This window comes from Pocillopora damicornis, chromosome 4, assembly GCF_964200805.1.
Source record: "Pocillopora damicornis chromosome 4, jaPocDami1.2, whole genome shotgun sequence".
NCBI lineage: Eukaryota > Metazoa > Cnidaria > Anthozoa > Scleractinia > Pocilloporidae > Pocillopora > Pocillopora damicornis.
In genome coordinates, this window is record NC_142673.1 from 4584882 (window position 1) to 4655811 (window position 70930).

Consider the following 70930-nt stretch of genomic DNA (forward strand, 5'->3'; position numbering starts at 1 on the left):
CCCTCCAACTTAACTTTTAGTGCATGAAGCGTCAATCATTCGCCCCTCTTACAACTTATCCTAAAGATTGTAGTAGTCAATACCTAGTCATCGTGGGCAAATCGATGGTGTTCTAATTGTCGAAGCCATTAAGCACCCTATTTTAATTTTTTTCTATACTTGCAGCTTCATGACTCCAAAGTGCGTGATTATCCTCCCACATTCAATTAAACAAAAGATACTGCGGTTAATTTCCATTAAGACTTTGACAGGCTGATTCTCAGCTCAGACCTCGCCCTGCATATCATTCGCAGCATCTTATCTCTGTTTCTCCACTTCTCTGCCGACTCATATTTTACTGCATTTTGCTTAGTTGGGCCATTGGCTCTCTTTAACCGTCACATTTATCGAAACTTTCTGCTTCCCAGACGTTATCGGGACGTTATTGGCCATTAATGCCATACAAGTGGTGAGAATACTTCATTGGGTCTAGACTTCAGAGGGTATAAAGTTTCCCTCTATTTCTCTTTCAGCGAGTGCATTACTGCCCAGAAATGGAGCTATTTCATAGGTCGGAGTGCCTTCTTCGACTTGCAATTGTCTTTCTTGTCGTAGAAGGCTGCGCTTCTCAATACCTTAGAGGTAAGAAGACCTACAATGATTTTTCCTCCCCAAAAAAGATTCAGTTTTGAAATATTTTATGGTGAATTTCCTAATAATTCTTAGGTGTCTATGTCCGTTTTTATTCATTTCTCTTTTTAAGTCCGTGTATCTGATGTTCGAACTTTCGCACGGACATAAAAAATTTGACATATACTTTGACCAATAGTATATTTCTCAAAATTAGCGTGAAAAAAAATATCCCCACCGTTTCTTTAAACGAGCAGGTTTATGTATTTTCAAGATAATTTGAACTTGGAGTCTTTTACTGTCAGCTTAAAGAAACAAGGGCAAAAGTTATTTAATTTTATCTATAGTATCGAGAGTTTCTATGCTTTTCTACTTCACAAATGTAATTTGGAAAACAAACTTAATTTTCCAAGGTTTCTCTATTTGCCACTTCGACTTGATAGATTTGTAGAATTAATTTTAGGCATTTTTTGGAGATCTTCGACTTCATAAATTCAGAAAATTTTCAAAATCAGCAGATTTCTGCTAGACTTAATGTACATTTGAAATTTGTTCCCTATTCACCAATTTGCAGCAAGTCATTTTGAGATAAGTTAGCTTGTGCAGCTGTCTTCTTTTCCGATTTGAACTTTAAACATCTGGCCATTCCATCTAACATCTCTTAACTCAAAGTCACCGAGCGACGGATACCCTAACACTCAATTAACCAGAATTAACCTTACACTGTACATTAATTTTCAGTCTCTGTTTTGGTAAAAACTATTTTCTTCAGTTTCTCGAGGTTCATTCGACCCTCCTCCTTTTCAACCAGCTTTCGGGGCAACAAGCTATTATGAAAACAAGAAATACCAACATTTACAAATTTTAAGAGGAAATTAAAAAGCCAATTTGTCCAAAAGTGACTGGTTGGGATGTGTTGTGTAGGTGTGTTTCCTTTACGTAAAATCCAGAATTAGTTTCTACATCCTGGGTCTCTATTTTCATTCCAGGAAAATGTACCTTCGACGAGAATACGTTCTGTAGCTGGTATAACGAAAGATACACCGACCATTTTGATTGGTCTCTCCGCCAAGGAAGTTCTCCCAAAAGTCGAACAGGTAGATGGATAAATCCTTTCATATACTGTGATCGCATGAAGAATATGAATAACTATATATACATATATATATTCCCGTTTTCAAAAGCGTTGCAATTTTAAAAAAAAGTTACTCTAACCCAGGCCCTAAGAAATATCTAGAAATTTTGTTTTCTCATCAAAAAAAGTCTCATTTCCGCAGCGGAGTGATTGATATCGATTAAGGGTGCGATATGATATATAAAAATCTGCGATAATAATCGGTCGAGACCACCGGAACGCGAGTCATTTTGGCTAAATCTGTGATCGAATGGACTATTTAAATGACTACTCTCCAACGTAAAGTCGAAATATCCTTTGATTTAGAATATAAGTATTTACTTGCCGATGAGAAAATGTACCATTTTTTTTCAAAGATAAAGCAGCATATATCTTCATCGAAACGTCATCTCCACGTATGTATAGTGAAAAAGCCAGGCTGAACAGTCCCTGGAAGACAGGACCCCAGAGGATGGAGTTTTTCTACTCTATGAATGGCAGTACTATCGAGACCCTGTCTGTGTATGTAAAAATTAACGGCAGCGAATATAGGGTATGGAGTCGCTATGGAAGCCAGTTATCAAGCGACTGGATCAAAGGCTGTGTGACTTTAAACTACCGAGGAACTTATCAGGTAAAAACTTTTTTTCCTTCTTTGTTGTTTTTTGTTGGTTTGTTTTTTTTGTTTGTGGCTGCTTTTTTTTTTGTTTTTTTGTTTTTTTTGGGGGGGGGGTGGTTCATTAAGATAAGTTATCTGTGTTATTTTAGTTGGCTTGCAAGAGCATTTTCGAACAGTAGAAAGTATATCGCCAAATATAGTTATTCAAGTTCGAATGCGATATACTTTTTTTCCTCTGAATAAAACTAATTGTCATCTTCTTGACTTTCAAACTTGTCGATAAGCTTGAGACCTCCTCTTTCCCTAATAATCTCCCCCCCCCCTCATTAAATAAACTATCGAGTAGTGTGGCAAAATCAGGCACCCAATAAGTGTTTGATGTCAATATTACAAGGCATGCATGAAAACGGAAAATTTTCTCCCGAAAACATAGCTTTTGTTTTTATTATAGTACGGAAGACTAATTCCATATTGATTATTTGCATATGTTTATTTTTCTCAGGTTATAATTGAAGGAGTAGCAGGTATATCGAATGCCTCATACATTGCCGTTGATGACGTCAGCTTCAGCAAAAACCTAAGTTGCGTTTCCGATGGCAAAATCACACCTGAGGAAACATTTGAAGGTAAAGGCCCAGTCTATCGCATGAATAATGTGTGACATTTACCTAGCAAAAGTGTCGAAAAAAGCTACGAGTACTACAGGTTTTATTTTGCTTCCTTTGTGCAAAGAACGTGTTAATCCATGAAAATCTACAATAATTAACAGGCAATACAACATATGTTAAAGAAAGTTTTACCGCTAATATAATTTTGTAATGAGATTTTCTGTGCACAGATTAACAGCATACAAGTTTTTCGCATCGAAGAATTGACAAGTAGAAAGACGAGTCTGAAGTTCATTCAGGACTTCTTAAACTGTGTTTCAATTTGGTTACTCTAGTGAAATGCACCTTCAATGGAGGCTTTTGTGGGTGGCGTAGCTTGTCGTTGTCATCGGATCAGGCCAGCTGGAAGAGAGTGGGCAACAAAACTGGACAGAGTGGAGATTTTGGTGGTAAGAAAAACCTCTCGGAGGGAGCTATTTTCTTATTGAACTCAAAGAGAGATTTTCCCCTCCCATTCAGTTAGTGCTCGAGATAAATTTTGAAAGGTGCAAGTGAACATCTTTTTAACTTGAACTCTGTGATAACACTTTCTTAACATTCGTTTACAATTTCACTCAAAGGAAACTTCATTTACACTTCTCGACCTTTCAAAGAAAATCAGTCCACCCATTTATTGAGTCCTCTTATGCTGGGACCAAAGTGTTTTCGCTTCTCATATCACATGTCTGGGTGGAATGTTGGAAGACTTGATATCTTGCTTCAAGTCCGGAGGCAGCAAGGGGATTACTTGATGTGGAAGAAAACAGGAGATCAGGGAAATAGGTGGATACAAGGTGGCATTGGTATCGGCTACACCGGCGAATTTCAGGTAGAAAATAAAAACCTGGAAGAAAATTGCCAGAAAAAAAGAGATTTAGTCCTGCACAGCCATAGAATTATACTTTACCGGAATCATTAAACTTTCATTATGGTACACACGAAGGAATCTATTTTTACTCCTTTGCAAGTCCATTGCAGGTAAACAAATTTAATTGGTACTCATTTGTACCTATGGCTAACAAGAAATATCCTCAGAATAGTTCGTCATAAGAGTAATTGAGTCGACCAGACCTCGAACCATGGACAAAAATTTTCACCCATAATAAATTTGGAGCTAAACTAAATTAAACCCTGCCTATATGTTTGCCGTTTCGACTGAAACAATATCTATTGTTACAGATTGTGTTTAAAGCAACTCCTAGCAAAAATTACACAAGCCGTATAGCGTTGGATAGCTTCATATTAGCTGATGGACTGTGTGACGATGAGAATGAACTTGACAGCAGTCGACAAGGTTTTCAACTCGTATCTATCATATATGATCATTACTACTTACACATCTCAACTAAATTAATTGTAGCTTATGATATCTATGTGATGTTCTAAATGCAGATCACCGTTTTTAGGCCTTCTTCGTATTTGAAACCTAACCGTTACTTTTCTAGGTATCTTTCAGCATAATTTTTCTCGTTAGACCGCTTTCCATGAGTTTTTTTTCTTTTCAGACAACGCTCACAACATTGGTTATATCTTTATACCGCAGGAAACTGCAACTTTGACCAGAATTTTTGCTTTTGGAAGAATGATTTGAATTCCATTTTCAAATGGACTCTTCGAGGAGACAGAGCACCCAAGTATCAGACCGGACCCAGCGGTGATCATACTTCAGGTACGATCGATTCATTAACATTTTACTTATTGTTTTTTTTTAGTTGAAGAATTAACCAATCTTCAGTTGTCAATTAGTGATACTTTGTTTGCCAGACCAGCTAGGTATGGATTAGTTTTTTTGCTATTTTTAACAAAAAAATTAGACTAGGATGCATTGTTTGTAGAGAATACGTAATGGATAGAACGTATCATTAGTTGAAACTTACTGAAAGTGCAGTTTTCAATCTTAACCCTTTAAGATGGCTTTAGTAGACAAAAGTGGAATTAAGTGAGGAAAAATCAGATGAAACAAGGGGGAAAGTTATTTAAGAATTGTCCAGGCTCATCGGTTACCTTCTAGGTTTGATTTTGATGTTCGGACTGATTTTGCATTATGATTTTATCATGGTAATGATATATATATATATATATATATATATATATATATATATATATATATATATAATGCTTATAATGATTATAATGATATTTTATTATTATAATAATTTGGAGTTGCTTGATTCAGGCGCGACTGTTTTCTTTCCTTTCTATCTAGGCACTGGCTTGTACATTTATATTGATGCTTCAAGTCCTCGCCAGCCTGGAGACACCGCGAGGTTGACAAGTCCATGGATGCGGGGACCACAGTGTATGACCTTCTTCTACCATATGTTTGGTTCAAACATGGGTTGTGTTGTTATGTACATAAGAATCCAGGCTGCAGAGAAGTTACAACCAATATGGTTGCGGTCGAAGGATCAAGGAGACCGTTGGACACAAGGGAAATTAAACATTAAAAGCAACCTAACGTATCAGGTAACATGAATGTCTCGACATTTCATTCAAGCTCTCTCATCTGTTGTCCTTTCCTGTATCGCGTAAGGCCAACCATAACAAAGTAGCAGGTTCATGAACCCGATTCCACATATTGTTTTAGTAAAGAAGCAGCCGTGATGTCATATTCAGGTTGAATTAAGGAATAAAAGAGGCTGAGCACACGACAACCCAGCAGCTCATATTCAAAACTGATTCGCAAAAAAAGGCAGCTTATGTATCATCTGGTAGTCAAAATGTTAAGTGCCTTTTCTTGCAACGTATTGTATCATCAGTCTCTATTTTGTGCCTTGCTCTAAAAGATAATCATTGATGGCATCAGAGGAGGTGGTGACTCAGGGGATGCAGCCCTGGACGACTTCACCTTTCAAAGAGGACCTTGCCGGCAAATAGGTACAAAAGAGAAATTATTCCTGAAAATAGACATTTATTTGTGTCATTATCAAATTTTGGTGTGTTCCATATACACTGAGTTCACATGTAGATTTGGCCAAGCCTAAAAGCGGAGCTCTTGTTAGTTCATTTTCTAGCCCTTCATTACTCTGAATAAACACTGTAATAAACTCCCCAGCGCTGGCTGTAGAGATTTTCTTCAAGGACCAGTCCAGGGGATGAGGAGGGTGGCAAGAATTGACGAGGTCTGGAACCTGGGGAAGATGTTCTCACAACTTGCAAAGCGATCAACACGCATGCTAGTCAGCGGTATCTCCAAACAGCTTAGGACCTTAGTTGTTGTTCCTAATGTCTTGAGCAAATTTTCGAAGATAAGGAACGTTTGCTTCTCCAGATAAAGTGTACAGTGTCAGCATCAGTTGACATTTTATTCTATTGAGCGTGACTTATAATTTCGGTTTGGGAAATTGAGCCAAAATTGAAAGAAACGACGGTAAACTACTTCGCGTTAAATCAGTAAAACAATACGCCAGAATTGTATTCTCTTCTTTTATATTTTCTCTTGAAGTTGCCAGGTATGAGTGCTTGCCCCGCCATTTTTCCCTTTCTTGAAACACTCTATGTTGAAGGAAACTTCATAATGAGTGTTAATTGTGACAGCAACGAAAACATCCGTGAAGCTATAATAACAATAGCTTTTCCATGTAAACAACCCAAAAATGAAGCATGATATGAATAAATTGAATTCAATTTATTCATATCATGCTTCATTTTTGGGTTGTTTACATGGAAAGGTAATTGTTATTATAGGTGGGGGAGTCAAGTAGGCCTATGATTTATGCAACTCATGCTTTATTACCGCTAAAGGTGGCTGATATATAAGATAAAGCACTTTGTTATTTAATTCTTAGAAACTAAACGAAATCTGACTTGAAGCTATAACGAATTGTACTGTACAACCCACGACTACTGGTCTGAATGCCGAACTAAGTATCTCTAGTTAAGCTTTATGGAAGGTTTAGCATCCTATTTTTCTCGTCGCAAAACTCACGAGCCACGGCCTCCCCGTCGATGGCTATGTTCTTGAACGCGTGCATTACAGCAAGGGGTGAGAGTCGCTATGTCCTCGTGGTTGCCCCTAGATACGTCTTGACTCTACGCATCAGGCTAGGACTGCGCTCAGGAGTTGCAGTTGACACGGGCATCGTGAGAAGGATCGTGAGGATGGTGTTAACGTTTCGATAAAGAATTGGATTTAGGCAGTCGAGAGTGTCAGCCAGAGTTGCTAGTCGCTCTCCAGTTGAATGCAGCTACTTTGTTTTCCTCCGCAACATCTCGTTCTCGTGCTCTCTCTTGTCAGTCAGACCGCTTGAATACGCCTCATTCGTCTTGCCTTAGACATCGTTGCCTAATCCCTGCACTTTTGTCGGGAGAAGATACTGGGCTAGGAAGCGATCCTCATGTGATAAGAGCCTGACGTTCATTTCTTGAATGAAATGATCATTAGGAGGGAGGTACACAGCTCTTTACCAGTAGGATTCTGGTTTTGTGGTGGGACGTTCACCCTGTGTTGCTGCCTTCCGGTTGCTCTTGGCATGCAAGGCCTAATGTCAAACTCAGCTGCTATCTGTTTCCCCCGCTCATAACTTCCTTCCACATCGACGGATCGCCTCTCTCAGCTTTCATGATATTTATCCCGACTCTCGCTTCTTGGGCTGCTTCGATGAGATATACGCTATTGTCTTGCAACATAGTTGACAAGGCAACTGTGTTGGAAAGGACGTGCTCAGCTGCATATAGAACAATAATAAAATCAAACTGCTTAACAGAGCATAACCACTTGCATTTACATCGCCATTCTGGGACAAAATCTCGAGCGCTTGAACGACGACTGGGAACGCTGCACGGAAGGTGTATAAAGCATCAGTCCTACTCGCCCATCTTGTCTAACACAGAGTTCGTAGCTTTGCACACCTATCCATTTCTTCTCGGACTCAGGCGATTAAGAGACTCCTTAAAGGCCAGCAATCGCTTTGCTGAATAGTCAAACGCAAACGCGATGGTTTGTACAGTGCTTAACATATTGCGTATCAAGGGCTCCCCACAAATATAACCAATTGCAAGATGAAGTTGTGAGTGCTTGAATTGTGAGTGCGCCTTACAATGACAGTATACTGCCTCTGGTACCTGTTGCTGTATGACGGCCTGTACTCCCCTGTGTACTCCTGAAATATTTACAACACTGTCTTATCCTTGTGCTCGCATTTTATGGATGTCAATTCCAAACTCAGTATGGGTGTCATGATCGTTTCAGTTAGTGCTACTCCCTTTGTGCTTTCTGCCTCTACGAACCATACAAAGTCCTCTCTCACCTCTACCTTGTTTTATCCTTCCTTTCTGAGCACGAATCGTATACATATTGAGATCTGCTCCATTCCAAATGTGTACAAAATTATCACCCGTAATAACAGCGTCATGTGGGGGGGGGGGGGGGGGGGCACTCGCAGATGTGTAACTTAACTAGCCTCCCAATGTTCCCACACCCTCAGTCGAAACAAATGATCCTTTCTGTTGAGACACTTTCTCCTGCTTGCCAAACACACAATAAACGCACATTACCGAGTAATTAGAGATGGAGTACCGCATACATTCATTGTTTAAAAGCCATTGGTGATTCAGCAGCTTTCTTTCTATGTTGCAAATGCATCTGGCTGCAAACTGGAACCGTTGGCAATCTGGCCATGCCTCTTGAAGCAACTTAATTCTTATGTTCTCATTCTTCAATTCATCATCACTTAGCGCTCCAATGTCTGAAATGATGACAAGTTAAACACTCCGGGTGAACGAGACAAATCGATAACTCATTAGGTCAATTACTTTACCTTCGCTAAATAAAGAATATTGTATTATATTGAAGCGAGTGGTGTGTTTGCCTCTTCGTTCTCAACTTGGCCTACATGAGAAACTGTCGCAGTTTGCCCAGTGTCTGCCGAATCGCCCTGGGTATCCGAATTTCTCGCTCCAACAGGACGGAAAAAAAAATCTGTAATGTTACGGTTGCTGGACGCCATATTCTCTTATGTTTTTCGTTTGCAATGGCCTATGAATACGGTGAATTGCCGCAGCCTGATCGAACACACAAGTTCAATTCCAAACATTTTTTCAGTAGTGGTTTTCTGCAATCATTTTAAAATGGCAATCAGAAACCAATCAATTTTCCGCTATCATTATTGCTTTTGGGCTCTTAAAAAATCTTTCTGCAAAGTAAATTGATTCGTTTGGTGGGCAGGCTTTGTAGAACAAATACCTAAAAACGTTTACCCGATAAAAAATACTGCGAAAGCATTGTTTCGCATATTATATAGCGCAATGAAAACTTTTGACAAAAACCGCAACCACCAATGCATGCGTTACATTCAAATGCAATCAAATATAGAAGTAGACGTAGGAAAGAAACCCGGAAAGAAAGTTGGGGACACGAGCACTGAAATGGTCTCCATGAGTAGGTTTTTTTTTTTGGCGATTTTCTTTCCTTGCGCGTTTCCTTAACAGTCACCTAAAGAAATAGTTCTATGAAATTGAGAATTAAGTTTTAAGCTCATTGAAGTTAAGATGACTTCATGATTCAGATTTTAGTCAAAGAAATGTGTAATGTCTCTTTATAAGGATGAAAAAGGAATGCCGTTTATGAGTTTTAAAATAGTAAATGCCAAAAAAATTAAAAAGATTAAATTTAACAAAAAAAAAAAAAAAATATGGCGTATATATTCAATGAGATTTTAATCATCAACTGACACACAGAGATATATAACAGGCTTTGTAAAAGAAAACCAGGGCATAAAATTAAAGATTCAGGAGAGGCATATGACATAAACTAGCAACTTCTCAAGTCGCTCTTCGCTAGATGTTCTCTTTTTACTTATTCCTATTCTTGTTCTCTTTCTCGTTCCTCTCGCCGTATTCTGCCTATTTTAGCGTTCCTTCGAACTTTCTTGAGCGTTTTTCTCGACTCTTTTCATGCCTTTACTTCTTGCTTTCTTCGGTCGCTCTGTCTCTTTCTTTCCAGCCTAAATCCGCTCAAAACCCTTTCTCCACGAACTTAAATTATAACAATTTCCTCCGGCTGACAAAGCTACAGCTTTATCGGTATTGTTGCTTTGCAAGTTGATTAAAAATTGCGAGATTCTGAGAATTATTGTTTAACTACAACCTCACCAGTTTGATTTCCCGCTCAAAACGCGTGTTGCAAATTATTTGCTTATGCGGCTTCGCATCTACTAGCCCACGTGAAGCCCTCGTGTAATGCCTAACCGTGTGCCCGCGGTACGCTGCACGAAAGCTCGGCACTCGAGTCTGCGTACTTCATTGTCATCTGCCGATGTCTCCTGGCGCACACTAATGGGTTATTCTAGTTACGCACGCAATCGCGCCTGCGCATTACCTTTTCCTTCGCCCTTCCATTACGTAATGGCTAAGATAGTGCACGCAATGCAGTTGGCCACGCATGCTAAAAGTGGTACCTTGTACGGTCGGTCGTACGGTCGCAAGTTCAAATTTTTTCGGCTTGATGGGTTACTACCAAGAGCTCCGCCGTAGCTGTAAATTTTTTTTATACAAAGATGAATCACACGACGTTTATAACATCCCTAATCTTATTGGGACCTCCTATTACGTTCTGCAGAGAGAGTATATTTGTATCTTTGATGACAAACCTTTACCACATGATGATTTCAATCTGACTGTTAACCTATTTCAAGAATAGTGACCCTTACTCTTTTTCTTCAAACGAATTTTAAAGTTTTTTTGAATATCCATAAGAAATAATGATAACGTCCGTCAAAATTAAAGAGGCTCAAGATGATTACTCTGCCAATGTCAGATGAGTATGAGTGGTTGAACTACAAACCTCTACGTTGATAATGATGATACCTATCTAACGATCTGTTTTGCTTTTATCTTTCATTCAAGATGAAACTACGTATTACGTTTCGTCGTATATGGGTAAAGATTTTATAATATCCTCTCGACCTTCTGAACACAGTCTCTACTCCGAAGAATTCCGTTTTACTCTCAAACATCCAAGAGGACTTCTAACAGAAACTTCGTATTTTATCTACTCTGAAGCATCCAGGAGACACGGTTTCGTTGGGGAAAAACTAGATTTGTCTGACCATGATAACTATCCCTTGGACGTGGTTGTCGTTGGTGACAACGGACCGTCTCAAAAATGTAGGACGATTTATTTCATCAACAGGGATAACATGGGACCAATGATAAGCCTGGACGATTACAGCGCCGTGGATTGTTGCAAAGGAAAAAATAAATTCTCTCTTTGTGCTTTCAATGTTACTCAACCAGGTAGGAAAATTAACCACGCGTTGTACATTGTGAACGATTTTACATAAACATTTTTTACCTTCGGTGATGGGGACTCAAAAGAGGCTTGCCTGGGTAATGCACTAAGCTTAAGCTTAAGACTACCTCGTTTCGTCAGCGTGAGGTTCCATGTTGTTCCTTTTTTTTTTCTATAAAGATTGAAATAATGTGTAGCATGAAAATAGATACTAGGGGCAGAGCTGAGTAACGTCTGCGCATGCGTTAAGCTTTGGCGCGGAAACCTGATTTTGAGTCGTTTGCATGTTTGGTTTTCCTACTATTGCTTCGAGGTGTTTTTTAACCTTGGCGTTTTATTTTTTCAGAACAACCTCCAAAATGTAATTTCTCCTTTAAAAAAAACCGGAGATTGGAAAATGCATTCAACGCGACAAAATGCCTCGGTTTTAAATGCAAGCTCTTTCTTTTCCCGCAAATTTCGCTGAATTTGTTTAATTTTCGCCCGCGTTATTGACCGCTCTGCTGATACTGGGCACTCTTTGGCATTAATTTGCGTCCCTTTAAGGGAAGTCAAGGATTTTCAGGGCTTTCACTTGGTTGGTTCCATTCACTTGGCTAATAAAAAAAAGAAATAATGATAATAATAGGAAAGTAACTAAGAAAGAAAGGAATGAAAAATTACACAAAAGTTTATAACATTTTTAATTTTCTCATGTTCTGAAAATGGTAAAAGTTCTAGGTATTAGTGAGGCAACAATTTAATATTTTATAATTCAATAAAATAATAAATGTCGTCTAACAACGTTTACAGCTTAGAGATTGTCGGATAAATGAATATTTGGCCGAGAAGCGAATCTTCGAAAGAAATATTTGAAGAATATCTCACAGCCAAGGATATGGCTGTTATATTAGCGAATAGAGGTCAATTTATTTTATAACCCTCCTTTTATATTTCAAACTGTTTTAAAGACACCAGTGAAAAGGCCAGTGTTGATCGAATTGTCGATAAGTATTTGCGACTAGGTTTTTAATATCACCATCATCGACTCTACAAAACAAAATTGCTCTTCTTCCGTATGGAGTAATGCACATGAACAGGTGAAACTTTTGAGTCAACGCAAAACGGCGGTTATTACGCGATAACTGTCCGATGATTTTGCACCACGTGACGAAACATGGCCAATAAAACTGCGCAGAATTAATGGTGGGTGATAATGGTTGATATGTCAAAAAATAAATTTCTAACCCAACTCTGTATTACTATGTATATCTATCAGTAAAATTACTGCTTGAATTCTCTCGCCTCCAAGCGTTGTAAGCAATTGGGAAATTGTTTCGACCGGTTGATGCAACCTTCATTTTAACAAAAAGCACAGACCCAAAGAAATAATAGCTGGTAAAGTAGATGAGAAACCTTAAAAGAGGGTTTTGTTGATTTGCAGATAATCGTTTGACTTCTGGATGTCAGCCTGGTTGGTACGGAGTAGGAAAATCTTGTTTCATGTTTTATTTTGAATCACCTCGGGAGTGGCGCCTGGCGCGAACTTTGTGCCACGAACAAAATAGCGAAATGGCCACTGCCAAAAGTGTTGATGTACTGGAAGTCCTTGCCAAACAGAGGAAACATCTACAATCCCAAGATCTCGATCTTTTTCTTGGGCTAAAGAGCAAGTTACGCTGGACTTGGGTAGACGGCGAAAAGGTGTCAGATTCGCAAAAAGCTCTGTGGAGGCCTACCGAACCGAGTGGTGATGGCTACTGTGGATCTCTCCTGAGTTTTGTTAGTTGGGATTCAACTTGGCGTGGGTATGGATGGGGCTTAAATGACGAGCCCTGCACCGGTCCCAGGAGATATATTTGTGAGGAGCCACTAGGTACGTTTCTCAACAACTTATGATGATATTTTCTAATAGTTAAATTCACTCGAATTGTACCTGAATTGAGGATATTTTCGAAGACAAAAACAGCCATACAGATTAAATCTTCAACATAACCCCACTGCGTTTCCTTTAAACTTTTTTTAAAGCTTTAGATATAATTGGTTCTGTTTCAAGTCAAGTTGTTATATTGACGTTGCCTGTAAGCTTTGCTCAGACATTGTCTCACGACAAATCCAATTGATGAACTCAAGCGATTACTCTGCAGTTTATCTTGTTTCAGATGTGTCTAATTGAGCTTTAAGGGTGTTAAATTATGTCATTTATCGCTGTATTTAGAGTGTGTCCGAGTAATTTTTTTTCTTCTGGTTCAAGATGTTCCTCTCCCTGTAGCTCTCTTCTTCATGGGTGGTATTGACAAAAGTGTGGACCTGAGCCCTGGTGGAGCTAGCAATGCTGTGTTCAGTGACATCACCTTGGCACCGGGTCCTTTTGGAAATCCAAATGGTTCCTTGTTTTTAGGAACTAGCAATAGCCATATGGAATTGGAAAATCGCGGAGAAATTGATACAAGGTTTTCTATAAGTGTATTTGCTTGGGTGCATCTCAGTAATTCTAGCACTGGTCAAATAATAGATTACGGTTGCTCGATGACGGTCTTCCATTCAACGCTCGGAGTTGAAGCACTTTTTAAGGAACGGGACAGTTCTAAGAGTTATCTCCTGCATAAGAGGGACGTTCTAAAAGCAAACTCTTGGAATTTCATCGGCGTTACGTATGACTACTTCAGCGGTATTGCAACTATGTGGGTTAACGAGAACATCGTAATGCGAAAACTTTTGTTTGCTAAAATGGAGTTAGCGACTCATGGGAATATTATTGTTGGAGCCTCCAAAAATAGAAAAATGCAATTCCGTGGCAGGATTTCTTGCTTGCAGTTTTATGAACAAGCATTATCTGTGGATCAAATCATGAAGGTTAAAATACGATGTAATAAAACTGGTAAGTGGGTTTAATATACTTGTCAGTCACAATGCCCGCAGAGCTGTAGAAATTACAGTTAAAATCGAAAAGCGCAGCAGCGTAAGATACTCAATAGAAATAAATGATAAGCCAACAATGTATCTCGCTTAAAACATCGGTAAACCTCAGCTAAGAACTTTTTTAGCCGTTACATTATTTTATAAGGTTCATCCGTAACTTTTGTTTCGATAATTCCATTCTTTTTTCAACGCATGGAAGTATCTGCACCTTCAGTGGAATACAGAAGTGTCGGATGCTACGCAGACAAGCCTCATCGAGCAATTCCAACACTTGAAGGAGTAGACCCTATCGCTGCCGAGGACTTCCGCGTGCGTACGAGATCGATTGAAAAGTGCGCCCTAGCAGCTCGAAAAAGAGGATTCACTATGTTTGCTGTACAATATGGCGGGGAGTGCATGACCAGCGCAACGGCAGAACAAACTTTTAATAGATATGGCGAGAGTTATCAATGCAATGCAAATGGAAAAGGAGGATCATGGGCAAACAATGTTTACATCATTCGAGGTTTGTAATGATACCATATTTTACATCGAAATGGGAGTCAATGATGTAACGGTAAAATTCCACTAGTTCGTTTGCGTAATATATATTTTAGTGGCTGGAACTTACACTTTTACTGGCTTGGAATTTGTGAGTCATAAAACACGGTAGTTATTAATTTTCTGAAAACAACTTCTCCTGAAATGATTACAGAATTTATGGTTTATCAAATTTCATTTCAAAAGTACAGTCTAGCCTGAGCAGGAATTGTTTGTTTTTGCTTTTGTTATGTTTTTATTTTTCTCGAGTAGTCGAATAGAAACTCTTCAGTCATTTTCCATTTGTTCGAACATTTTGGGTGTATTGGATATGCAGCTGGATTTTTCCCCTATGATCGATTACTAATTAGTTGTAGCTCATATTTGCCATAGAGTGTACGTTTAGAAATGTCCCTTTTTTAACGGCTTTGCGTGATAGTTAAATTTCTTAAACTTTAAATAGATTATATTGATGTTGGATGCTACGAGGATCGCTACTCGCGTGCAATTGCATCACTCGAACAAAAAGATCCGCTATTGACAGGATGGCACAAAATACGCAAGAACTCTATCGAAAAATGCGCTATAGTGGCTCGCAAAAGGGGCTTCCGCATGTTTTCAGTTCAGTATGGTGGGGAGTGTTACGGCAGTGCAACAGCAGAAAAGACTTTTGATAGATATGGCAAGAGCGATAAATGCGAAGGTGATGGAAAAGGAGGAACTTGGGCGAATCGTGTCTATGCTTTTCAAGGTTTGTCACTGAATTTATTTACTTATTTTCATTCAGTTTCTTAGTTGAGATATAATCAGGTAATTTGACGCTTTATGTCAAGACTGATACCACTTAATCTTTGGTTCCCTGTTTGACGCTTAAATCTTCGCTGGGATCTCTAATGTTTTTACAAAAGGGTTGAAGATATCATTGAATGATAATAGTACAGTTACTCTCACTTTATTAGCTCTAGGTTACCGTTGATATTTGAATTAACAAAAAAGGCAAAACAAAGAAACAAAATGAATCAGATAATTTTATTTTTTTCTCGTAGCGTCTACTTCTTGGTGCAGTCCCAGCTTTTTTCCATTTCATGGAGGTTGCTTGTCCTTAGATACCTTCACCAGAGTAAACTGGAAGCAAGCCTTGGAAAGGTGCAATTTTAAAGGAGGTACCCTGGCGAAGATTTCAAGGGAAGGGTTGAGACGTGCTCTCTCCGTTGTTTTAGAAGGATTCAGATCCCAGCGACCGAGTCTTTATAACTATTTCATTGGTATGAGGGGCCACTATGATGACTGGATGTGGTTTGATGGCACTTCTTTGAACGAATCGTTGTGGGTGTCAGGATATCCAACGAGGGACGTTGACAATCTAGGCTGTGCTTATCTTTCGGCTGGTTTATCCAAAATAAAGAATGGTGTCTGCAAGTCACATAGATACCCTTTGTGCCAGAAACGATCGGGTAAATTGCATTATGCTTAGGAGGTATAAGCAGATCTAGGAGACGGGCGTTCTCTGGTCAAGTCTAAAACCTTCTGAGAAACAAGAAAAAAACAGTGTCATAATCAATAACGGGAAATTAAAGGAAAACAACTTTTCAACACTCTCTCTTGGCATATTTAAATTTTCTTTTTCGGGCAATGACATCAGAGTTTTCAAAGGCTTTAGACTTAAAACTGAACGTTTGCGTTCTAATCAATGTTTTGAATAGAGAATACCTTTTTATCATGTCAAGATAATGTTCAACCACGTTTTCCCTTCTATTCAGATGGGTGCAGTTTGCTTTACTTTCACTGCACACTGCTTTATTTCTGTCTCGCGCAGATATCTCAGCTTTAAGAGGACTTAAACTGAAAGCTGAAAGCTTTCGTTGTAACACATGTTTTCAATTAATATAAAACGCTTTTTTAAACCATTTTCCTCTTCTATTTGAATAGTTACAATTAAATTGAGCCACTGTTGAATTCAGGCTTAAGGAGGTTCTTGTTGTTATTTTTACTATTTCATAGAGTACGTTGTACCATTTTGTTTGGGTTTGGTTTCCTCTTTCGACGCATTCTTTTTTCCTCGTTATGACTACTTCCCCTTTTCCCCTCTTCTACTAATTTCAAGTGTTCCAAAAATGTCCACCGTAGCAAATTTCAATTATTATTCGTGGTATGATACATTACTTTTAACTATTTACAAAGCTTTTTACTCTGCTTAAGCTAAATATGATTCAAACATCTTCCAAACTGTGATGGCGATGTTCTTTAATTTTTTTTTGTCATGCAGAAGCTTCTTTGTCAAATCGAAGTCAAACCACTTGTTCCAGTGTTTTGCTGCCGTATGAGTCCTCTCTAGCCATTGATAAATCTTATACCACCTGCTTTCGTTCGGGAAGGGTAAGAAATTGTCATAACAAATGGAAAACTCTACTGTAGATGCACTGGATTTCCTTTCACATAATAAGAGGCCAAACATTAATTGTGTATGTAACGATTGGGTAAACTAATTGTGATACTTATTTCAGTGTCTTAATGTTTGGTGTGTTGCTTGCTTGCTTTCCGTAAAGTTTTACATAACACTTACTTCGTTTTGTTCATTTATTTAGGAGTCGAACCCTTGGTGGCAAGTTGACCTTGATAAACATTTGTACGTAATCTCTGTGGTAATCACCGATAAAGTTGATTGCTGCCCACGGGATAACGGAATGATCAGCGTAAGAGTATTAAACAGTCCACACGATACAGACTCAACCTGCTCCAAATCGATGGAATATGATGGAGTAACTCAGCAATTTAAATTTTACTGCTCACCACCAGCGCTTGGAAATTACCTGAAAATAACGTTGACGGGCAATAACGTCACTCTTGTCCTGTGCCAAGTTGTCGTGGAAACTATTGGTTAGTTTTTGGTAGTTTCCTTTTAATATAAAAATTCCTTGTTGGAGCCTTTAAGTACCTGGAGCCTTCCATGGGGTCACGTAACTAAGGCCGCGCTACCGAAGCCTTTCAGGAGCCATTGTCTACTCCTGCGGTCATCGACTCGATGCATTTGGGTCGAGAAATTCATGTTCATTTTAATAGAATTAGTGCAAACGGCTCAGATTTCATAAATTAAAGCTATGCCAAATTCTTATCCCATCCTTTAATAAATCTTTACAAGCATAGGAAGAAAAGCCCATATTTTTTTTTTAGTTTTTATACCCATGCGCGGTCTTATATGCCTTCCCCTCCCCTCTTACCGGAAGTAGCAGTTAACACGTTGCAATGTGTCTATCCCCAATAGAGTCGCTTACGGAGGCAAAGGGAGTGCTTCGTGAGACATGGTATAGAATGAAAAATTACGAAGCTAGGAGCAAATCAACCATGCGCGAACATCCACTCATTCAAGGTCCGCCTGGAAGCCGGATAGTTTTGCCAGATTTTGATGCTCCTATCGATTTGGAAGACAGATACGCGCAAAGATTGACAGCTTACTTGCAGGTAAACATGAAATATTCCTATTTGAAGTAGAGTTCTTCCTGCTCATTTAAACCTTGTTTCGTCTTTATTTAGAGAAAATGAAAAATTAGTCGTTATTTGTTAGCCTCACCCAATCGGTTTTCATTTTCAAGCTCCTAAGACAAACTATAATCGCCTACTCACCATTTTAGGTTCCTCAGAGCGGTAGCTACGTCTTTTACGCTGCATGTGACGATTCATGCGAGTTGTGGAAGTATAATGTCACAGAATTTGGATTTGCAAAAGATAACGCCGAATCAGACGAGAGTGCAAAGAACCGAAGTCCAATCATATCTGTTAAAAAAGGCACCAGATATCTTCAATGGGACAGGTAAGCGATTCATTCGAAGGATAAAAGGCCAATTCTCTTGAATTTTAAGACAACCAGATTTATGCTTAAATTTTTCGTAACCTGTCGTTTGAAGGTACGAAGATCAATCATCGCAGCCTATCTTCCTTGAAAAATGTCGTATTTATCGTATGGAGGCGTATGGAAAAGATTTAGAGAACAATGACCATATGTCAGTGGGCATGCGTAGGCCGAATGGAGATTTTGAAAGGCCCATTCTTGGGAAAGGACTATTCTGGACAAAACCAGGTATTTCGATTTGGTTTTTTTTTTGTTTGTAATTTGTTTTTGTTTGTTTTGTTTCAAATTTTTTTTGTATTTCATTTTGTTTTCGATTATTGTATATATCTATATTTTTTACTTTTCGTATTTTTGTCGAGTTTTTGTTTGTTCCGTTTTTTTCTTTATCGAAGAGGCTTCGGAACGTCATCACCTTTCTTGAAAACTTGTGTCTAGAAAAATATATAGGGGAAGGATAATGCAGACAACTAGAAAAAAGCTAGAAACTAAAAAAGCTAGTTTGCAAGTGAACAGTTACCAGCGGGGAAAGAAAGTCTAGATAAGAAAGGACTTGCAATAGTTGGCGTGCGCACTCTACTCTTTTTCTCCGAAGAAGACTGATTTCATGAACTTCATTGCGTTAACTTAGAGTATTTGCTGAATTCAAACCGTGGTTTAAATCTTAAAAAATACTGGATCAGCGTCAGCTAGGATAATTCAAGGAAAAGCTTAAATTCTTGAATCTTAAACAGGGACACGAAAATTGGCGGTTACACTCAACGATCTTGGAACGCCGATAACTGCTATCGTTGGGTCAAATCTACACATTTCAGGTTGGTATTGACACAAGAAGTTTAACACGTCAAACTTTCTTATTTCATTTGACAGAGAATTGGTGTGAAATATCACTTGAAGGCTTACATTGTCAAATTTAAATTCGAAATGCTAATTTTTTTTAAACCCACAGGTGCCTACAGCTTCTGTTGTCAGGGCATATATTGCCCCGATTGTCCACTGCAACTGAACCTCTCAACCCTAAGACAAAATGTAACAATAAACTCAGCGGTAAACATGTCTTGTTTAAATACACCATTCAAGACTTTTTTTGACACAGACAGACAACCGGGAAATTATACAGTGAAGGTTAGTCCATTTCAGGATTACCTATCACCAGAATATAGACAGTTTAATAGTCATTATGTGATTATGGACAATTTGCTCTTGCTTTTATGTAGCTATTGCACCAAGAACTAAAACGAACGCTTCATAACCTTAGAATCAAATTTCTTTTCCTTTTTCAATTTTTCCCTTTTTAAATTTTCCCTAAAATGTTCTTAAAAGAAGTTGATAACCTTGAAAAACTTCAAAATGTTCATAATGCGAGACTCAAATTTCGCATCAGATCAGCTATTCATTTGTGGACCATTCAGGAAAAATTCTTGAAGAGAGAGTGCTGGGAAATGTATATCTCAAAGGTAACTGCGTTTTATGAGTTTGACGATTTATTATTCTTACACTCTTTTATACCAGTTAAGCATTACGTAGATGGGTCAGCTTGTACGAGATTCAGAAGACTTCACAATAAATACGAACTGAATTCAAACTTGAAAAGAGTTGGTGCAAAACGATTATCTATAGACTTTCTGTCTTTTTTCGAACAAAACCAAATTTTGGCAAATTTTGGCGATCAATCAACCAAATGATTGGGTTGTAAATTAGTTTGCTGGGCCGTGAAGTTAAAATGGAGATAACTCAGAATATCATTGAGATTCCTTTTAAAACCAGGAACAGCGAAAAAGTGTATATATACGAGGCAAAGGCACTTTCATGAAAACCATATTTTCTTGGATTTATCCGCTGATTCTTGTCTCCGTTTTTGGTTAACATCCCTAAGAGAAAAAGCAATTTAGCAAACGAGTATAATAACTGCTTAAATGATGATTTAAACTCTCACAGCTGCTGTAGTATTAAAAGAATGCCATTTCGAGTCTGGAAATTGTGCAGGCTGGACTAACCTTGGAAGCCAGGAAAAGTGGAAGTTTTCCTTAGGTAGGAAGAAGGATGTTTCTGCCTGCCTAGTTTTTGTATAGAAAATGTGCGTTGTAAAGATCTCTTCGTCTTAATCTTTTTTAAAAATGTCCCGGTCAATCTCCATACTTATGGAAAGGATTGACCTAAAGTAGGTTGGTCCTTTTCTACATAAATGTATTATTACTGACTCAATATTACATGTCCCAGGTCATTTTGCCTACATCGGGAGATCTTCCAGGGGACGGCTTAAAAGTCCTTTGTTATCATGGAAACCAGCTAATGTGATAGTTAGTTTGTGCTTACGGTTTAAATACCTCATGCCAACTAAATCAAAGTCATACTTAAAAGTTCTGCTTTGGGAAGCAATAGAAGAAAGGGAGGTATTAGTTTGGCAGCTGCTTGGATACCACGGTTCAGGATGGTCAGTTGCTCAGGTGGTTTTGCCAAGCTCTGTAGCTATTCAAGTAAGTGAAGCTTCCGATTCACTTGAGGGAAATCTCTTTTTACTTGCATTTATTGGTGAGGTTTATATCTATACATGTGACAGCCGTGATCATTTTATTTAGTGGTTGATAACATCATGTTCATGTGTTGTGACAGGTTATATTTGAGGGAGAAGGCTTTGTTGATGACCCAGTGAATGTGGCAATTGATGACGTCAGCGTAACGACTGAGAACTGTATTTTACTACCTTACTTTGCGAAGCCAGGTGACTTTTTCTTTCCGCTCTCCCTTTTCGTCTCTATACTTACGAATAAGGAGCTTACCGATCATTCGAATTTTCCAAAATTATTGGTAGGCTGGTTATGACAATAGCAACCAAAGCAAACATGTAAGGTTCATGATTTTAGATATATGAAAATTCATGCACTGCGGTGGAGAGATGAAATTAAGGGATCCTCGCAGCTAAGAACACTACTGAAACGAGTAGTTGTAAATAAGACCTGAAAAAAATTCAGGCCCGTACGGGATTTGAACCCATGACCTCTACGATACCGGTGCAGCGCTCTACCAATTGAGCTAACAAGCCAACTGGGAGCTGGGAGCTTTTCAGGTCCTATTTACAACTACTCGTTTCAGTAGTGTTCTTAGCTGCGAGGATCTCTTAATTTCATCTCTCCACCGCAGAGCAAATATATGAATTTTCATATATCTAAAATCGTCATTCACTTGGATGTTTATTTGGACCCAATTCATTTACCATCTCCCAGTTGGCTTGTTGGCTAAATTGGTAGAGCGCTGCACCGGTATTGCAAAGGTCATGGGTTCAAATCCCGTACGGGCCTGAATTTTTTTCAGGTCCTATTTACAACTACTCGTTTCAGTAGTGTTCTTAGCTGCGAGGATCTCTTAATTTCATGTAAGGTTCAGTTCCAAACTTCTTTTAAGTCATCAGTGTTGGATAATAATGCATTGTTTTTCAGATTCTCTCATAGAAGTGTAACAAAGTTTCCGCCATTAGTTCTTTCTCTTTATGGCTTTTCACTTTTAAAGAAAGGAAAATGAAGTAGAAACTTATTTTGCCGAGTTTTTTTAGGTTTTCAATGTGGCGAAAAAGAGTTTCGGTGTTACAATGGGGAATGTGTCAAAAACGATTTAACATGTGATGGTGATCTCGCGTGTAAAGATGAATCGGACGAGGAGAACTGTGGCTGTCCCTCCAATAAGTTTGCTTGCCAGGATGGAAAATGTATTCCTGCTGCAGCTGTGTGCGACGGTAGCAACGATTGCTCAGCCGGAGATGATGAAAATAATTGTCGTAAGTTCATGACTGCACAATGATAAGGACATCACGGTAGTTTTCTCTTAGCCTTTATGGTCATCTCAGGCTAAAGAGTGATTTTTTTCTGATCGGTTTAGCTAAGAAAGTCGTTAAGTCTGGCCAGCGATGATAAAATTTTTTTCTTTAGTCTGTTTTTCCGCAGTATTTGTATTCGCATGACTTAATTCAAAGATTTGCTTTTCAGGTATTCCATGTCCCTTAAAATTTCATTGTCTTGATGGATCGTGCATTTCCTGGTCTGATACCTGTAGGGAAATACCGTTCTGTGGGGACGGGACTAACTCACCGTCTGTATGTGGTAAGTAGGACACAGCGGTCTAATGTATACCTAGTTCTTATTCAGCGTAGTTCGTGTTAATTCACAAAAACTCTCGACCATGCATTTTCGTGACCTATAACTCATGAAACCAATCATTATGATATCGAAAATATCCTGCTATACTCTAGAAATTGCAGTTTAAGAAACAGTGCTTTTCCCTCAAAATGTCTGCATTTCAGGGTCGGGAGACTGCCTTCTCAGTGATTTATCGTGTTTATCAGTCACGTCGGAAGATCTCTTGCAGTGTAAATCATCTTTCAGAGGTAACATTTATGTCAAATTACTGAGATGCTACTATACCTTAAAAGACCACTCTTTTTCCGGTCAATTATCTTTGTCTTCATCCTCTCCTTGCCTCTATGTTTACAATACGGTGTCAGAGCGTCTGGTTCATTTGAGGACTGATTTGATAGGCTTGTTTGATAAAAGACAGGGTTCAGATGAAACAAACGTAGTTAATTTTGATATTCGCGAATCACTAATTATAATTACGAAGACTAAGATACCTACAGTAAGGCAAATTCCACTCTATGAAAAAATACCAGGTCATTTACAGTCTTCATTATGGAAAATTGGAATAGTCAGTCTCAATGGTGAAATATCTCTGGTTCATTTGACACGTTGCAAATAATCGTACCAAAATGCCGTTGTTGTTCGTGAACAATAACCTCGTGTACCCTTGCAATTCAATATTGGAAAGCGACTCCGTATGCATGGAGGGAATGAATATCCAAAGCATTGTTATCCTTTCGTGTTTCGGTAACTGGCTAATTTTTCCATTCAAACAGGCCATTGCAGTTTCGACGATGATTTTTGCACATTGAAATATGACTGGAATGCCACGTTTCAGTGGACTAAAACGTCAGGAAAGACACCAACGGAAAATACTGGTCCAACATATGATCACACCACGTTTAGCAAGGATGGTAAGGAGTGCGTTCAGGACTTACACTTCTCGAGATCATTTTTTCTCCCCTCGTTCAAACTAGTTTTTACAAAAATGTCGAGTAGGAAATCCCAGTGAAATATAAAGTTATAAAATACACCAAGCAATGATTGTTATCTATCCAAGAAATATTTGGAGGACATACTCGACTAAATAAGGAAAGAATCCTGAAAATTTCGTCTATCTATTGACAGAACGATTTCTACCCGTCACTCTGATTTATTAAGCTTCTGATTTTGTTTTCTTGTTTTTGATTTTACGTTTCTAATTAGTCTTTTCTTAAGGATTTATAGTTTTATAGATGCAATATTTGTAACTCCGTCATTGTAAAAAATGTAGTTCTAAAAATAATTTTGCAATGTTATCAAGGCAAATAAGCTAATTAAAATTTTCTAGGATCAGCCTCCTCGAAGTTCTATAATAACGTTATAACTGTGAAAAATGCAGAATTTGCTACTAATGTTTTCGTCTTCCTATTTTTTTTTTTGCATAGCCTAAACTTTAAAAGAAACATAAGCATATATAGTTCTTATTCTGTAACAGGGTCGTATATCTACATCGAAGCCTCTCCACAAATACCTGGAGACGCAGCAAGGCTGTTTAGTGACTGGATGGAACCCAATGAAGTAGTTTGTATTCAGTTTTGGTATCACATGCACGGGTCAGACATTGGTAATCTGAGCATCTACTTAAAAACTAAGCAGTCAGAAACAGTTGTTTGGACACTTTCGGGAAATCAGGGGGACCAGTGGAAGTTCGGACAAACAGCTTTAAACAGTCGAGATGCCTATAAGGTACGTTTCCCTGTATTTATCGTTACGGAGTACTTATGACTGCAAACTTTAAGTTTTGTTTATTTACATCTATAGTTCATGAAATCAAATGTATGAAGGTACTTTTGCGATCATTGAATGATATCATAACTACCATTATCGCTGTTATCACTACTCATATTCTTAATGCTATGGTCATCCTTTTTTCCATCGTCATTATTGTTTTTCACAAGTTTATCATTGAAGGAACGGTTGGCTATGGAAGCAGCGGTGATATAGCTCTGGATGATCTGACATTGCTTGATGGTAACTGTAAGACAATTATTACACAGAGTAAGTGATCTTCTTCAAAGTAAGATGTCTAGAAGCTAGTGGTTATTTATGATTTTTGTTTTCTTTTTGTTGTTGCTGTAGGAAGAGTGAATTAGAAATATTGCAAATTGATGTTTCTCATGATCCGTAATTGTAAATTTATATGTTGCTAGATAATTCCTTGCAACAAACAATCTTTCGACTAAAAATTACGATTCAAGTTTTGCCGTTAACTTATTGGAAATTTCGTTGTACCAGCGCAATAGAAAGGCCAAACGCAAAGAGAGAGTTGCAGGAGACAAACATACGCCTTGGTTATAGCACAGTGAATATAAATAATTTACAGGGCAGTTTTTTTTCTTGGTTGGTATGTAACGATAATGAGGTCTTCCGACCTCTTTGCACTTTTAGAGAGTTTGGACTGTGACTTCAAAGGAGACACATGCGACTGGGAGGCTCAAGGAAGGTGGACCCTTTCAAAAGGTGTGCCATAATTGAAAATTTACCGTGGAGCACTCTTTATTTGGGAGTCGATTTGAGCGGTTATTGCATGTCTTTAACAATTTCCGGACTCTGATAATTATTCTCTATAATCATCTCAATTATCTCTTATCAGATGGTTCCTCTATTTTTCTTCGCCCTGAAGCATACGCGGTGCGTCATTCTCTATTTTCGCCTCCGAACATAAATACCAACGAATGGAAGTGTTTTCATCTTTGGTATTTCATCGGAGGCAGCTACGGTTATGAAGGGTCGATAACAGTGCTATTAAAGATGTTAAAATCAAACCTAACGAGTTTACTTTTCTTCGCGGACAAGGCCACTTCTGAGGCAACATACACACAAACACCGTTACCACAAAATTTCACAGATGCTCAGGTATTTACAAAATACACTCGTGTTGTAGCCGTAGATCTTTCATAGGCTTTACAAGCTTCTTTTGAATTAGATTTATTTTAGATAAATTTGATACTGAATCGGAGAAGCTTTTAGCTTAAAACTAATGTTTCACACTCAAGTGGTGCTAGTCTGCTATTGACAATGACGTCATCTCATATCATTCTGTAGATTGAAATAGTGGGAACGAATGAATTGAAACTTCTTGCTATTAGACAAGTATCCTTTTCCAAAGATTCTTGTGAGCATATTCCTAAGCCAAGAAATGGTAAGTCTCCATCACGATTGATGGCGTCTATTCACGCGCATATTGTTCCGACTGTTGCGTTTCGAATAATGACTATGTAGCTCTAAATGTCAATAACAACGAAGGTTTCCTAATTGTTTGGCTCACGTCTGTACCACATTATTGGAAGTATATCATGACTATTATCTTTATACAGAGACTAACAGCTATAAACAGAGCTTAAAGGATAACCACTTTCGTAACCGCAAAAAAAGTTTCACTCAAATATTCGATGTCGAATAATACAATATCAATTTACACGGCGTATAAGTTATCGAATTTGCATTAATAGAGTCGAAAGACATAGTTGCTAAATACGCCTTGCAAGGGCCTGCTTGAAACCGATTTTTTTCGTATTTTATCATCATGTGATTTTTAGATTTGCATCAGCATAAACCTCTTGGAATGGAAAACAATGAAATCCTCGACAAGAAGATCACCTCATCTTCACAAGTTGATGGGGTTCATGCCGCCATCCAAGGAAGACTTCACTTCCAAGCAACCCCAGGCAAAGCAGGGTCTTGGTCGGCTGATTCAGAGGACTTAACACCATGGCTTCAAGTTGATCTGAATATTCGGAACACAAGAGTTACTGGCGTTGCGACGCAAGGGAGAAACGGACCCTTCGCTCAGTGGGTTACGGAATATAAGCTCCAGTATAGCAATGATGGGGTAAGCTTCATATACTACAGGGAACCCGGAAAAACCTCAGAAAAGGTACGTGCGAGATGTAATAAGACGTTCATCATGGATGCATGTCCAGTACAATTAAAAATTTTTGCAGTATGTAAAATTCTGAGCATTGACGAAGCTGGTTTAAAGAGGCGGGAAAGACGGCTGTTGATATTAGGTTCGGTTGTCAGATGGAGAAACATGCAATTCATTTGTCAATGTGTGTTTCTTGGGAACAGTTCCACACGCTCGCGAAAAATAGATGACGTATTTCTTCATGACCAAGCGCTTATTTACACACATGATTTTTTACATCACTTATCCTCAGATCACAATTTCCTAATAAGGCCATTTATCTAACGAATATTATCCCGTAAGAATTTTGTACATGAACAAGGCTTAGCACAGATTAGTCATATCTTTCCGAGCGATTGTTTAGGGGCTAAAATGTGTGTTGATCAACATCGTAGAACTAATTTTTGGTATTTACAACACAAAATTAACATAATGCGATCTTTTGTCGACACAGCACTTTGCTGGAAACGCTGACCAGGATGCTGTTGTTTTTCATGAACTTAATCCACCAATCAGAGCACGTTACATCCGCTTTCGACCTGTGGCTTGGAACAAAGCAGCTTCAATGAGAGTTGAACTGTACCAGGGCGTGGAAGGCAAGTCAATTACTTATGGACGTTTAGTTCTTCTATCTTTTCTTTTCTGCGAAAACGTTTGGAATGAGATAGAATATTCGGTATCACTTTGCAAAAAAAATGCAAACCAGTGTCGGTGTCTTTTTGTGTGTACAAATTATAGACACCATTGGCTAGAATAATGATGTATGTATTTCCCAGGGAGCTCTCATAATAATCGCTGTCTAGAAGAATGTTATTTACAAGTCTATGGAAATGTTTTAATTCTCATAAAGATAGCTGTTTTCGAGACCATCGTGCACAGGTATGAGATCTCGGTTTGTTAGCTTGAACAGTGCTTGAAGTCAATAGCTCCCCCAAAAGTTGGTGATTCATCGATAAGGATTGACAATGATCAGTAACATCGATGAGGTATTTTTCCTTACAATGATCTGCTTCATTACCGTTAGAGTGTAATAAAGCTCTGGGAATGGAAAACAGCGAAATCTCGAGTGGACAAATTCTTGCCTCTTCTCAATGGGATGGATATTCCACTGCAAGCCAGGGAAGATTATTCTTTCAAGCGACAGAGAGGAAACAGGGTGGATGGTCAGCTGGCAAAAAGAATGCAAACCAATGGTTTCAAGTTGATCTGGGAGGTGAGTATGTTAAAATCACAGGTGTAGCAACACAAGGCAGGGAAGACCACGATGAGTGGGTAACCAGTTACAAACTGCGGTACGGGAATGACGGAGAGAGCTTCCAGAGCTTCAAGGAAGAAAGGGATCTCGAGGACAAAGTGAGTATAAAAATAGCCAATTAAATGTTTATCATCCAGATATGTTTTAGCAAACAATAACCAATGTCATGAAATTGTCATTTTTCAACTTCTGATAATGTTATCATCCATCTTAAAGGTCAAGCGTTAAAACTCTCTCAGCAAATCAGTTTGTCAGAAAACCAGTTTGTTTGTCAGAAAAATCTTCGCCTTGGTCAGTTAATATCATCGGTGCTCATCGTCTTTTGTTTTTCTCTTTAATGAGTTGGAAAGTTAGACGAGTCTAATGTTTTGATATGCTATGAAGTCTTATTCACCAGTTCTCGTGTCGGGACCTTCTTAGCCGCGCACATGTTGCCATATCCTATGCAGATATCCCATATCTACTGAAGTTATCTGCGTTTAAAGAAGCCCTCTATTGTAACTAATCAACAAGTCTTACTTTACATTCGTCTTATATAGGAATTTACTGGAAATGTGGACCGTGACAGCATTGTTCGTTATGAACTTTACCCAGCCATCAAAGCCCGTTACATCCGCCTTCAACCTCTTTCTTGGCATAACTGGATCTCTATGAGGATGGAATTGTATGGCTGTTCAGAAGGTAGGCGAAGTATCAGCTTCTAAGGGAAAAGGAGTTTAATTTTTCTACGATATCTTTATCCGATACAGGTCCACTACCTTAAAAAAAGGTTCTAACCCTATTGCATACAGTTGCATACTCTTTCCTTTTTCTTTTCAAATTTATTTGTTATCTGACTGAGGAAAACTACGAGGGAACAATTGTTTAGAGGGTATTTAAACTTGGAAGATATCATTAGCAAGTATAACTCAAGAAAGTTTCGGCATAGATCGTGATTTGGGATATTCATTTACCTGATTCGATTTCAATGAAACAAACAGAATGTCAAACGGATCTTGGCTTAAGAAAGAGAACTATTCCTGATGCACAGTTAAGTGCTTCATCGCAGCTGGATCGTAACCATGCCGCATCTCAAGGAAGACTGGACTATGAAGGTGAAAGGTGGAGAACGTCAGCCTGGTCATCGCGCACTAACGATAAAAGTCAATGGCTCCAAATTGATCTTCGAAGTATCTACATCAAAGTAACCCGAGTGGCGACGCAGGGTCGAACCGGCTACTACAAGTACTTGCAGTGGGTAACACATTACATGCTGCAGTTCAGTGATGACGGAGAAAACTTTACTTTCTTCAAGGAACTAGGAAAATCAACGGCAAAGGTAATACAATATATTTTTACGGAAATGTTAGCGGCGTGTTCTGTTACAATGATAGATATTTAGACAAGCAAATTGCCGTTCTCTCAATTTAGGATTTTAGTGGCAACAACGACAGCAATACCGTTGTTCATAATGACTTAAACCCACCGATCAGAGCTCGTTACACCCGCTTTATCCCACAAGCTTGGTATGGCCATATATCGATGAGGGTGGAGCTCTATGGATGTCTGGAATATAATAGTAAAGGTGAGGAATGCAGGTTGGACTTAAAATAGGAACATCTCTTTACGAAAACAGCGAACGAAAATTATTCGACGAGTCCTGTAAATGTATCAATAGCACAGTGCAGCTTCTCATCACAAAGTAGTTTTATGCAGACAAAGTAAAGTGTCAGCTCTATTTCTTCTATATTTATTCCTATAAAAGCTCACCTATTGACTGAATGGCTGACTGACTAATATATTGACGGATCAACAAACTAGTTACCCGACAGAGTGGCTGATTGACTAGCGGAAAGTGTCAGTACGACAAGTTAGGGCTTCGACAAGGCTTTGTTAACACATAATCCTACTTTATCAGTGAATTCTGCCGGCACATTGGATTTGTTAGGTCTTACCTCGGATATTCTGGCCTTGACTGCCTTTCTCCAAGATACGAGTTATGGCTTGACCGAACTTGCCTGATACAGCGCCCACGAGTTCCACCTGACGCAGTTAGGTATAGTAGCTATTCTTGCAAATAAAATGTTTGACATGGTCTTTACCCGCATTTACTCCATATAGTTTCCATGAATGTATCCAAATGTCGACAAGCCCTTGGTATGCAAGACGGTATAATATCAGATGGACAAATCAGTGCTTCTTCGGAATATAATAGCGAACATGCTGCAATCCAAGCTAGGCTGCACCTTGCACCAATACCCACAGACAAGGCTGGGTCTTGGTCAGCAGAGAGAAATAATTTAAATCAATGGTTGCAAGTGGATCTAGGAAGTCAGTACACGAGAGTAATGCGAGTCGCAACGCAAGGAAGGCATGATGATAGCAACTGGGTGACAAGGTATAAGCTACAGTATGGCAATGACGGAGAAAAATTTCATTACTACAGGGGATACGGAGAAATTTCAGTTAAGGTAATGTAATTAATGGATCTACTGCACTCACTGGTATTTCATTCTTCCATCCTAAACTTTCAGCCTTAATTCCGATCCAGAGACCCAAAACTTTAATCTTTTTAAGGTACGAGAACAAATTCTATAGGTCATAACTCTCGATTTGTTTAATGTTTTTCATTAAAAAAGAATGGTCCTTTCCCCGTGGATATCACAATAACTTATCTAAGCGTATGTTAAATACAAAATAATATGTCTAAAAAAGACGAAATCAGAACATACCACTTTTATAATTAATGAATATTCGCGTTCGAAAGAATCAAAAGTCGCAAGAGGAAGAAGAAGGTGGGTCACTCGCCTTCAGAAACTGCAAACTTCTCGCAGAATGCTTCAAATGAGAGATATAAATTTATTCAAGCAATTGCAACGATGAACATTCAAAAAACCATTAACGGTTCCTATACTTTTTTTAACCTAGGATTTTATTGGAAACTCTGATCGAGACACTGTCGTTTTTAGTGAACTAAACCCGCCAATCTATGCACGTTTTATCCGCTTTCGACCTCAACATTGGTTTGGCCACATAGCTATGAGGGTAGAGGTCTATGGATGTCAAGGTGAGGAAGTATTAATGTTCTGAATAATGAAAAAAATGCAAAAAACATACGACTTTACGCATTATTTTCATAATCTTTCAACTTTTATTTAGTCCCCTATATTGTTCTTTAATTCCTTCTACCACACCTCCTGCAGTGCACTGGCATTTTTTGCATGTGCTTGATTGCTGTCAATGTTTGTAACTCCGGGTCAGGATTGCGTCACCAGTTGTGATTTACCAACAATCCGTGCTTGTTTGTTGTTGTTGTTGCTTTTTTAGTCTGTTTTTGATTGTTTGTTTGTTTTTTTTTTTTACCATGGAATTTGAGGATAAATGTAAGTACCAAGAATTTTCATAGATTTCTTGAAACCCTCAGAATGTACGAAACCTCTCGGTGTGGGTAGTGGTGCGATATCTGAAAGACAAATGAGTTCTTCTTCCCAACTGGACGATGCTCATGCCGCTGTGCAAGGAAGACTCAATTCCAGGCCAACTGAGGACAAAGGAGGATCCTGGTCCGCTGCTTCGAACAACCGCAACCAATGGCTTGAGATTGATCTGGTCAGTCAGAACATCAATGTGACCCGTGTAGCCACTCAAGGAAGACATGATTCCAGCCAGTGGGTGACGAAGTACAAGCTGCAGTACAGTAAAGATGGTGTAAACTTCCAATATTACAAAGAGCCAATGGAAACTGCACATAAGGTGGCACTTATTTGTTCACAGACAAGTTTACTTCAGTTTCCTCTTCAAATTCCCTTTAATCATCTTTATTTGCCAAACACCAAATTTCCGTCGCATCAGTATATTTTTTTCGCCTTTAACCTGTAGTTATGATGCCCTAAAGTCAATACTAAGTTTCGTAACACCTTAGCATACTGATTAAAAAGATGAATTGTCTGTTAGATAGGTAGAAAGAAACAGATTACTTCTTGTTATAAGGAAAAAGGTGAGACTACTTCACATTTAATATATCGACAGTGGTTTAGCGTGGTGTGTACCCTCATCGACGACGATATTCGTCATTCCAGGGGTCAAAATGTTGATTGTTGATGCTTGATTGTCGATTTGCTTTCTTAACACATATCGACGTCAAACAAAACGATTCTTTCAGTGCGTGACCATAGCGTGACACTTTGACACGAGCTTCTGTAATGCTGAGCTCTTTACTCTTATCGACAACAGCAAATTGGCTGATGAGATTGCGATGTTACTGCCAATCGTGGTAAAATTAGGATTCCACGTGAGTTCGGTAACAAAGCAATACGCTTTTTTCTTAAAAATGTATACTTTAACCCTAAATAAACACGATTATCGAGATTATCAAGAGTACAATTTTTAGCTGAGACGGCACTCCATACTATTTTCAATCTGTAGATTTTTGATGGAAACGTTGAGCAACACGCCGTTGTTTATAATGAACTTGTCCCGCCTATCAAAGCACGTTTCATCCGTTTTCGGCCTGTTGACTGGTATGGTCATATATCAATGAGAGTAGAACTTTATGGATGTCAAGGTAATTTATGATGTGTTTCCTTCCTAAAGACTCTCATTCGATTCATCAAGCGACCAAATAATCGAATTCAGACTTGTTAGGTTTGGTTTAGGATGTCTATGATACCCCCACCTATAGCAAAGGGTGCGAAGTGAATCCGAGATTGTCTTTTTGCCGAGTAAGTCTTGATATCGAGGCATTGCAAGGAAGCATATGTATGTTGGTACTTGCTAAATGATCAAACATTTTCGTGCAACACCGGCGTTTTCTAGTATAAGGATATGGTATCTCAAAGTGTCTTTTCCACCCTTTTAGATGACCGTCCCTGTGACACATCAGTAGACTGGTGTGGATGGAAAAACGAACGTGGCTGGAAAAGTATCAAACATAAAGATCTTGATCAGGTCTATCAGAATGAAGGTGGCGGTGGTAAAGGTTCGTGATTACTTCTTCTGAAGCTTTATAAGAATTAGATGTCTTTTGTTTTAATAACAAAATATTTTAATATTTGTAAAAGACATCGAAAAAGAGATAACGATAGCGCTACATTATGTATTATTTTGCTTCCGCTATGTTTTTTCCGTCCAAGGTTTTAGTGACAACAACAACTTCGAGGTCCTTCTCCCTGACAGCGAATATGGTTACATATCATTATCTGATGTGATACTGGATGAATGCTGTTTTACCATTTGCTTCTGGTTGAAAACCGCTAGCAGCGGCTTCTATATAGAATACAATAATGCAGGATCAGCCAAAGAGAACAAGACTCTAGTTTTTGGAATCTATTGTGGAAACAACACATTTTCCCTTCAAAGCGGGAGCGAGAAGAGGTATCAAAGTGGAATCAGTGCAGGGTTGCTTCTTGTCTTAAATTTGATTCACAACCATTGCAATTACCCTAACAGAGATGAAGCCTGAAAATTATAACTCGTTGGCAAGTTAACTGCCTAGAACCGCAGAACCTCGTTCTCTCTGTTTCTTCATTCAAAGCTTATGAAATGGTGTCAGTCAGTATTGAGTGTGATATGCTATCTGTAATTAGCATTTACCGAATGTTGCAACAAAAAAGAATGAAGAGAAATTATAAATAAGCAAAAGCTAAACATTTTCCACTCAACTAAAAATTTTCATTTGAATCAAACAAAACTTAAAACATAATCAAATAAGTCTTCAAACAAATCGAATAGGGAAGAAATGGGGAGTTTTCTTTAGGTCAATATGAACAGTGTCCTTCCATCTTCCTGCACAGCGAGCAGTCAATGGACGTTATGGACTCCACCTGGCACCACGTTTGTGTCTCCTGGGATGGGAGAGTTGGGCTACTTGCAGTTTTCAAGGATGGTCATATAAATTTCAAGTTAAATGACTTTATGGGACCCCCACTTCAGAAGCCGAATGAAGGTAAGTAGAAGACGCATACTATTTTTCTTGGGGGCTATGGGTGAGGGACCTTTGGTGCAATCTTTTTTTTTTTCGGATATGAACAGGTTCAACGAGGGAATTAATACTGGATGATATTCAATTTTAGTTGACAAATTCAGCCGAAAGGCTAAGTTTGAGTTAGGTTTGATAATGGCAATCATTTTGCGAAGTTAACTTATTGTTTGCGGATAAAGCATGAGAGGCCCATGATAAAGGAGGAGCTATTCAATCAAATAACTCCGTCACTTTCACCCTTTGCTCCTATCGACCCGTGAACAACATGCTTTGCATCTTTTGATCCGCTTAAACGAATTTACCCAGAGAAAAATGTGTTTTAATTTTCAAACACAGGAATCGTGACGATTGGTTTTAGGAATATAAATGGAACTGCTTCTACTGTTCTTGGTAAACTGAGTGGCTTCAATATTTGGAGTACCTTGGTCACAACAGAGGAGATACTACGCATGTCATACGGATGTGGCACGGAAGCTGGCAATGCGATGGCCTGGGGAAAAGTTAGAAATGGGCTGATTGGGGAAGTGGAGATGAAATCAAGTCCAACTTGCAACGATGGAAAACGTAAGACATACTTTAATAACTTCATCATTATCAGCGTTGTAAGCCAAACACTAATTTCACTTTTGTTGTTGTTTTGGTTTTCGTTTTAACAATAATCTCTTTATAAACGTGTTTCATTCCATCAATATAAAAGGATAGTTTGATACAAGGGCCATCTTCAAGTCTGTTGCTTAATTTTATGATTTGTCTTTTCTTATTTTGTTTTCCATGTGGTTTTTGACATTATTTACTTTTCCGTTCTTTACTCTCTTTGATGGTGATATCTCCTCGAAGGTAAATCACTAGTGTCAACCAGTAGTCGAACAAAAATCATCTCTATTCAGTTAGTCTAGTTCTCTGTCATGACCTATTCAAACTATTGACGACAAGGAGTTCTTTTAACACAGGATTGCCTCAGTCTTCGGCTGGCAGGAGGTGATTCTGGGTTTTAATGACATTGCAGCATGATCAGCGCAGAATACTACAAGTCTCTAATATGTTGTGGGTCAAAATTTTTTCATCAGCGTTGCTTTGGTCTTTTCAATGAAATTTGAAGGAATGCGCGATCCTTTTTATCACACGCGTGTATCATTTGCCACACTCAAAATTTATAATCAGGATCACAAACATTGTGATTGTATGACCAACAGGTGCCAGGCTTGTGGTAGATAGCGTCGATTTGGAGCCAAATGGGACCGCAGTTCTTGTGAGCCAGACATACAATAGATCACGTGACGGGAAAAGCAGATGCTTGAGGTTTCGCTATATGCTGCGGGGATCTGGAGATAAAACGTTGACAATTTTCCAGAAAACAGGAATTTATCGTGAAATACCCATCTGGACTTGGAAAGGCAACTCTGGCTGGGACTGGATTTATGGTGAAGTTCCGCTGACCTCTACTACAAAGTTTAAGGTAATATCAAAACTGCGGAACTTACTTTAATTTACCATGGCTACCACAGAGCCTTTTGGTGTCCTCGCACTACCATGATCAATGCAAGCCATTAATTTACTCTGGTCATTTAATGGTATTACTGTGAAGGTGAAAAACGTCTTCCACAATACCTAAAGGTAAATTAACAAACTTCTTTTTCCTTTTTTTAGATTTTGATCAAAGCTCAAAAAAGCAGGGAGAAAGACTTGATTGCTTTAACAGGGATATATGTCAAAGAGGGACTCGATTGCAAACTTAGGCCGCTGTCGGCAAAACAAGGTAACTCGTTTCCATGTACCCTGCCTTGCATTATTACCTTATGTTATATGATCTTTTTATAGTAGCTGATAAAATTGGCTTAAAATTTCAACGGAGGAAAGACTGCATTACTTTTAACCCGCTCTCCAAGGATCTTTTCTTTTATAACTCCATCGGAACTAGGTTGACCATTCGTTTGTGCATATATCATCTTTCTATATATTTCTATTCACAGCTTGTAATGAGGATTTAACTGATCCATCAGGATATCTCTTTTCACCGGCCTATTCCGGTGATGTTCTTGATGATATCGCTTGCACGTGGTACATTACCGTTCCACGCAATAACAATATTCGCTTGGAATTCCGAGATTTCCGTCTTCCAGACCATCCCACATGTAAGGGCTGTGATCTTCAAATTTTCGATGGAAGTGAAACGTCTGCTCCTGCGATAGGTCGATTCTGCGGATACATGTATCCTCCTATTTTCGTTTCTTCATCAAATAATTTCAGGATTGTTCTGCGTTGTGCTGCCAATCCCTACACAGCAAGATTCAAGATTTTGTATAACTCCTCGGCTGGTATGAAACGCTACATCTCTTTGACTTTTTATTGCAACCAAACATTTTTTTTGGACCTTCCACTTTCAGAGCTCTTATGAAAAATGAGATAAAATAATGGCATGCACTTGTCACGTCATAACTTCATGTTATTGTTTACTTTTCAATTCTTTAGCTCACAAGAGTTTAGAGTCGTCCTGCTCACTACAGCAAGGTACGCAAAGAATCTTCAGCTAATTTCCGGTCCCCTTTTTTCTCCCTTTGAATTTGTGCCTACGTTTTGTGAGACTGTATGAATTATTATCTCATATACCTCACTGTCGCTAATAACTCCTATTTAAGTCAAGTTTTGTTAGCTGTATAAAAATTAATGAAAAGGAGCTAACTAATTTAGTCTTTCTTCAGCCTTTTGTTCCAAAACTAAAAGTATTTCGGTGCTTCTGTTTTACTTCAACTTGCAAATGATGATCTTAACTTACTCGCCTATCAATCAATGCTAATGACCTATGTCTTACAATGCGTCCCAGAATGCCCAGCAAGCTGCAAATGTGAAGAGTTTGGTGGACAAGAAGATAAGAAGATACTGGTGACCGGAGAAGACTTACTTAATGTACCGAATCACCTTCCAACAAACGTTGGAGCAGTGTATGTGATATTTGAGGTCCTTTTCATCTTTAATGGCCTCTTTGTTTTATCGTCTTTTCTCTCCGAACAACGAGATTGCTAGTTCTTTCCTCCTGTTTCGCTAAATAACTGATATTATTTTTATATGTTTAAAAAGGTTTTTTGGCCAAAATCGGATCTCCCAATTGCGCGAGGAGGACTTCATAAACCTCTTGAAATTAGAATATATGTAAGTAAACCTATTACTTTTGTTTAAGATTGTTCATTACTTTATTGCAGCGACTGTATTAATCTTAAACATTTTTCTGTAGCTAATGAGGATTATGGTTGAGAAAACCATTCGATTTCCTTAACCAACGCCTTGATTGACAAATTTTGGGCGAAAGAGGTTTTCCCAGTACCTTCTGGACTGCGATGAAAACAAATTTCTCAGTTTAAAACTCAATGTCCTTAATTTGACCTTAAAGCTGTTGTGTTACCGATTTTTAACAGTTCTCATCTCGCTCTTCCTCTTCCTCAGCGATTTAAGCTTCAATTCACTGCTTCACGTGGATGAAGACAGCTTTCAAAATGTGACATCCGTCAAGACACTGTAAGTATCAATTGAATAGTCATTTATTTCATAGTGACAGAGCAACTTTTCTGTCACGTAGTCTGGTGCAAAGTCGATGATCACATTTGTCTCAGCAATCGATATTTCTTTTCTTTTTGTCGCAGGAGACTTGATTTTAACTTTCTTCGAGCTCTACCTGTTGGGGCCTTGAAGGGACTACCCAATTTACGCGTACTGTGAGTTTCATGTGAACAATGTTATTCTTGTCCTATGTGTTTTCCTTGGGACATAAATGTGCTTAGGTCGAACTTTGCACTTTGGAAAGAGAGAACGAGAGTACGGGGAAAGGGGTTTTATGTTAAGACCTCTTTTAAAGTGAATAAAAGAGATTGATTGTTTTATTTCAGTGACTTAGGACGGAACCTGCTACGGGTTGTATTCGGCGAGATGCTCGATGGACTTTCGAATTTGGAAGTTTTGTATGTACTCATTTTCACTATTCTGATAGTTTTAAGTCTATGATAATTAGCTTAATCACCTCACTTCTCTGTTTTGTTTGCAGGAGTTTTCGCTCTAACCAGATCGAGCTGCTGGAATACGGTGCTTTTAAGAACAAAAGCAATATGACTCATCTGTAAGTGCACTAAAATGGGCTCCAGCTCACTCAGGTCACACTTGGTCACTCAGTATTTTCTAACACCAGTTGATTTTGAATGTCATCGGAAAAAAAATCAATGGAAAACATGTGACCGGCCAATAGAACCATGGGCCTGATTTCCTTAAGAGTGGGTAGCTCTATACAATGGATAAATTTATATCTAGTGGATAGCACAGTATGTTTTGTCAACGCTTATACGCTGGACAGCTATTTATCTATTGGATAGCGTTATCCGCCCTTTGAAAAGCTAGGCTCTATTTTTTTCTGCCAATCAGCAGATACATGTTTCTTTCTTTTAATTTTTTTTTTTATTTTTCATTTTCAAACAATATTATTCTTGTGTACATTTAGGTACCTACAACATAACAAGCTCAAAGAAGTGTCAAATGGGATGTTCAAAGACCTTATGAATTTGAAAGTATTGTGAGTGAATTTTGATATCATAGTCAGCACAAATCCTATGGAAAGAGACAATAGTATGAGTATATTGCTGTATTTGTTATATGGTTGTTCTATTTAAAACACAAGGACGTCGTAAATTACATGTTTTGAATTTTTTATCTTAATGAATTATAAATTGCTTTTATCCCTCATTTTCGAAGGATATCAAATTTAAGTCAGGTTTCCATAGAAAAATATAATAATAATAATAATTATACATATGTAATATATATATTTTTTTTATCAGACCTCGAGACATGATGATATTATCTTTCAGCTGACATAGCTAATCTTTTGTTGTTGTCGTTATTATTGTTGTTTTTATTAATCACTGGCGAGACATTTCCTTAATTTTCTTAATTATGTGCTTTTTCTTACCATGATCTGTTTGAAATCTCCAGAAATCTTAGCAGGAACAAATTAACAACTGTTTCGAAGGAAACCTTTCAAGGGTTGAAGTCACTCGAGTATTTGTAAGTGTACAATGTTGCTGAGAAAAAGTAAATTATCCATTTCCCTTTCGTTTGTACCTTACAGGAGAGCTGTATTCACATTTTGTTAGTTACTTAATGATTTGATTTTCAGCAAAATAGTAATAAAAATTTAAAGTTAAATTATATTGAAAACCCTTCTACCACAACTATTCAAGTATTTACTGCAGTTGATGAATGGTTGATCACTTTTCAACTCAGTCATAAAGGAAGATCAATGATACACTGCGCGAAATGATTTTTTCCACCATCAACCAAGTTGCACAATGATTTGAGAGAGAAAAGAGAGAGAGCATTATTTTATAAAATTTGAGATCAGCGAAATTTGTTATTTTCATGTTGTGATTGAATAATTAAACGCATAATTCAGTTTGATGTGAATTTCTTATGCATCAGTTGAGTCGATACTGGGACACAACGGAAAGTGAATCAGTTATTCTTGTTTACTTTGTTGTGCATTAATTCAGGTATCTGGGTGGCAACAAACTTACCAGAGTACCTCCAGACGTATTCAATGACCTCAAGAAGCTCAGATATTTGTGAGTGATTTGCTTTTCAATCTTCATCAGTCTAAGTTGCGCAAAATCTAAAGGCAGCTCATTGTACCAACAAACAAAAACTTGATCATGATTTTTTTTTACTTAATAAAGGAAAATTTTCTAAATCAACTATATATTTCCCACTTTAGGATTATGGGTTAGAGTCACTGCTCTTTTGAAATTAATTCATTTTTAAGGCCCTTTTTAATATCCAGACGTTCGACCGTTCCCCCGTTGTAAAATGACGCATTCAGAATTTTGTGAATTGTCCGTATAAGAAAGCAAGATTAAATTATTAAAGAAATAAAGGTGAGGTTTCCCTATTTTGCAATTTCAACAGGAGACTAGATCACTTCATACTCTGTTGTTACGCCAAGAAGTCAATTGAAGGAGTTGCTTGCGATTCCCCAGTCAATGAATTCTCGAGCTGCGATGACCTCATGAAAAACAAAACTCTTCAAACTTGTATCTGGATTCTGGGAATCTTCGCCTTCTTTGGTAACCTGTTTGTCATAATATGGCGAATCATCGATAAAGAGGAGAACAGAGTCCACTCGTTCTTATTGACAAATCTAGCATTTGCCGACATGTTCATGGGTGTCTACTTGCTGGCAATTGCCATAATGGACGCAAGGTGGCAAGGTGAATATTTCAAGCATGACCATGAATGGAGATCTGGTTGGGGTTGTCGAATCATTGGAGTTTTATCGATGCTTTCCAGTGAGGTATCTGTACTAATTCTAACAATCATCACCACGGAAAGATTTATTGCAATCGTCTTCCCTTTCAAATTCAAACGCCTGACCATCAGATCCGCTGTATTCACCTGCACAGGAGCGTGGATATTTGGAATAGTTATCTCAGTGATTCCCATAACCGGAATAAACTATTTTTACGATCAAAACGGTGATTTCGGTTTTTACAGTCGTTCAGCAGTTTGCCTTCCTCTTCAACTGTCTGAGGGAACCCCGGCCGCTTGGCAATACTCTGCCTCCTTCTTCATTGGGATGAATTCTGTTTCTTTTACCTTTATCCTGGTGGCTTATATCTCAATGTTTTTGACGGTGAAGCGGGTAACCCATTCTATTCGATCGACGAATTTAAACAGAGAATCCGCTATGGCCAAGAGACTTGTTTTCATAGTCATGACAGACTTCTGCTGCTGGATGCCCATAATAATCATCAGCATTTTGTCTCTGACAGAAAATTTTAATGATCCAGACAAAATTGCTTACGTGTGGATTGCAGTGTTTGTTCTTCCCCTCAACTCTTCCCTCAATCCAATCCTTTACACGTTTTCCACCGATAGAGTAAAACGTAGCTTTAGCCAGAAGGGGAAAAATGTCACTGGTTTCGTTATGAAGACCTTGAACAGACCTACAGAAGGTGGGTATTTCTGTTAAGGAATAGTTTGGTGATCATATTCTAAATGCTGTGTCTTCATCTTAAAGATTTGAAGCCGTAGAAATTATCTTATTCAGCCGTAATTTAAGTGTGCTACTATTTCATCGTATTCACTCTCAAAAGACTGCTGCAAAAACAGCGAAAGCAAAAATAAGTGTGGGACAAACCATTTGGAAGCATTTTCAATTGAACCCTTCTCACACAACGTTACACTACACATCAGAGCCAACCTAACTAAATTCTTTAGTGATTGTTCAAAAATTATTCTAAACTGTCAATTTATATGGTGTGTTCCAATCACCTTCAAAAATCCCCTTTTTCTTTTCCACCTCGAAACGTACCTTTGTTCATGATCAGTATCCTTTTATCTTTTCTTCTGAAGATCGATTGTCCTGTTCCTCGAACATATCTGGAAAAACGTTGCTCTCTAAAGTCCTTTCAATTTCCAGCCCCAAGCCAAAAGCAAGGGTATTGAAAAAGCTGGAGGTCGGGCGTGTTGTCGTTCACGCTAATCTAAAGCTGATTGAAAGAGTAAATATCTTCAAAGATGATACTGCTGGAAGAAAATCCACGGTAAGTACTTCTTTGTGAAAACCAAAATGGCGCTTTCGTGGCTACCGACCAGTGAAGATAAAGTTACGAGACTTGATCCCTCATGTAGGTCTTTGTTCCGCTCAAGCTATCTTAAGATCGCATCCATTTTCAGAGAGGCAATTGCAAGAACCAATCATGTGCTATATATTTATTAATAGCTAGCAATCACTCTCCGTGGGCGTTTAGGAACATTTACCTCGATCAAGGGAGAGCCCTTGGAGTGAGGCTTATTTGACGAATACATTATTTCTCCCTTCATATATTACAGGATGCTCTACATAAAGACCTTTCTCATGCCTATTTCTTGAACTTTTCTTAAAGTGTGAAATTAATCTTGTTCTGATTACTTTTTCTATCAACCAATCTTGCGCAAGGATCTTGAATGTCTTACAAAAAATTGGCAAGTAGTACACCCTGTGTCACTTACCTTGGACTTACAATTGCAATGTATGACATGTACAAATGAGTATAAGCTTCACGTCACCTCTCGCTGTTACAGGGTTATGTTACAGCTTGGTGCGAGGAAGGAGGTGTTCTCAATGTGGTGTTGCTAAAGTACTTTGGAAAAGAAATGAAGGAGGACTGGAATCGGGAAGTGAGTGTAGTGCAGAGCCTCTCCTGTGACGAGCAGCCTCTGTCCAATGTGTTACACTATCGATGGCACAACAAAAGTAAGTGACCCTAATCAGTTTTTTCAATTTAACCATCAGTTTTTAGAATTGCTATAAATTTGTTGTACCATTTTTAAATCCAAGGTTACTTACTGCTCTATATTCCATAGAAGTAGTTTTTCACTTTTGTTGTTGTTGGAAAATCAGGATCTGTGACATTCACAATGCCACAGTAGGGACCTTTTTTTATCGATTTCATAGGTGCTGTGCTGAACCTCTGAGGATATTTTTTCGTTTATTTCTTTAGCTAGCGACCTGAATATCGAGCAAGGCAAGACGAAGATCAATGCTTTACGAGGAAAAAGTTTGTAAGTTGTTAATGAATTAGAGCTTTATTACCAAACATATTGAAATCACCATACATTTGATAACAAGTAAAATTACGGATTTTGAATCCTGCGTTTCCATTTTTTCTAAAAGCCTGATATGTTTCGACTATGTGTCGAGTTCAACTCTGGAAGATTTGATTTGTGAGAAAGGAACTGTCATCGACTTCGAGTCAATTTGTGCGGTAGCTTGTGACGTCTTAGGTGCAATAGAAGGACTACAGGGACTTGGAATACTTCATAATAACATCACAACACGCAACATTCTGATCAGCCAGTGCCCTAGGGTAAGTGTAGTGGTTAAATTATTCACTACTCTCAATCTCTAAGTTAAGGAATCAGTTAAAAAAAATAACCTACTAGCGTGTTGCGTGACCGGCAGTTCGCATATGTACATATCTCCTCTTATATGTTTGCTACTGCAGACTTTGTCCTTCATCGAGAAGTCGACAATTATATTGTTCCTTATTCAAAGGTTGCTTCACTTTGAAAGTCCTCGTAGTTTAACACAAACGTTTCTTCGAGCTTTTGGGGATATTTCGTGAGAACAAAGCACATTTCACTTGCATTGCTTTTTCGCAGTACTATACGGCATATCTCTGATTGAATAGAAATCGACCTGAAATGGTCCAGTGCGGAAAATGTTTTTGGTTTTGACAAAGAGTTAGAATAATACAATGGAGCGTGCGTTGTTCCTAGGTCGAGTCCTTCCCTGATCAGTAAATGGGTTTCGTGTTTCCGGATAGTCCCTTGTTCTACACTTAGACCAGGGTTGTAAATTGCCAACTGATTTGCCTTCTACCCGTTGAGGTTTTCCATCAAGTTCCTTGTGATGTCTATTATAAGTTTTTTGATATTTGAACGCATGTTTAATTACAGAGACGTAAAGAAAACCACTGAGTCAGTCATAACTCTGCCACCCTTCTACGCCCATTTATTGTTGTTGTTTTGAGTTGGAGATAAGTTATGATTATTACCTGCATGCATTTTCTTTTCATAGATTCCTCCAATCAAAGCAGTCTTAGGTGGGTTCTCTCATGCATCCAAGGTGAATGGAGAAAGCGCGTTTACAAACCAAGCTCTTGATGAACAGAGTTGTTTTGGTAGCCATCTTGAGCAGTTTGGACAGTTGTTGGCCACACTACTAGGACACTGTCACGGCTCTTGTGAACAGTTAAAGGTAAACATCGATAAGTTTTATTAAGTTAAATTTTTACTCCTTGGACAGTGATAAAGATACACAGTGACTCTGGCATATATATTATTTTTTTTCCAATAGCTACATGAAATTATGAATCTCTGCTTTGAGGAAACACGAGAGAAGAGGCCTACAGCGTCTAGCCTGCGAGAACTCTTGGAAGAGGTCTGGTGCACAAAGGGTTTCAGTGATTCATTTGTTTGATCTACCATACGGACAAAAACACTAAATAGCTATATAATACATATATTGGCTGAGCTTTTGAAAAATCAAACAATGTTTGCCCATCCCTGCAGCATGAAGGGTACAAGCCTTATCCAAAAGCCATGTTTATCTCGTCAATAACGGTAGAATGCACTACAACAAAGCGCATTAGTAATTCTGCTTTGTAAATAGTTAAACCTTTGTAGAGCATATTGGTACGGAATGTATATTCTGTTAGTGAAAAAAAAGTATTCTGAAAATGCTCATTTGCTCAAGAACCATATTGTAATCTGCACCCACGGTGTTACTTTTAATCGTTCTTGTTGAATAAGATTGGTGAATAAAACTAGCACTTGCACACCTGATTTAGTTCAAAGAAAACACACTGCCTTCTACATTCCTCCAAATGAATTTAACACCTCTTTGTATTAACTTTTGATTATGCAGTGAACCTTAAAAAAGTTTGAAAGATTGCTGAAACTATGGTAATGCGTTTCTAATTTAGGTTAATTGGACGGTACGTAATACTTTCATATTTTGAGAGCAAAATAATTCCCTTAGACATATTTACAACCAAGATTGTTACTTTCACGTGGCGTCTGTGTATTCTCAGGGCCTCTTCTGAACATTCGTTAACTCTAATACAAACGAAAAAGACCCACAATGTCCAATTTTCAGCTCTCGTAATGCTCCCATCGACACTTAGTTAACAAAAACATCCAGCGGAAGCTTTGAATGCTTTTAATGTCCGCAACCATTCTTTACGGTTCGTTCACACACCAAGAACAAAGGAACACATTACTCGTGGTTGCTTAATTATGGCCTTGTTCTGCCCCTTTGAAGTTGCTTTGTGGTCCGATTCAAAAGTTTTCTCCCTTTCCCCAGCGAATATAACCGAACTTTATTCACCACAATTTCGGTGGTTTTACAGTAGATTCCCAAGTAAAAATAGAAGCAGATTGAACCACAAGATGAAGCAGTTTTAGGGAAGAAGGCCCACTTGTTTCACCGTTATTGAGCGTATGCACTACTTGTCTGTTACTGATTGGGATTATGCTAATTTTACTCCACGAGAAGTGGTTCGGTACAAATTGCCTGCTTGTGCCTGTGATAATTGCGTGATCAGTTGGAGGGAGTTTTAAAAACCAAATTTAAAACGGTATCTTGAATTGGTCAGGTCGCAGCAAGTTGTCTTATCAATGATGAATTGGATTTTTCTTTAATTCTAATTAGGTGATTTATTTGCAAGACTCTTTTATTCAGCTGCACATTGTCTCTGCAGTCTAACATCATTGACACTGAAGGACATGCAGACAATCTTAGCGGTTTAACCTTAGTTGACCACAAAAACGTTGCACTGAAAATAAGTTTTTTTTTTCTGGTTTAATAAATATTCCGTTAGGCAACATTAACAACTTACAAGTCAAGTCGAGTGTATCTTGAGAGAAATAAAGATGAAAATTTATTAAAAACTTGCTAGGCTGGAAGAAAGCCGAGACAAAGAAATATAAACAGGTAACAATAAAAACTCAGCGCAGATTTCCCTTAAGTTTAATACTGGTGACATTAAATTGGCTTACGGTAATTGGTAAAAGGTGAGTTATATCACCATGACAACTTATTTTTCGATTACAACTCATGGTTTGAATTAGGTGTGCTTTCATTAGTTTCCTCCGATGACAATAGCTCGTTTACAAAGATTGATTTGAGAACATTGAGCTGTTTTCCGGCTGACAGTTTAATTGAAAACTCCTAAGAAAAAAAAAAAGATTTTTAGGAAATTTCAACTCGTATGGCAACTAGTTTCAAGATGTTTCCTTAGAGTTCAAAGCTGAATTCAATTTCTTTACTTGAAAAATATTTCAGTTATATTACGACGTAGGTCGTTCTAGTAATTTCAGGAAGGCCTTAAAAGCTGTAGAATTCAATTTTTTTTCTCATGGAGAGGGTTCCTCGCACGCTCCACCAGCGAACGGTTGTCATACAAACGGAATCGATCGCAATATCATCACTTTTAGACAACCATATGAAGCTAGGATCTTCAAGTCCTAGTAGTTTTAGTTCTTAATTTTTAACTACTCGAACCTAAGTACTACAATCAAATCAGACATTCCATAAAACTCTGAAGTTGTGTTGTCTTTAAAATACTTTAGCTCCTCGAGGATATTCAAATTTCTACTCCAAAAGGTAAAATAATAATCCAAACGACCATTTTATTCTCATCTTGATGAGTGGGGTTTGGAAGGCAAGTCTTAATTTCTTCCTCCTTTTACCCATTCAAGCAATCAACTGAATTTTATCCAAGAGCAGAAGTTGGTGTTAAGATTTTAAAGCCAATGACACAAACCGATCTGTCTGCCAATCAGGTAGTTCGACCTATTTCGTCACGCAGCTAAATTAATTCAACGAACCTAATGTCAGAAAGAATAGCATGCGGTGTTAATTTCGCTAATTGTCACAGTTTTGAGATTTTCATCGACTGAATAACGCGGGCTGGGTGTATTTGAAATGAATAGCATTTCTGCTGACGTTTTTGGACGGATAATTCTGTCGGCTTACCTGTCTTTTCCTCGAATGTTCTCCGGCAACTACACGCTCGCGGAGGTTCTTTATGTACTTCGCCATAATTCAACCACTCTGTGGTACATCGCCAATGCGACTGACTTGGATGAAAATGTGGTAGAGCGGACTGTTGACCTGTACTTGTGGGTAGATGAGTATATCTTGCAGGCCACTGAAGAGCCACCAACGAGCAACACGACCGCCAACGCGTAAGTGTCACGCCGTGTTCGTAAACTATATCTGTTATAGCTCCAGAGTGAATGTTTACCTTTTTATGGGAAGCTCTCGGTAAGATTTTAAAAAGGATGGCTTTTCCTTACCTTTGTATTGAAATTTTCAACGGTCGAAACTCATTCACATTGAATTTGTAGCGAAATCTATGCCCGGCCCTCCAAATATACACTTGGGCATTTGAAGGTCGTGATTTTGAAACTTTTTCTATCATATTTCTTTCGACCATCACTCCTCAAGGTGAATTTTAAACAAGTAAATTATGTTGATAGACTTCGCCCAAATTATTATCTTCTTAAAATAGCGTTTCCTTAAGTGTCATTGGTATTGCTCAACAGGAAAATTAGTTGTAAAATTGCTGGCGAGACGACTTATTTTGACGATCGAAGCAATATTTTCGAGTGATTGTAAACACACTAACGTGCGCTTCATATCCAATGTTCTGTGAAGCGTGACAGAGTTCTAGAGCGAGCGTGCTCTTCGTTTCACGAATTTGCTCTCTAAGTAGCGACGGAAATCATTTTGGCGGCTTTATTTTGTGATAAGCTGTTGCAGTTGCCTCGAATTGTAGCTTTAAACCATTTATGTACGGCTCACGTTATGACACTGTAAATGATTCCAGCTTACGATAGAATATTTTGTCTCCTTGGCCTGGCGCTGTGAGAATGAAATGCAGCTGCAAACCAAACGGTAGTCGCAAACGCTACCCATATCCTCGACCTTTATTTCTAAACTAAATATTCATTAAAATACAGGCGTCGAGGACATATTTATTGCCTTGATCGATTAGAAATTCGAATTAGCTGCTTGCTAAGGGTACATTTACATTCTTTACACAGATACTCACGTTGTCACAATATGCATAGGATATGGCATTTGCAAATATTATGCTTCAGAAAGCCCGACAGTATAAGTATTGGAGAAAAATGTGACAAGATTCACATTAACAGTCTTCATCCTTGGAGAAGTCTCAAAATCCAGTTACAAAATTATAAAACGACAAACGACTTGTCTGAAATGTAGCTGATAATTTTAGCACGGCAAAAATAAGACACAGGTCTTTACCTTACACGCAATGTCGCGAACGTCTTAGAATACCGTACCAAATTACCACGTTCACGGCTCGAGCCCCGTACATTTAGACATTATGAGAGAACGAACTCATTCAATTGTACGACTAACTAAAGCAAGCGGTAAATTATTTTCACGATCGTGTCTTATCCAAGATCCGCGAATAGAATTCAATCGATCTCTCGTCATGATCGGTTGTTATAGAATACAAATAGGTAAAACTGGTTCAAAAGGGGCGGAAAGGATGTCAACAATATATTGTTAGAGGACTTGGGTGCGGAAGTTGCATGCATTCGTATAGCTAAAATATATGTTGACAGTGAGACAATTTTTCAAGTGGAGATGAGTAATCCACTTTACTTGGATTGCCTCTCAGTCTCAGATGAAGTAACAAGTGGTAGATTTAAAAGATACGTTACAGATCAGCCTTTCACGCGCTATTAATTAGGACGTCAATAGCATTTTCGGTTTGTTTATGTATTCTGTTTTCGGAAAAATTAAAATGAAAAACCCTAATTCAATTCATACAATATGAATTTAAAAAGACGAATTTTACGTTGAAGATGATTAAGAGAAGAAAATGATCTACTTGTTTGTTTTAACCTCTATTTCGATGTTGCAACCCACTCGTGCATATTTTGGCTAACCCTGAGGGTCTCCCCGCTATGGGCGAAAATCGATTCAGAAAAAGCGACCAATGGCTACATGTGTCTCCTACTAGTATGGATAAAGAAGGCCTACAAAGAATTCACGAGATTCAATCTGTTTTCAGTTATTCCACTTCTTTCAGCGAGTGTTAAACTTTCAGTTTCATTCGCACTTTGGCAACTGAGTGTTTCACATGCCTATGCATACTGTATTTCCTCAAATGAGCACCCATGCTCAGTAAGTGCCTTCCCCCGAATAACTCCCCACTCTTAAGGAAATCGATTATCAGCACATAGATTGATTGGTTGATGAGTGATACCCGATTTCCTTACGTGCTCGGTTCTTTTCGATGGCTACAGTGTCTATTGCTTTCTAAAGTAGTAGACACAGAAACGATTTAAATGAATCCCTCAGTAGACACAAAAACGATTTTATTGAACCCCTCAATTGTGTTCGTTTCATCACTTTCGGGTTTTTTCATCCAAGTCATATTACTACAGTATTGGAGTTAGTCAATTACAGTCGAACCTGTACTTAGCGGTCATCTTGGGTGAATGGTGCTTTATACATGTCGACCTATTAATACAGGTTCCACAGATCAGGAGTATTGTGAAACGATACGCGTCATATTATGCCATAATTGATCATTTAGCCTACAAAGACTCGTACACAAATACTATTAACGTTGATTTTGGGAGATAAACATAGATTAAAATTTAAATGAAAGTTTATTCTTAGTTTTATCAGAGTGGTCCCACTTTAAGAGACCGTTCAATACAGGTTATAGACAATACAAACAGGCCGTTGGGACTCAGTATAGAGTGACCACGACCGCTAAATAGATGTGAATATTACAGCTATTAAGGGGAAACAATTTCTGGACTTTGATAACCTACCTACTTAATATAGGATGACTGCTTAAAACAGATTCGACTGTATATTCACAAGGAGTCTGATTCACCTAGTGGCAACCACCCGTACATGTTCGGTTAAAGGAAGAGACAAGTTTTCAAATTAAGAAAGAAAGAAAGATTAAAAAAACCGACAACAAACAACCATTACATGCTTACAAAGTGCATGGTTTGTCGTCAGTTTTGGGTGTAAAGGCACCGGTTCTTTTTTTGCTTGTTTTTTGTTTTTTGTTTTTTCGCGTAGCTCTGCCGCTTTTTTATCATTGGACACCCGATAAGCGTCTACAAAAGGGACTAGAACTCCTAGATCAATGTCAGTATATAGGCAACTTTGCACCCACCCCTCCCTAACCCAACAATAGTCAACTGATCACAAGTTTGGGTTAAAGCAGGTGAGGGGAAGGGTATTTGCGCAGCTCCTGAGATATAGACATTGATCGAAACTTCCAACTGGTTTGTCTAGGTTCACCAGTGTAGGCGACATTTCATGTTACGTTCAGGTTCTTAGATTCAGTAATGTGAAACGAAATGATTCATGTTTATTTCCATAGTACTGAAATCTGCGTTCCTGAGGTGACTGGCGGGGAATTGACATATCTTTCCCTAATCTTTGCGGTATGTTTCTTCATATTTTTTCAAATAAAAGTAATGTTAATAGAAGGCCCTGAGAAAATGGTGGAGTAGCTTGACAAAGGCTGCCAAATAATCTTAAGTAGTGCGTTGTTGCTAAGATTACTTTGAACGAACTGTAATATAATGGCTTGGGAAAGCAGCTGCTAGTTTCCACGGCCTTCTATTATATAAATTTTAAAATAATTGTCAGTGTACATTGAAGTATTAAACAAAGCCTTTCCCTTGGGTAACAATGCAGTATTTTCAATGATCTTTTGAAAGTCCTATTTCTTTTTTCTTTTACAGCTGATAATCTTGCTAGTTCTGTCATTTCTTAAAACACGTAAAAGGAAGGTTAAAGTGTGCGGGGGCAAAACCATTGGTCGTCCAGGATTGTGCATGTAAGTATAAATTGTTCTTTTCCTTATAAGTTTACCTTCCCTAACAACTATATATGGGTGGAACAAGAGTACTTTGATATCTACTTTACACTAACAACAATACAGTTGTGCGCTACTGACAATAATCTACACTATTTGCAACACTATACCCAACTAACAATCTTGGTTTTACATAGACAACTATTTAACACTGTTTAAAAATAGTTTTTGCGTTAATCTACTTAATGTACTTATTGCACAATGCACTACCTAATATCTGATACTTATCCGGACTTAAGTGGCTACGTTACTGTATAACACTTCTCAGAACAAATTACTCTCAATACTACTAATAGTTACAGTGTCTTGAAAAATAGCGCTATAAAACCAGAACAAAGCAAAAAAGAAACGAAATAACAAAACAAAAACAATTGTTTCTCCACTTATTCTTGTTTCTAAATAATATCTCATTTCCATCGTCGCTGTTGATAATATGTGCTGTGGTTCACAATACCGTCGAAACTCTCCATAAGGTTCCCCTCGCGGACAGAGGAAAGAAGCATCTGTGAAGACTAACGCGTCATCAGAGATAATATTACACCTGTTTCATGTTTTTTTTTTTTTTTTTTTGCTTTAAAGTCTTGGACAAGTTCGGATTAATGTCAGTACCTGAGCAACTACGCACCTACCCCTCCATAAATGAACATTAACCCTAAGTTATCAGGTGACTCAGTTGCTGGCATTGATCACCAAGCTCTATCAATTCAGTGAAACATGACCAATATCGAGCGACTATTTAGGTCGTTTAACGAGCTTCAAAGGCTTTTGTTAGGGTTCAACGAATTAGGGGAGGTTCGACTGTATGAACTGGTCATTTTACCCGAGTGATGTTTATCTTAAGACGGTTTATTTTTGTTTTATTTTAGTCCGGTGAATTTAGTGGACAGTTACGAAAATAGAGTTGGCTTTGCTTGTGCGTTCGGTGCTACGACATCGAAATGCTTGGACATCTTATTCAATGGGGACTTTACTCAAATATTCACCAGGGAGGAAATCCAATATTTTGAAAAAATGCCCTCGTACACGTCAAGTAAGCAACTCTGGAAAATTGCGCTACTTAAGCCTTAGCGAAACAAAACTCGTAATCGCACAGATTAAATGTGTGCAAAAGTCCTATTCAAATGTATGGATTTTAAATTATTCAATTACAGTAGGATTTTATCCTCTACAAGCTATGGCTCAAATAGCTCCTAGCTCCCATTGAGCGTTCAAGCTAAGTTAGTTAATTACAGCGCTTTGCTGGTATCGCGGGATGGTCATGGGTTGTAACCCTATATCTTTTAGGGCTTTCCTTTTACTTCAAATGAATAATTTATTCGATTGATTCAGCAAAGATAATTGAACAATCAAAGAAAAGAACCGCAAAGAAGTAGCAGCCAGTTCAGTTATGATTATATACTTACTGGTTTTTCTTTTTTCATCCTCACGGATGCTGGTTTCTGTTTTAGTTATACTTAAACCGTGCGATGCATCTTGTTAAACTAAGGCTACTCATTTGATCAATTCAAACTTTTCACGGTAAGTTCATATTCGAGAAGAAACCATACGCTATAAATTATTTATTCAGATTGAGTTCAGTCGTGTGTACTCAGGCGCTTGTTCTATGTAACGTTCCTCTATATGGCTGCTCTGATTAATTCTTCTATGTTAATTTGTTTTCTCTACCTTTCTTTTCCGCAGTTGTTTGGAAGATATTGGCTATGTTGGTTATTGGCGTCTCCTATTACCCTCTCTTCGCTTGTATGGCCTCTAATTGGAAGATCACGGGCTATGTCTTCGGTTTCCTATACTCCACTATGTGGTTAGTTTGACGTGTTTCCCATAATCCTTTGACCTCCTTACAACATCACTCCAGAATCATACAATATGAATAAAGGAAATAATCACCGACTAAAGAAGTTCTTGATTGCAAAACAAATTCTCCTTGCCAGCACCTTAGGAAATGTATAGGGAACAGTATAGAGAATATGCATACTGAAGTTTGGGTGGAAAGGATTAAGCTTCAAATTTCCTTTTTCTTTATGATTATACATGTTTAAAATTATTAAAACTCATCTTTTGAGTGATGTCGAACGGATGGTATGACCATCGCAGTTATTGTATTTAGGTACAATTGTGTTCAAGGGTGCAAGTGTTCGAGGGAGCTATTCGATAAAGCTTTGTTTATGTGTTAGTAAATCGGAAGTAACCTTGGTTTTCATTGTCGACAAAACTTCAGCCAGTAATCTACAAATGCTTTTAAAGGAAAGTTTTTGGAGCCGTTTCCCAGAGTGCTATCAATATGATCATAACTTTTTTGGTTCTACTTCTTTCATTTTGCAGGATTATCTTTGAGATATTAAAGCCCCTGCAGTGTCCGGTATGTAAACCTTAAAAAGGCGGCATTCTTTACGACTAAAACGGCCAATCTTAGCGGAGAAACATCACAATGAGCCAATGAGAAATGAATCATGTGTAAGCCAACTGGCATAAGCTCAAGAAACGCATTTTCATTTCTTTCGATACGCAACTGATTGAAAACCATTTTCTTTATATTTTGCCACTGTTATTTGTTTTTACACATGGCAGATACATCCAGCTCACAGTATAAACTTTTCTCCCCTTTTTAATGACACTTGAAGGCGATATCATTCTTTCACAGTACTCTTTCCTTTGTTTTGTTGTTGTCTTGTAGGAATTTGCTGGAGTTATATTTGCTGTTGAGCTTCCCACGTATTTGTGTTTGATCTACCTTTGGGTGAAGTACTTTGTGCTATTGGTAAGAGGAATATACAGGAGATGCCGTCCAGGTGCTTCTCCAAAGGTATAATTTTCTCGCAGATGCCGAAAAAAGGAAAAGAGATAAATCAATCTTTATGAGAACTTGATATGGAAAAAAAAAGAAAGAAACAAGGACGAAAACCTGCATGCTTTTTTTTTTTCAAATGTTTGTTTTTTTGTTTATTAGTTATTCTTTCTTTGTTTTGTTTTGTTTTTTTTTTCACATTCTTTTTATATTTATTTTTTTTCAGGACGAAGAAAATGAGTGGATGACGTTTTACAAGTATAGATACGTCGTTAAGCTTTTAGAGCCAGTACCAAAGGAGTAGGTTGAGTTATTCTTTATTGTTAAGACTCATTTTGCTTGAGCGTGTAGAGTGTGATGACACAGACAAATTTGGGTCTTGGAGGGTAGCTACAATACATATAGTTCCACGAAGTAAATTTGGAGATTTATGGTGAAAGCGCAAACGAAGGCGAACCAAATTTGGCAGTCATTACTTAGATAATTTGTCCGACTCGAGTCCATTAAATGCACTTAAAATTTTTTCTTTTCATTTCAGATTTAGAGACAAAAGCGGGGATGCTTCTTTGAAAGGAAAGCTGAAAGGAAAGTTTTACAAGTGGAGACCGGGTATGCGAATGACCAACCTTCAGGAAAACAACAACAATTACGACAACAGCAACAACAACAACAACAACAACAACAATCCCAAGCCAACGAGTAGGATCCCATCGCTGCAACACAATTGTGAATCCCCTCAAAAGATGAATTATTTTTTTGTTTGACTTCGTGATTTTTTTTTTTACCTCGTTTTTCAGACTTCAAGTATTCGACACGAGTCATTTGCATTTACGCTGTCAGCCTCATTGGGATATATATGGTAAGTTTATGTAGGAAGACAAATGGAAAAAAAAAACTTTTTTTTCTTTTTATTCAACGGAAAGTTTAATATTTTATAATCATTACTGGGTGAAAACGACGAGAATAAGATCAGTTCTTGCTGTTTTAGTGTCTACTGCATGGCTCAAACGCTGTTTTGCTATTTTGTTACACGTCCTATTTTTTTTTTTTATCACCGTACTTTATTGAATGCGGAGCAGGTGTGTGTAAGGCTTAATATTTTCTGGATTACGAGCAGTCTACGAGCAGTCTTTATCTTTTCAGTGAAGTCTGTCCGTCGTGCCATTCCTTCAACTCGTCAACCATAATTAACCTCGAGTGCTGATTTGTGTTGACATGCATCAAAGCTTGTTGACAGATCTCCGGCCATTTCTAGTTATATTGTTGCGTTGCGAGCGCAATGCATAAATCAAACTCTTTGGCTTTTTCTGCAGTCCCTACTTTTCGTGCGCCTCACTCCCTGGGTTCTGTGCGGCGCGATAACGTCAGTTTTGTTTTTGTTTTTGTTGTCACTGAGTTTTAAACTCGCCCAATGGACTTCGCCTGAAAGAAAAGGGACTGCTAATAGTCTTAGTACTTTCCTGGTGAAAACTATAGCTGTCATCTTTGATTTTTATGGCAGCAGAGGGCTGAGGGGAGAAAGAAATTTGTACGTTGGGGGACGGTTGCAAGGGAAGAGAGGGTGATGGGTGTGGCATGCTTCTGTCTACTCCTCGTTCATTAACGTATATCACAAGTAAAGTAATCACATTGCCATTGAAAAAGCAACTTTTATTTCAGATGTTGTGATTTACCATGCATTAATGATCGACCTGAGAGAAAATATTCGCATAAATGTTAAGTAATTCTCGAAAGATATGCGCTTAGATAATAAATTTCAGGCCTTTTTTTATATCTTGTCTCCTTATTCAGATTCTTTTTCTCGACTGTTGGTTTGCAATGCAACTTCTTTGGTTACGGGACAGCATTGTCGAAGGTTATGTGGCTACCGTTGACACAGTCAGAGAGTGGCTGATGATTGGAGTAGGTGTGTGCAGTGATCTTCTGCTAGAGGCCGAAATGAAGGCGAATACCGATGAACACCAATGCGATTTCCCTCTTTGCCCCAATATTAAGCTACCACTTCTCTTAGCTCTTGCTCTTCAGGATTTATTACTTTTCTATCGCGTTCCTCTCTCTTGTCACAGTTAAACCGTGTAAGAGGGGTAAAAAGATTTAACACACCTGTAGAGCTCTTTCATTCTGATTCCATTACAACTTTGCCTTCCTTCATCTACATCTTACTCTCTTATCTCTCTCCCTGATTAGTGCCTCTGTTTTCTGTTTTTTTTTTTAACGTTGCCAGTAGTGGCAATCAATGTCTCGGCGGGTTTTAAGTCTATTTTCCTCATTTTCTTACTAGTGTTTTCTTTCTCAACAACAGTGTCCATCTTCGTAGCTGCTGGAGTGGCTGGAATTCACAGTATAATACTGGTGGCAAACATGCTGTCATGGTACAGGTGATACACCATTATCTGGTCTTACCCATATGCGATCACTTAGTTCAAACACTATGATTTCGTTTTAAAAGAGAAATGTAATCGTTTTTCTCATGATGTGGTCACTTCGGATGTTGGAGCGTGACGTTTCGACAAACGATTGCATTTCTCTTTTGAAAGTGTTATTTACCACGACGACCAACCAAGACCAATTTCACTATGGGCGTTGTTGCAAAGAGGTCAAGTGGACTCTGAACTCTAAAAGATTCCTTGCTTACTTTGCATGCTTAAAGGCTGGGACTGTCAAGGGCTTCGGATATACCCTTTTGTTTCCACTACATGTTGTTTCAATCAATATTTTGGTCAGATATTGTTATGCAGACATTTAAAGTGCATTTGCTTGAGTGAGTTGTGGATGGAATATCGAAGGCAATAATAGTGCATTTACACCTGACACAATCAATGGTTTAATCCCAACGCCCAGGAGACACCGAAGTATTTCGTATTTTTGTTCGTAATGTGGTTCCCATTTTTTCCCCTAGAGGACATTTATTACGTCTTCAACGTGGGGAAAAGAATTTTCTACCAAAGGAAGTCTTCGACAAAAAACCTTCTGCTATCACGGTAAAGGGCAATAATTTCCTAGAAAGAGCGCGTTTGCAACAGAGCTACATTGAAACTAATCTGGTTATGCTATATACTGCAGTCTCATCTATTCCAGCGAGATTAAAAGGTGAAAAAAACGTGTGAATTACCACACTGCTACAAGCACTTGAAGTAGCTGAAACACTTTAACACTCGTGTTTCTACAAAAAAAAAAAGAAAATCTAGGAATATTGAAGATATTTTTAACACATTTCAAAAACGTGACAAGTTCATACATGGCTAACGAATTTAGGTCGCCGAATAAGCGTTCTTTACTTCAAATTCAAATTCCTTAAAAAAAATTTATGAATCTGAATGAAAGTGTACTTAGGCACCTTGATGTTGCTCTGATTTCAGGTTGCGACGCTGAAATACGCAGGCTTCCAAGTGGCTTATTTGTGTTGGGGTAGGCATCTTTTTCATAGCATATTAAACTTTCCTCAGTGTATTTTCAGCATTTGCTTCCGAATGTATAATTTCGTGAGATTGTTGATAACTAGATATTTCGAAGCATTCATCACACATCGGAGAAAATATACCTCTTAGGTGTTCTTCGCGACCAACTGCTGAAGTGCGATTACTTCCATCACCGAATTTTAAATTTTAATTTTTGATGTTATATTCTGCTAGCGCAGAAGAAAAAGCAACAGCAACAACCAAAACTTTAATTTGATGGTTGCATAGTGCAAGAAACTCGAGTTTTCGTCTCCTTTCCTTCTCAAGGTGCGGCAATCACCACTATAACTGTGACCGCAATCGTTTTTGTGATTGGGCAACAACTCATTATGCCCATGGTGCGTGAAAACTTTGACACCTTTCTCTGGTTGAAGCTCCTTAATCTCTGGTAAGCTTAGTGATTATTTCACATAGTCCAGGCAAGGGCAGTAGGCGATGGAATTTTACTCTCTTTCGTTCGCATTTTGTTTTATTTATTTATGTACACACTTATTAATTTTTTTTATCTATTAATCATTGATTAATATATCTGTTGAAATTGGGATAAATGTAGAACTTATGGGTAAAGGTTATATCTCTCAGTTGGTTATGTACTTGCGTCAATTAAGCTGGCCCTTAATAATTCAAAAGTTTGTACAAATTGACACTCCCTTCTAATTTGAACTGAAAGATATGATAAACACTTTACCAACTTCGTTTTCCAGATCTGTATTGTTAGTTACGGAACCTGGTTTTTCTCGCCTGGAAGTATGGCCCGCGCAATTCCCAGCAAGGCCTAAAATCCGAGCGCAAAACACAAGGTCCGTAAGTAACGGTACGGACCTCGAACTGGGTCAGTAAAAAGTATGTAAGACTTAACAGCTGGCAATAATTGTTGTCGTTCGTAAAAAAAGAAGCATTTTAATTTTTCAAAGGTTTTTGATTCCCACATAAAAGTCAAGGTCGCTTTTTGCGATCAATGAATGTCATCAAAATCAGTAGCTTCGATGTTAGAGGGAGAGCAATGAAATGGGAAAAAATTTTCATTTACAAGGGCTAGCCCAAAATAGCCACAAGCATTGAAAGTCAGTAGCCCAAATTCCGGATGTAAATAATTACTAAAAAAATACAATTGTAACTGTAGTAGAAAGCATACCTTGCAATCTATGAGAAATAACCTATGAAGGCAACGTCACAGTTAGTCAGTAATGAGAGTAACATAATAATTCTAATAATTTTCTGCAAATGTGCTATTTGAGATGAATATTTAGCTGGTAAGATATAATGGCACATTGGTCATTTCTGTAAGCTTATTGTTCCTTGAAGTTTGCTGAGATGGTGTGAAGACAAATGCACTTTGCTTTCATGGTATAGACCAGGTTATTGTAAAGCACAGTGCAAATATGTTGATTATTTTGATGTTATTTAATGTTTCAGGCCCGCCGTCTTGATTTCCTTGGCGTTCTTCTTCTTCCAGATATTAATGGCCAAATATGCATTTTTAGTAAGCAAGGATACTACATTAGCCTTGGATAACAGGTAAACCAGGTTCGAGATTTAAAGTTTTGTCTTGGGAATGCTCCGAACCTCTCTTCTTATACTGAAAACGTGGGCATGAAATTTCCCTGGACTTTTTTTCTTATTCGCGTCATGATATGCTATTTTGGGAAGTACTAAGACTCCTTTCCAAAGAGAAAGGTAAGATAATAAAGATAGAGATAAGCTTGCAAAAAAGCAAGAATGATGAAGAAATGCAAATGTTGCTTCCGTTTGCTTTATGAGAATTTTTCAAAATAGTCATAAATAGGAAAGTAGGCTTCGTCTTTGAAGATGCTAAGCGAGTGACGTGGCTGTTCCAATTTCTTACTAATTAACCTTTATGCTGCTTACACTCAGGCGCCTATTCCACATCTGCACCTATTTTTTGTTTTTCTTCAACGTTTTTCTCGGTGTTGTATCTTGCCTCAAGCGAATTTTGATTGGTGCCCTTCTTGGGGTCGTGTTTCTTGGACGAACACAGAAGAGTCTTATCTCACGGGATTGGGAGCTGAAAGATCCAGGTAACAAATAGTACTATAGTAGGTTTTGTGCACTACAGTGCTAGATTTGGGTTTTTGCTTTAATTAACTGGACAAAAATTAAGGCACTTGTGCTGGTGTCCGCCTATGAAGAGTGACTGCTTTGTTTACGTTCTGCTTGTGAAGGGTTTCAGTCTATCGAATCATTGAAAACTTGCGTGTGTATTTCTTGGCAGGATTTAATGCATACGTTGGATATCTGCTCTTGGAACACACTCATGCTAATCCAGTGCTGGTAACATTTTGCCAACTGCTTGTCAAGACACTTAACGACAGAGCGGATCTTGAAATGTCAGAGAGCTTTGCTGAAACAAACCATATTATTAATTCTTCATCTTCAAGTAAGTCTGATTTCTCGTTCTAGTTCTGAACAACAGTACTGCTCACTTACATCACCCATATAAGCAAACACTCAACGAAGTATTAGTAGCAGCAAGTTGCAGAGACATTGCGTTTGCTCTATTTGTTGCAAGAGTTATCTCTTGCACGCAGAGTGTAAGACTTTGATAGAAACATGCTGTTTCTTTTCCTGATGAGATCATCATTCGCATAGATCCTCAAATATTTTCGGGAACGACGTTTGAAGTGTAAAGCTTTACGGCTTATATTCTTAAATCCAATCATCCCCCTTCCCTAACTAGCTCCTTCCTTCTTTCCCTCTGTGTTCTCCAATATGTCCTAAATTGTCATCCATATTAAACATAGTGTCTCTTGACTTTCCTTGTTCTGTGTTTTTTTTTTTTTTTTTTTTTTTAATTGAAACCAGATCTCTTAAATCGTGAAAAGAGTCACATGTTACCACCCCGCAGTTTCCAATGCACTTTTATTCTCTTTGAGGTTCTTTCCTTTTTTATTTTCATGTAGACAGCTCTGATTGCATCAATTTTGTTAAAATCCAATTCATGATCATTTTGTTTCTTGCTATTTTCTTTTTCTATCGCTGATCCTGATTGTCCTTTAGTCTGCTGTGGGTCGGTTGTCAACCCTAAACTGAATTACTCTTAAATGCTCGTCCTTAGACAACCAAGTAAGTATTGAACTAAATGACAGCTCGAGCAAGAGAATGAACCGAACAGTTCGCAATCGCTGGCAGCTGCTTCTCACGCTGCATAACAACCCATCGCTCAAGGAGCACAGACGATCGGAGCTCTTCGTCCAAAAGTCGCCTCTGGCAGCTTTTGGAGTTATGATAAAGAAAGGCATGATGCCGTACAGGGTTGACGAGGAAAAGGAAAAGGAGCATGAATCTGGTGTTGAGGATATCAAACTGTGATTTACAGCGATGTCTCAAATCAGGTCACAAGTTATTTCAATGTTGAAAGTCCTGGTTATAAACAAACAATATGTTTCTGATTGACCCACCTATATTCGTTCTGGTAAAGCAGAAATATGCGTATTTGGCAGAGTCCGTGTCTTTGAAAGGGAAGAAAGATCTCGTAAGGTACTTGAATGTTTGTGATCTGATTTGTTGCGAAAAAAAAATCTCTTCCACAACGATTGATATATAAGAGAGTTCAAAGTGCTGGATAATAGGACCACTGCACCTTAGTTCACTGGATGAACGATGGTGATAAATTTAGTAAACCTATGTAGCCGAGAGAGTTGTGATGTTAAATCATGTACAAATACCATTGCCAATATAGGGATACAGGTTTTCAAGCAATGTATATTAAGACTCTATGTTTCTTTATTTATACAAATTCTGAGAAATATTTTCAGGAATATGTGTTGATGTTAAACCGAGTTTAAAAAATGCCGTTTCCCTCTAATGTGTGTTTAGATTAACAGAGTAATGATTTTTAAGGCTTGCTTTCAGAAAGGGAATTAGTTATCTTTTAGCAAGAGGCCATTTTGTGTTTGCAATACTTATTTCAACTCGGCGACAAATCTCATGGTAATAAACTTTGAATGTAAAATGATGTTATTAAAGAATGGCCCATTTCAATTTCTTAATTATGGAATACTTTATTGTGTAATCAAGGAGCCTCGCTCAACTTTTCGTCGAGTCAGACCTGATCATCTTCGATTTAATTCCTTTCAAACAGTATTTTCCTGCACGGTATTTATGCTGAATGTTAACAGTAAAACAGCTTGAGCGAATACCTTTTTGGCGAACACCGAGAGAATTTCCAATTTTGTCCTTCTATCCTTACTGCTTATTGAACCTCCATTTAGCAAAGGTGTTTACCAAACGGCCACGGACTCATAAGTTTTGCACTTTTTAACCCAAACACGAATTAGTCCTATTAAGCGGATTTTTTCTAATAGCCTACTTTGGTTAATTGCAGTTTTTATCAGTGATCTATATGCACGGTAAGGCATTATTCTCCGCGCCTATCTGCAGTGAATGCCTAGTCAATCGGAAATGGAGCTTTTTTTCGGAAAAACTCTGCAAACTGATTGAGTTCCACAACGCTGGGTTTTTGTTTGTGAGGAAGCGAACTGAAATGGTCACCCGATTATGTAAAGACATTATTAAACTTAAAGTTAACGGTGAGAACGCTGCATTTGATGACCGCAGTATTTACTTCAGTAACAAAAGAGAGCTCCGAACTTTTAAATTTACCTCATTCTAGTTAAAAAGCGAAAGGAAGGCTCTTGGTAAATGCTTTAAAAGCACATAGGACAATATTATTCAAATGAAAATTAAGGATGGATTTATCATTTTTATATGGGCGAACAAATAGAATAGACTCAAGCGTATTAGATCCTCTTTAGTGTCTCCCTCGAAAGTTCCTCTGTTTCGTAAGTGACAAGGACAATTCAGCCCTAAACATAACAGAAACCAGCGCGGAAACGTCCTCACACCTGTCTTTTTGTTTGACTAACAATGTTCGCAGCTTTCTTTGTACTTCCACAGTTGCAAGGTTGTTGTTTGCCGCACCTGAGTTACAGAGATGACACTTATCAATAGATCTTACGATTGAAAAATATTGTGAGTTGACAAGGATTTCACTTTACTGTTTCCATTGTTTTCTCTTAAAGAGTGCCGAAGCGTCATTTATCGCGTTCTTCGATTCTTGGAAACTCTACGGCCTTTGTCCAACTGTTATCATTACCGTAGAGGAGACGGAAAAAAATGCACAGTGATATAGAAATAGTTCTTAATGACATTGTTCCTTGCCTACTAAAACATCAGTGTTTTCTACGTCCACCAAGTATAAAATTACATTTCACTTCACAATCAATTAGAAGAGGGAATGTTTAAAGATTAGACTCTTACTGTTAAGTGACTCATCAATTTTGTAGTACCTCTGTATTAAAATGTCAGTCGCGCCTAATATACCTTAAACAAACTGATGCATTTTAGTTAAACGGTGGAGACTGAGGAATGCTCTTTCCGGAGCGATTCTATATCAGGATTTTGCTTAACCTTTTAACTCCCAAGATCTGATGAGTAATTCTCTCCTCTAGCTGGTCCACATACCCTTGTAAATCAGTCATGACAATTTGGTGTTAGATCAAGACAACAACTTCTACCTGATAAGCTTGCATATTACTCATTATTTGTTGGCTGGAGTGTAAGGATATTATTGGGAGAAGTTTTATGTTGATTGCCTCTGGGAGTTAAAGAGTTAAGATTATCATTAGTGACTCTTACTTTTAGATATTATAAGTAGAAGGAATGGAATCCAGCCTTAAAAAATACACTGTGCTTTTATAATTTAGCGTCAATTATTATTCTTTGTAATGATGCGTATCGTATGGAAATAGCGTTCCAATGTATAGATATAATACGTTTGTGTCTATTTCTATTTTTCGTAACGAATTTAACCAACTTATGAAGACTTTAGATGTGTCCGCAGAATTTCAGTTTTTTTTTCCTTTCTTTTTTCATTGTTAGGTGTGGCCCTGCAATTGCTGTCTTTTTTAACATTGCGTCCAGGTTCTTGAATATTTAAATTTATGGTCAGATTTCACTTTACCTAAATTCTGAGCGTGACATGTGTCTTACGCGAAATTTGTTTTCTCTTCGTTGATCAAATAAAGCTGAATTATTTTGAAGCAGATTTTACAAACTGCCACAAACCCTGTCGAGTTGGACTGTCAAACAACATTCAGTCTGTTGTAAATATCATATATCCCTACAGAGAACGTATTCGGCTGTTTAAATCCGGGTGGCGTATCTGACTAAATACTAAGTTTTTCTAACTTGCAATTGGTGGAGCGTGGAGAAACCAAGATATTTTGTTAATATAGCTGATTCGAAGTGCTGCGCAAATGCACCCATAAAAACGCGCTCAGAATTGCTACTAGCCACTGTGCCTTGGAATCTTCACTAATAATCATGAGAGCTTTGGTACTTTTCCTACTCGTGGCTTTCGCCTCGTGCTTGAGTGCTAAGAACTATGTACGAGTTTGCTATCACACAAACTGGTCTCAGTATCGTCCAGGTGCTGGCAAATTCTGGCCCGAAACCATCGATCCTGAACTTTGCACTCACCTAGTGTACTCTTTTGCAAAGATCAATCGAAACACTGACAAACTGGCCATGTACGAATGGAACGATGACAAATTATACCCAAGATTCAACGCATTGAAACAAAAAAATCCCAGTCTCCGAACCCTATTGGCTGTGGGAGGATGGAATCATGAAAATCACAACAGTCCATTTTCAAAAATGGTCAAAACTGCGGCTTCAAGAAAGGTATTTTTATACGATATTATCTCTCTTATCCAACTGTGGACTAGTTATCTGGCTTAATAGTATATTTGCCTATGTCATCGGTTTAGGTCAGAAAGTAATGATGCAGTCTCAGAATATAAAGAGATTACCAGTTATTTATTACTATTATTGAAAGGCTATTATAAATTTAATCGTTCCGTTTTTATCAACACTTAGTATGATGGCTTACATTCATGCTATCTGATTCCTCAGGTGGCAATAAACCCAATTAATTTATCTTTACTCTCGACATGTGGTTTCGTACCTTGGTTGCACGCAGCGTCCAACGCCCAATGTGCATTTGGGAGGCACGTCCCCTTCTAAGCCTCTTCTAGTTGTGTCTGCTTGTTTTTTTCCTTTAAATTTGTTTTTGGTTCAATTGGTTTTGTTTGCGATGAAAGAAATTCGAATGTTACTGTAACATTTCAAGAACAGTTTTTTTCGCTACTCACAGTTTTAATGCCTTCGTGGCCTCGTATGTTTTCGCCTGCCACTAATGCAAATTGCCTTCATCGGCCTAAATTCCACAGTTGTTATATTCTGAGAAAAAGAGTAAATATTTTTAAAAGGAATAATAAGAAAAAAAATCAGTCGGTGGGACATGACGTAGAAGACCTAGAGGAAAGTCGGAGAACTTGAGAGTAGTAAATACTGACTAATAAAATGACAATTTTAATGTATTGATTGTTACTTTTCTTTACGTTCCAGGTGTTTATAGACTCTGCAATTGAGATGTTAAGAAAATGGGATTTTGATGGTCTCGATCTCGATTGGGAATATCCTGCCACTCGGGGAGGTTCACCGCCTGAGGATAAGCAGAGGTTTACAGTACTCTGCCAGGAATTATTAAATGCATTCAAAGCTGAAGCAGCCGAAACGGGAAGACCTCGCCTGTTGCTGACTGCTGCCGTTGCAGCTGGCTATAAGACCATCGACAAAGCGTATGAAGTGGCCAAACTTGGCCCTCTTCTGGACATCCTCAACCTCATGACCTATGATCTGCACGGCAACTGGGACAAAGTAACCGGACATCATACGGCTATGGTAGGGGATGACAAACTGACCGTGCCGTATGCTGTTCAGTACTGGATTGACAAAGGATTTCCAGCCAGTAAGATCGCTCTTGGCCTTGCTACGTATGGAAGAGCATTTGCACTGAAAGACCCAGGCAATAATGGTCTTGGCGCTCCTAAGCATGATTGGCAGAAACCCCACAAAGGTCAATTTACCCGTGAGGCAGGCTTTCTGGCATACTACGAGATCTGTAAGCTTGGCCTGACCGTTGTCAATAATAATGCTGTCATGGCGCCATATGGACACAAAGGCACCATCTGGGTGGGTTTTGATGACAAGTACAGTTTGCAGTACAAGGTGGAGGAGTTAATCAAGAAAAAGGGTCTGATGGGAGCGATGTTTTGGGCTCTCGACTTGGACGATTTCAGTGGCTCCCAATGTGGCGATGGCCCATATCCCTTGATGAACGCCGTCAAGAAATACTTGGGTGGTTATACACCACCGCCACGTCCCACCGAGCTCACCCCGCCTCCTCAAACTCAACCTCCTCAACCTCCAGTGCCAACCGACGGACCAGGACTTGCTACCCCGATGCCGCCAACCGAAAAGCCAAGACCTCCTTCTGGGGGTTGCGTCGCTATTCCACCTTATGACCAATCTCCAGGACAGAATGCATGGTGCAAAGCTAACTGTGCTGTGGGATACTGTCCTTCAACACACTGCAAATGTGATTAAATGGGGAGCACGATTGCATAAAGAAGTGAGAAATGTAATAGATTAATATAAGAATGAATAAAACTGCTTGGCATGAACAGATGCGTATCTTGATTCTCCCCCCCCCCCCCCCCCCTTAATGGAAAGACAAGCCGTCTGGTTTCGATTATTAGTGGCCATAGCCAATTGTGGAACTTTTTCGAAAAAAAATTGGGCCAAAACTAAGAACTAAGGGAACTAGTTTTTTTTTTCTCTGCATACTGAATCAAAATACAAATTTTTGCCTGGATTCTTATTTGATCAATCTATTAGGAGAATTTTAGATGTTAAGATGCTAACTCAAATGACGTTAGCCCTTTCTCTATGACGAAGGGCTTACCTCACTTCATTGAATGCTTCTCTCTCACAAATAATGTTTTACTCTTCCACAGAGAAACTAGAAGAAAATTTCGCTCATTTTCATCACAAGGGCCCTTACTCTTTATAGTGATGAGAGCGACTTCGCTCATAGCCTCGTTCTAGTGCCGTAATTTCGGAACCAGATCACTTAACCGCGAGAACTCGGAAGTGGTCTATTCAACCTTTGTTAGTTGACTCAGGTTCTCTTCCGCAAACCTTTTATGTAGCGCGATATTCATTTTACCGCGGCGACAACTTCCATAGCGAGAACCTTGGAATGAGAGGGAACATTTTTTAAAAAGTCTGCTCTTTATCCCTCGGAAATAGGAACTATTGTTTATTCAAAGACCTTCGCTCGACCGTTTTGTATATTTTTCTTAATTTCTGTACAAGATACATGTTGGATCCTAAAATTAAAGTGGAAACTTACTGGAGTGGTGCCCAAATTGAGAAGATCTCATAAAGGGGCTAGGTCACGCATGACTCGCACATACGCGCACATTTCAGAAGAATGGAGAAAATAATGGTACCAACACGCCGCTGATACCCATCGCCGTCGAATCTCCAACAATCGTTTAAATCATAGGATTTTTCCAACGTAAAATGTCTAAGATATGATTCAAATCCAGGATTCATGTAAGGTGTCGTTTAGGAGTGAGTATTTTCCCGATACGTCGACTGTGCAATTCTTATGAGTCTCCGAGTGTTCGTCTAGTTATGGAACCACGAGGGAGAATTTCACCCGGTCAGTTCAGCGGGGTTTTTCTTTCGTGGAACAAAGGGAGTCCGACGATTGTTATTTAAGGAAAAACTGTGCAGGGAGGGAGGCTTTTTTTTTCTACTAATTTAAGGATAAATTAACTGGCGAGTCGTCGGAATCTTTTTCTTCCGTTTGATACATAGCTCGCATCATTAGCGGCGAGTTCCTGCAAATTTTTTTTGTTTTGTTTTGTTTTGTTTTTTTCATCTGCCCAATTCTCCACTTTCCTAAAGTAAAACCATCTATTCGGTCATTTCATTTCTCGTTGGTTTGTTTTGGTTATATAAGATGAAAATTTCCCCTCTACTAGTAAAGCGATATATATATGTTATTTGCCGGCTGGGAGGTCCGTATGGTGAAAAACTGTGACCGAGGTCTTGAAAATACTGCCCGAGGCCGTAGGCCGAGGGCAGCATTTTCAAGACCGAGGTCACAGTTTTTCACCATACGGACCGACCCTTAACCGGTAAATAACATATTTATTGTTTTTAAACTTGACGAAATTCTTTCCGAAAGAACCCGAATGACTTATGGCCGTAAATACGGCAAGATCTTCCATAAACTGAACAATTTTTGAGCGAGTAAATGGTAGTTAAAATAGAGGTGAAGCAAATTAAAGAGAGATGCCTCAGCGAAACATTTTCATTTCCGTAACGATAAAGGTGATTTAAAAGGCTTCCAAACAAACTTTGAAACATTATTTTTACAAGTATCTGTCACAATCTGACACCTGTCAATTAGAGAGCGCGTAAGAAAGAAAAAAGCATAAGAGCATTTGAAAAACAACGGAACTAGTTTGGCAAGGACTGTCACGACAATGTTTTCTTCAAAATCAGTCAATAATCTAACGGAAAGTATTATTCACTCTCATCGACGATTCATTCATGTACGAAGATTTACCTCTGTTCATTAAGTAAACGGCGAGGAAAGTAATTGTGAGTAAATTCAACTTTTTTTATTTTGAAGTTGTGAGAGTTCGCTAGTTTGTTTGCTGCAATGGCGTGTGTAAATCTGATCTTTCCTTCACAAAAACTAAATGCGAACGGCACACTCCAACGAGACACTAGGGAATTTAATGCGGCCTTTTCTCAAAAAATTCCTTCAGTTTCTGTTGTGTAATTTACGGTACAAATGTCCAAATTGAACGGAATTGGAAAGACTCACCGGGAGCCTATATTTGTTGTAGAACTTAAATTAACTTTGCTCGCTCTTTCTCTACTAACAATTTTCTCGAGAAAATTCAGATATTAAATTAAAGTTCCATCGTTCAGTTGAATTGTAATCAAATACCTCACGTTTTAACTTTCTGGGTACTTTTTGTGAACGATTAAAATTAATTGCAGACAGTTTTTAGGCCGCTTGTCAACCAACGTAATGACACTATTGTTTATACAAATTCATTCTGAAACCAATATTTTTCTGTCAACCAAAGTGATTTGAGAGAGAGAAAAGAGAGGATTTATAAGTTATTTATCGGCTTGGGGTAGTGACCGACTTGTTTGCTTTAAAATACTGCCCAGCCGGAAAACGAGGTATATTTATGAAAAATGACAACGAAAGTTGGGATGTACTCTGCGATTCACGAAAGCGTTACCGTGGCCCGTGGGCAGAGATAGGAAAATACTGACCGGGTAAAGAACCAATCAGATTGCAGGATTCGTTACCGTGCCCTCTAAAAAAAACAATAAATTTGACTTATTCGCCTACGTAGTATCATCTTTTTTTAACAGAATCCAGGATTCAGCCTTTTCGGCGGCATCGAACTCTTGAGGTCGCTCTCTTGTTCAAGATTTGTTGTTTTGAGCGATGGAGTTTCGAATGTAAAATTTTTAAGGATCACTATGAATAAAGCGACTCACCTGGAAAGCTGTTATGATTGTGTTCTGTCAATTTGCCAAGAAAGCGCGTGAGAGCGTGTTATATTCTTATCTTGCCCTTGACAAGTAGAAAATAACCTTCAGATAATGTGCTCGTCAAGAGGGAAAGCCCTAAAATGTATTGGAATTTATTGAAACTCACACGAAACGACCGAGAGAAAATGGTCCACATATTGAGTAGTAATTACTTCGCATCGTTGTCAACAATACGTGACTAAAACACTTTGCGATGGTTCCCTTTTGCAACGAAGCGCTCTATTTCTTTTCGATTATTATTGGGAACAATAGCGATTTGATGCCTATAAGTGTCAATCAGGGATAACTCAGGGCGCAAGCTCAAAGCGTGACCATTCCCTTTCAGCGGAGACGGGGGAAATTCCCAATTTTGTCTTTGATCCCATCTTTACGGTGAACCGAGCTTGCATTTAGCAGAAAGGTCTATGAAACGGCTGCGATCGCAAGAGTTGAGCAACACAATTACAGGACCTAATCAAACATGAAAAACCAAAACAATTCCTCTTCTTTCTTTTTATGCCTTTCTTTTCGTTATCTGGCTTGTATGTATCACATTTAAGCTGAAAGCAAATAAAGCGACTTTTTGTCTTCTTTTAACAAAGGTTATTTCAGAAAAACAATGTCCATTCACTTAATCAATAACCCCGAATTACTGAGTTGTTAGCAAGGGTGTTTACTTTGGGGCAAATGGCTCCTTTCATTTCTCGCGTTGTTCCTACATCAAACAACACCTGCCTTAGTTACGCGTTTCTACTAGCCGCTAAGGTTATAACCTATTCATACGTAAAAACTGTGCATTTATAATTCTCAGGCTGAATACTCTAATTTTCTGACCATTTAAGGCTAAAACATTTTTCGTTCTCGCTCGTAGTTATTGTTGCATTTCAGTTACTCAGTTCACATAAAGTAATTTCAAAACCCCTGATTACGGATATCCAGTTGATAAATATGTTTAGTTATGGCGGAATGTTCAGTACGACAGCTTTTGTTTAACTTTTTTTGTTTTGTTTTTTAATCTTAGAGATCTTTTATGTCATTCTGTTTTGTCTTGGTTTATTTCATTGCGTACCGCTAAATCTCTCTGATTTTTACGAATTAATCACGTAGCCCTACCAAAGAACGTTGCCACGATTACTATTATAATGTTCACTTGTCTTTATATTGTTTTGACTTAATGAGCTAACAGCACATACCGTTCAAACGCACATTAAAAGGTGCAAGAAGCTATTTGTTGTCATTTAAGAACGCGCAAGCCTGAAAAAGAAATCAATTTATCCCCAAGACGTTGCAAACACAAGAAATTAAAAATTGATTTACTCTTTGATCCCCGAGGAGAAACGAGCACAACTGTAAAAGCTGGATTTCTCGTGATACATTTTTTCCAAGCACGTGAGCGTGCGTCGAGAAAATTACGCACGTTGATATGTGTGTAGATGCATCCGTTGACTAAACGTTATTTTATTTACAATTTCAACTTTTTTGAGGCGTTTCGCCGCATTGCGAGAGTGCAAAGAAAAGTTGAACAGCCCAAAACTTTTAAAACCTGTGGTATTCATATTTACGCTGTTTTAAAAATTCGGAATTGTTACGTGACTGGAAGTCCACCTCGACTGCATATAGCCGCAAAATGGTCATTTAATCTTAACCCAAAATGTTTTGGCCAATCAACTAACTCGCGTTTAGTGTTTTGGATGAGCGTATACGCCAAATGATATGGACAACCCGTTGATAAGAAGACTTTGTATGACTAAGTTGGAGTCCGTATTACTGTGACTTAAAATATCGTAAAAAAAAAATGGCTGCAATTTCAAACTAAAAACTCATGAAAAGAGTAATATAAAGAAATTAACATTGAGTTAAGTTAAATTCAGTAGTATTAAAAAATACAGCTTTGCCAACAAGAGCCTGCAATAACACTTTGTCAACAATAGGTAGTGTGATACGATCGGCCCACGGGCCGCGTATTTAAACAGCTTTAACACCCCACACAAAGAACTGTACCATGGTGCAATTTGCCTTCCAGGTTACGGCTTGTATCACTCGCTAAGTAATCATCCAGTTTAACCATGATTTAAGGCTTTAACTGCCATCAACACCTTTGATTCATGCTGACCAAACACGTAGCCGTCAGTTTATCTCTGATTGGCTTAAGAAAGTAAAGTAAGTTTGAGCTACAAGCATGAAAGGCTTACACAGCTGCTTAGAAACTTAAAAGCCAGATACCTATAAAGTACGGGACCGAACCATTTCCCTTACATTACAACGGTTTCTGTTCTACCGTATTTGTTCTCTGAGTCATGCGATCTTTCGTTCCTTTTCTGTTTGTGGCGATTGCCTCATACACTAGCGCTAATAATTATGTACGAGTGTGCTATCATACAAACTGGTCTCAATACCGTCCAGGTATTGGAAAGTTCTTTCCTGAAAACATTGATCCTTTTCTGTGTACCCATCTAATGTACGCGTTTGCAAAGATCAATCGAAACACCCACAAACTGGCCATGTTCGAGTGGAATGATGACCAGTTATACCCCAGGTTCAACGCCTTAAAGAATAAAAACCCTGAGCTGCGAACGTTGTTAGCAGTAGGAGGATGGAACCACGAGAACTTTGACAGTCCATTTTCAAAAATGGTTAAAACTCAGGCTACTAGAAAGGTATCGAAAATGAATACAATTATTTTATGTTAATGGTTCCCTTGTATTTCTTCCAACTTAAACTGTTTTCACAAACTTAAATGATTAAAATCTGCTATGGATTAAGGAACGATTAAATGATCCTCTTCAGGAGAAAACGCATTCAAAGGTATTAACGCCGTTAAGACAATGCACATGATCGAGAATATGTAAAAAGCTTTTCCACTGCTTTAAAAGAAAGCATCCATGATAATAATGCAAATTATCAAAAAAAAAAGATCAATTTAAAAATAAGTACAAAACT

At 38.3% G+C, this 70930-nt stretch overlaps 4 protein-coding genes across 5 annotated transcripts in view; all 4 read left to right on the forward strand.

Moving 5' to 3' along the window:
* Positions 1-241: 241 nt before the first annotated feature.
* LOC113681465 (uncharacterized) lies at positions 242-44135 on the forward strand. 2 transcript variants are annotated; one of them, XM_089205019.1, is made up of 70 exons: positions 242-621; positions 1599-1706; positions 2101-2357; positions 2845-2968; positions 3286-3399; positions 3571-3818; positions 4169-4283; positions 4533-4658; positions 5196-5455; positions 5776-5866; positions 10835-11224; positions 12643-13074; positions 13453-14079; positions 14320-14625; positions 15103-15390; positions 15686-16093; positions 16906-17015; positions 17225-17516; positions 17902-18098; positions 18269-18447; positions 18542-18714; positions 19218-19298; positions 19433-19608; positions 19868-19940; positions 20422-20514; positions 20704-20960; positions 21097-21205; positions 22034-22255; positions 22464-22577; positions 22778-22861; positions 23387-23524; positions 24088-24338; positions 24551-24650; positions 25041-25112; positions 25246-25508; positions 25698-25794; positions 26192-26529; positions 27014-27155; positions 27584-27912; positions 28354-28495; positions 28795-29132; positions 29225-29378; positions 29915-30264; positions 30722-30860; positions 31218-31546; positions 32219-32357; positions 32652-32771; positions 32926-33166; positions 33586-33737; positions 34110-34337; positions 34967-35229; positions 35421-35529; positions 35744-36088; positions 36243-36281; positions 36595-36712; positions 36849-36920; positions 37212-37283; positions 37409-37480; positions 37652-37723; positions 37807-37878; positions 38254-38325; positions 38745-38816; positions 39302-39373; positions 39714-40759; positions 41160-41350; positions 41871-42042; positions 42290-42350; positions 42463-42655; positions 43369-43548; positions 43648-44135. In XM_089205019.1, exons 1-70 carry the CDS (start codon positions 534-536, stop codon positions 43768-43770), a joined length of 13620 nt encoding a protein of 4539 aa, XP_089061145.1. In that variant the 5' UTR covers positions 242-533; the 3' UTR covers positions 43771-44135. The 2 variants fall into 2 exon arrangements, with proteins under 2 accessions (XP_089061145.1, XP_089061146.1); XM_089205020.1 differs by lacking the exons at positions 242-621; positions 1599-1706; positions 2101-2357; ... (11 more) ...; positions 15103-15390; positions 16906-17015 and having other exon boundaries at positions 15898-16093.
* Positions 44136-46155: 2020 nt separating this feature from the next.
* Positions 46156-60498, forward strand: LOC113685637 (stimulated by retinoic acid gene 6 protein-like). The gene is made up of 19 exons (XM_027203166.2): positions 46156-46541; positions 49745-49808; positions 50112-50206; positions 51112-51275; positions 51926-52046; positions 52568-52604; positions 52920-53048; positions 53257-53330; positions 53569-53639; positions 53828-53889; positions 54822-54936; positions 55333-55408; positions 55930-56011; positions 56390-56438; positions 56756-56876; positions 57905-58006; positions 58364-58527; positions 58722-58886; positions 59565-60498. Exons 1-19 carry the CDS (start codon positions 46279-46281, stop codon positions 59816-59818), a joined length of 2208 nt encoding a protein of 735 aa, XP_027058967.2. The 5' UTR covers positions 46156-46278; the 3' UTR covers positions 59819-60498.
* A 2306-nt stretch (positions 60499-62804) lies between these two features.
* Positions 62805-65037, forward strand: LOC149046543 (chitinase-3-like protein 1). Its single transcript, XM_089205021.1, has 2 exons — positions 62805-63193; positions 63920-65037. The coding sequence occupies exons 1-2, from the start codon at positions 62834-62836 to the stop codon at positions 64958-64960; spliced, it is 1401 nt and encodes a 466-aa protein (XP_089061147.1). The 5' UTR covers positions 62805-62833; the 3' UTR covers positions 64961-65037.
* A 5240-nt stretch (positions 65038-70277) lies between these two features.
* The window catches only part of LOC113685642 (chitinase-3-like protein 1), a 2315-nt gene continuing 1662 nt past the window's right edge, over positions 70278-70930 (forward strand). The window contains exon 1 of the mRNA XM_027203171.2: positions 70278-70647. Coding sequence (XP_027058972.2) covers positions 70288-70647 — 360 coding nt within the window. The 5' untranslated portion in view covers positions 70278-70287. The remainder of the gene's footprint in view (positions 70648-70930) is intronic.

Coding starts and splice junctions, on each gene's coding strand:
- LOC113685637 (XM_027203166.2), top strand. CDS start 46,279: ATGAATAGCATTTCTGCTGACGTTTTTGGACGGATAATTCTGTCGGCT. Junction 56,877..57,904: donor TTGAAGCTCCTTAATCTCTG/GTAAGCTTAGTG, acceptor TTAATGTTTCAG/GCCCGCCGTCTTGATTTCCT. Junction 58,528..58,721: donor TTGGGAGCTGAAAGATCCAG/GTAACAAATAGT, acceptor ATTTCTTGGCAG/GATTTAATGCATACGTTGGA.
- LOC113681465 (XM_089205019.1), top strand. CDS start 534: ATGGAGCTATTTCATAGGTCGGAGTGCCTTCTTCGACTTGCAATTGTC. Junction 2,358..2,844: donor ACTACCGAGGAACTTATCAG/GTAAAAACTTTT, acceptor TATTTTTCTCAG/GTTATAATTGAAGGAGTAGC. Junction 35,530..35,743: donor GCCGCTGTCGGCAAAACAAG/GTAACTCGTTTC, acceptor TTCTATTCACAG/CTTGTAATGAGGATTTAACT.
- LOC149046543 (XM_089205021.1), top strand. CDS start 62,834: ATGAGAGCTTTGGTACTTTTCCTACTCGTGGCTTTCGCCTCGTGCTTG. Junction 63,194..63,919: donor AAACTGCGGCTTCAAGAAAG/GTATTTTTATAC, acceptor TTTACGTTCCAG/GTGTTTATAGACTCTGCAAT.